General features: G+C 35.7%; 4 protein-coding genes and 1 non-coding gene across 6 annotated transcripts; 3 read left to right on the forward strand and 2 right to left on the reverse strand.

The window, feature by feature from the left end:
- Positions 1-4,020: 4,020 nt before the first annotated feature.
- Positions 4,021-6,702, forward strand: LOC141659476 (15-cis-zeta-carotene isomerase, chloroplastic). Its single transcript, XM_074466364.1, has 5 exons — positions 4,021-4,584; positions 5,318-5,464; positions 5,596-5,805; positions 5,990-6,404; positions 6,487-6,702. Exons 1-4 carry the CDS (start codon positions 4,180-4,182, stop codon positions 6,323-6,325), a joined length of 1,098 nt encoding a protein of 365 aa, XP_074322465.1. The 5' UTR covers positions 4,021-4,179; the 3' UTR covers positions 6,326-6,404; positions 6,487-6,702.
- A 397-nt stretch (positions 6,703-7,099) lies between these two features.
- On the reverse strand, positions 7,100-17,278 carry LOC141659475 (fanconi-associated nuclease 1 homolog). 2 transcript variants are annotated; one of them, XM_074466363.1, is made up of 15 exons: positions 17,094-17,278; positions 16,683-16,839; positions 15,503-15,978; positions 15,308-15,412; positions 14,721-14,982; positions 14,578-14,640; positions 13,860-13,934; positions 13,583-13,695; positions 11,630-11,703; positions 11,455-11,527; positions 11,207-11,347; positions 10,910-11,124; positions 9,386-9,659; positions 8,948-9,181; positions 7,100-8,064 (listed from the first exon to the last, which is right to left on the reverse strand). In XM_074466363.1, the coding sequence occupies exons 1-15, from the start codon at positions 17,187-17,189 to the stop codon at positions 7,627-7,629; spliced, it is 2,796 nt and encodes a 931-aa protein (XP_074322464.1). In that variant the 5' UTR covers positions 17,190-17,278; the 3' UTR covers positions 7,100-7,626. The 2 variants fall into 2 exon arrangements, with proteins under 2 accessions (XP_074322464.1, XP_074322463.1); XM_074466362.1 differs by having other exon boundaries at positions 13,583-13,701.
- Positions 17,279-18,879: 1,601 nt separating this feature from the next.
- Positions 18,880-25,727, reverse strand: LOC141659477 (MACPF domain-containing protein At1g14780-like). Its single transcript, XM_074466365.1, has 7 exons — positions 25,393-25,727; positions 22,912-23,150; positions 22,449-22,647; positions 22,299-22,376; positions 22,040-22,223; positions 21,471-21,637; positions 18,880-20,052 (listed from the first exon to the last, which is right to left on the reverse strand). The coding sequence occupies exons 1-7, from the start codon at positions 25,672-25,674 to the stop codon at positions 19,339-19,341; spliced, it is 1,863 nt and encodes a 620-aa protein (XP_074322466.1). The 5' UTR covers positions 25,675-25,727; the 3' UTR covers positions 18,880-19,338.
- Positions 25,728-34,459: 8,732 nt separating this feature from the next.
- Positions 34,460-36,400, forward strand: LOC141661303 (MADS-box protein SOC1-like). Its single transcript, XM_074468287.1, has 6 exons — positions 34,460-34,503; positions 35,324-35,401; positions 35,540-35,605; positions 35,703-35,802; positions 36,110-36,151; positions 36,329-36,400. The coding sequence occupies exons 1-6, from the start codon at positions 34,460-34,462 to the stop codon at positions 36,398-36,400; spliced, it is 402 nt and encodes a 133-aa protein (XP_074324388.1).
- An 11,267-nt stretch (positions 36,401-47,667) lies between these two features.
- LOC141662985 (small nucleolar RNA R71) lies at positions 47,668-47,774 on the forward strand. Its single transcript, XR_012551080.1, has one exon. It is a non-coding gene; the product is annotated as a small nucleolar RNA R71 (small nucleolar RNA).
- The last annotated feature ends 8,679 nt before the right edge of the window (positions 47,775-56,453 follow it).

Raw genomic sequence — 56,453 nt, forward strand, 5'->3', positions numbered from 1 at the left:
ATCAATTTTAACTATATAATTTGAGTAATTAAAGCATATAGGTTACAATATGGAAAAAGCCATTGATGAACAAACAATATGAACAAGCCAACGTAAAGAAGCAATGATAACTTAAGATTGATGAAAAAGTACAGCAGTAAAAGAACACTTAAAATGTTTTGACCATGAAATATATAAGCTCTGTAGATGATAAAGAAGTAAAGAACAATAACTTACCTGAAACTCTAAAAAATGATAATGGGATGGAAGGAGAACACAAAAGACTCTTGGGGTGCAGTGGTCTCTCTCTCTCTCTCTCTCTCTCTCTCTCTCCCTCTCTCCCTCCAATCTCTCTGTACTCTCTCTCTCTCTCCCTCTAATCTCTCTGTACTCTCTCTCTCCCTCCCTCCAATCTCTCTGTACTCTCTCTCCAGCTCTCTCTTTCTCTCTCTCACTCTCTCTCTCTGTTCTCTTTCTCTCCAGCTAGCTCTCTCTCTCTCTCTCTATTAAAAGAGGGGTGACACAAAAGCAAGAAATGAGACTTGTGATTCTTGAAAATGAGAAATCCGAAAATGAAGAAATGATTAACTGAAATTGATGGGGGAAAGTAGTACAAGTAGGAGTAAAAAAAGTAGAGATGAGGATATATATTTGCCGTTTTAAGGTGAAGGCGCGCAGAAAGCATGATCGTCCTCCTCATACCAAAATCAGCAAAAGTGTAATGGACAAGCAAGACCAAGTTGTTGTTGTTGTTTCAGTTCCACATGCTGCCAAAACTACACTGCTACACAGTTACATACTACATAACTCCCACACCCCCTGTTCTCGGAAACAAATTTCCAAACAGTCGGGGCTAAAATACATTATCTCCGATTTTTCGATGAAAACCCGAGTTTTAAATATATATTTTTTCCTCAATTTAACCTGTATTTTAAAATTCGATGAACTAGGACCGAGTTTTCGGAGGGTACTCGAAAATCCGGATTTAAGTTAGTAATAAACTAGTACTCGAAAAATTGATTGTCTCGGATACAAATTTCCAAACAATCGGGGCTAAAATACATTATCTCCGATCTTTTTGATGAAAATCCGAGTTTTAATTATATTTTTTCTCAATTTAACCTGGATTTTAAAAGTCGTTAAACTCGGACCGAGTATTCGGATAGTAGTCGACAATTTACTGACTCGAATTTAAGTTAGTACTAGACTAGTACTCGAAAAATTGATTAATTAGTCGGATTTAAATATGCAAGTCACAAAACCGATTAGAACCGGTTTCCAAATTTTACAACCTTAATTTTACTAAAAAATCAAGATTCGAAAGAAATTTCTTTATTCGATTTTGTAACTGATCGACACTTTAGTTAAGTTTAGATTAACCATTAACCGTCAATGTTTCACGACTCCCGCTACACGGCTTTTGTAATTAGCCGGGATTTCAGTTTAGGTTAGCCGTCGTGTTCCGCGGCCCCCACCTACTCCTTAACGTTGATATGATACGTTATAGGTATCTCAACAACTTTTGTTTTGTAACATGTACTACTTTTCATGTCCATCCCCTGATCCCCACACAGACATGAAATTGGGGTGAATTCATGTATCAGTTGTGTTGATTGTTCTAACAAAAAACAAATGATAATTTGTAAATGTAAAAGTTAATAAAGATGTCTTATGACTTGCTACAAGTTTCGAGTTAGGTTTCTTAAAACAAAATATCTCGTCCCCAACACGCATGAGCCCTTGTTTTGGGATTTAAAGCCTTTTTTATTTTAAATTAAAAAAATAATAATTTTTGCGTAAATAATTCAAAAATAGCACAATAACAGAATATACATTTAATGTAAATCCTTGTATTTGAGGTGAGATCCTGTACTACATTCATCGGTGCTCATATTTTACTTTTGTACGTTACATATCTCTCTTAATTATTGTTAAATATATGATCCTATTGGGACCTTCCTCTAACACTTAAGATTTTAAATAAGCTGGTTACTCAACATGGTATCAGAGTTTAGGCTGGCGGGAGAACTAAGGTTCGATTCCCAGTCACCCCCAATATTCTCACAATTTATTGTGGACACTAAAGACAATTAATACCCCAAAGATGGCTATTTTTCAAATTTCTTTTTGTGAGTAAAAATGTAAGGTTTAAATATTTATTCATAAAAAGATAATTAAAAATTATTAACTAAAATATATCCGTAAAAGTCAAACATGACCACAAATCTTGTAAGAGCAAATCCAATAATAATGCAAAAATTAATGTAATTATTAGCATCATGGGTACTTCAATTTTATATTAATTAAAGGATGTTTGAATATTTGGTTTATGATTAATTGTTCGGTTAATGGTCGGTATATTTTTTTTTTAAAATTAATAATTTGGTAATTAGAAAGGGAACTTAATCCCATTTTAATTGGATACATTATTTCTTACTTTAGAATATCGTATTTTTATTAATTCCATTCTAAAATTTCTGGTTTTCATTTATATGGAGTCTAATCTAACTAACAATTTAAACGCCCCTAAATTTCTCAAAATAGCTTAGTATTTTACATATATAAGCACATTGTTGGTGTAGAAAGAGACCTGCTTGTGTTTATAATCCTGATTAAAAAATGGTATGGTTTGTTATCCTGATTAAAAAATGGTACGGTTAATGTTAAGACTTCGTTCATAAGCAATCATTATAAGATATATAACCAAACAAATGAAAAATATAATCAATATGTAATTTTTTTTTATCCTTTTTTTTTTCTCTCGCCTCCACATTTTTGTATGTTTTTAATATTCTTACTCCACACAGAGCATTAGTTTATATTTTATTTTTGAATGTAATTTATCACGTAACTTAAATTTCAATTTATTAATATTCCGAATTTATTTTTTTATAAATTATTAATTATTTTAAAATAAGTGGTTGAACCGCAAACCGATCCGCAATAACCGCAAATTCGCAACCGTAAATGACGCGGTTAACCGCAACCGCAAATAATGACAATTTTTTAAAACCGCTCTTCGCAGTTTGGTTCAACTTTTACCCCAAAACCGATCCGATCCGAACCGCGTACACCCCTAGTTCCAGGTATGGATTATGCTATCTTCTCGTTAATTGTTAATATTCTTTTGGTAGTCACATTGTTATCGAATCATTTCTACAATCAAAATAAAATGCCATATTTTCTTGGTTTTTAGATTCTTTTCTTGAATTTGACCAATTATTGATCAAATAGGCTGATTATTGTGGATGAGATGGTATTTGACCGATTAAATAAAAATGATTTTTTTGTTAAAATTATAGAGTAATTATATCATACATATTTCACTTTCGAGACTAACAACTATCGGTACTAAATTAGTTTTCGAATTTTAGTCACCTTAAAGTATTGCTTACTGAAATTTTATTTTTTAACAATAATGTCAAACGAAACCATATTCATCGAATTTAGAAAATTATATAGAAATATGAAAATGTTGAAATGTGATTGACAAAATATTTATCGAATTTTAAAAAAATTCATGGATATATAGTTAAACTACGATTAAGTAATATTTGATAGAATTATAATTTTGATAAAAAATAATTTTTTTCGATATCAATAATAAATTTGATAAAGTAATTTTTTCGTAATTTGAAAACTAACTATTTAAAGAGGTTTAGTTGTAAATGTTAGAAATGTGAGTGGCGAATAATCCGACACGAACCCGACCTAGTACCCGAAATTGTCATCCTTCACAAATGCTAAATTATGGAAATGGTACCACTATATAACTAGCGAAATATCAAATTTACCACCAATAAATCTGGGATATTAAAATGGTCTTTTTTTACACGAAATGCTAATTTTATGTGATAAATATGAGATATCATTAATTTATGACCGACCTGAGAAATGACCGACTTGAGAGTGAACAAATTTAACATCCCAAATTTATCAATGATAAAGCAAAAAATTTACTAATTATACCATAGTCAACTTGATAATTAACCCATATGGAAATGGAACCTAAAATTAGTTGAACACCAAAAAAATCATTTGTCCTCACTAGGCAAAGTATCCAAAACTCCAACCCAAGAGCACAACTCTCCTTAAGATTCTTTTCTGTCCTTCTCCACCTTCCACTACACACACCTTCACTTCAACATTACTTTAAACTTACACACACTAAACACACACACTAAACAAGAAAATCAAGAAATGGCAAACTCACTCCTCCTCACAACTCCCTTCCCTCTCCCCTCAAAACCCAAATCTTTTCACTTCAAACTTACCTCATCTTTCACACACACCACCACTCACAACCCCTTTAAATTACCCACCTTAAAATCCCCTAAACCCCATCATTTTTCTTGCAAGAAAGTTCAAGCAATTGGCAAAACAAGTGAAAAAACCAGTCTTGGCAATGACCCAGATCAAGAAATCTTGGTTGGTGAAGATTCTGCAGTTTTTGAGCTGGCCCAACAGAAAGTTTCTTCTTGGGTTTATTTTAGTGGGATTTTAGGGGTGGTGTTGTTTGTTCTTCAAGTGGGCTGGATTGATAATTCTACTGGGCTTGGTCAAGATTTTATTCATGCTGTTTCTGCCATTTCAGATAGCCCTGAGGTATATTTTTTCACAACTTTTAATTAGGCCTGGAATTATATACTGAAAAAGTACATTAGAGTGGTTAATCTTGTTTAGTTGTGTTTGCACATCAGGAAAAGTTAATGATATTAAAGGTGAAAACTTTTTTTTTTGGTAATTTTTTTTTGGTTAAGTACTTGGTTTTGTAGCCTTTGTAGAGTGTATGAGCTTGAAATAATGCCAGCATCTGTGTAAAAAGATCTTTTTTTCCCTACTTTGCATTGAATTTGACTTTACTTGATCGTTTTTGGTTCGAGTTTTTTTGACATGTTTGATGTTAGCTAAATCTTTTAGGATCAAAGGATATGAACAAAGTCTGGACTTTTAAATGTAGGAGTCTTAAGTGCCTTTTTGTGTCGCTTAATATTGCAAAATGATTTTTTTTCGGTAATGGTCATTTACTATGTTATCTGAGGCTGAAACTTTGGCCTCTTTTTACCTTTGCTAAGTAGGATATATCATGTTCTTGATTAAATATGCGTGATTTAAGAGTAGCAGATGAAACATTCTGAAGTACCTTGAGTCTTAAGTACCTTGTTGTGTCACTTAATATTACAAAGAACTATTTTTTATTTTTTCCGTTGGTAATGGTTATTGACAATGTTCTTTGAGGTTAAAACTTTGACCTCTTTAACCTTGCTAACTAGGATATATCATTTTCTCGATTAAACATGCATGATTTGATCGTGACAGATGAAAATTTCTTATGCAGGTAGTAATGATCTTACTCATCCTCATTTTCGCTGGTGTCCATAGTGGCTTGGCTAGTTTCAGAGATGCTGGGGAGAAACTTATTGGAGAACGTGCATTCCGTGTCTTGTTTGCTGGCACGTCTCTTCCACTGGCTGTTAGTACTGTTGTAAGTTCACAGTCCTCTTCTTATGATTGTAATATAAATTATCGGAATTTTGGTTATTCAACATACTATTAAATGATTGATGCTTTAAAGGCTTGAGTTTAAGTTTATTAACAACGTATCTTATGTCTCAGGTGTATTTCATCAATCACAGATACGGTGGCGTTCAGTTATGGCAGCTGCAGGACGTTCCCTTGCTACATCATTTATTATGGCTCTCAAATTTTGTTTCCTTTTTTTTTCTTTATCCATCAACGTTTAATTTGTTAGAGGTAGCAGCAGTTGACAAGCCCAAAATGCATCTTTGGGAAAGTGGGATCATGAGAATTACTAGGCACCCGCAGGTGATAATATCTGCTGTTTACATTTGTAGTTATTTTCTTTCATTTTTTAAATACCAAGGACTCTTTTTTGTATCTTTTAACTGATAGAAATTGAGTTTATGCAGAGTACATTTCAGATATATAATGCTTCGGTATGTATGTAATAATGCAATGACATGCTTATATGGATTTTGTTCCTGTTCAGATGGTTGGGCAGGTGATGTGGTGTCTTGCTCACACAATCTGGATTGGGAACTCGGTAGCAGTGGCAGCTTCTGTTGGTCTAATAGGGCATCATCTGTTTGGTGTTTGGAATGGTGACAGAAGGCTGGCCATTCGATATGGTGAAGATTTCGAGCTTGTCAAAAGCCGAACAAGCGTAATACCGTTTGCAGCTATTCTCGAGGGTCGTCAGAAGTTACCCAAAGATTACTACAAGGAATTTATTAGGTTGCCCTATTTAGCAATCACATTTGTTACTTTAGGAGCCTACTTCGCGCACCCACTAATGCAAGCTGCCAGTTTTCGGCTGCATTGGTAGGTCGAAACACACTTTGGAAGTGCTAAAGAGACCAAGATGTTTAGAACTTTCCATTTCAGAGTCGAATGTTTATTATCGGGTACGTAAAGATGCATATACTTGGCTGTATTATTTCAATACCGAAGTTGCACTAATTCTTGTTCATTTGTTTCTGAAAACAGGATCACTTGTAATTGTGGTCAGATGCCAAAGAATTGCTGGTTTACCACAATTGTGCTTTTGTAAGAGATTAATATATAGGTATATAAGCACCCCTTCATTCTTATACTGTTACTGTCGATATGTACACATTAACTATACGGAATTCCCTCTGTATACTTGGCAAGCTTACGGTATCACTGTATTTACAGACTACTACTCATAAAGTACTATTTTTATACCAGTTTGTACCCCCTAACAAGGCAATGACCACCTATACAAATTTCAAAATTACTATTTTCTAAAGATTGATAGGTATAGGCCATGGAAAATCAATTCTCGCCACCTGATGGGAGGTTGAGGTGGTGTTGCCCGTGCCCTCTGCTCCCGTGGGAAGCAGAGTAGAAGGTTGAGGCAGTGTTGCCCGTGCCCTCAACTTGAGGGTTCGAACTTGTATGGTTGTGCGAGTTTGTTCATGCTAAAATCCAGCTTTAATACCATTCTTTAAAGATGATGAAATAGAGAAGCAACAATCAGGATACTTTGACAGCCTATGAAATTACCAAAACTTGAAAAACCTGTCTGTGATAGGATGTGTGTGCCTGGAATGCAACAGAACATTGGATAGTACTGTACTTGATCAACAATTGCTTTATTTTTGCTGAAGTTGAATCAACGAAAAATCAACAAAATCCGAAACAGTAAACAACAAATATGCAACTTTCTGTTGCGAGGATGCTTATAAAGAATTTTACATAAAAGTTACAGAAAGTAATTACAATACAAGGCTTATTCGAGCTTCCAGCATTATCAATGGCACCGACCGTACAATTTTGCGCATTCTGATTAGAACAATCTTTAATCTATTCTGTAGTTATAGTACCTGCTCCATTCTTGATGTTCATGGAGTTTCACCAGTCACCGGTGAATAAACTCCAAGCTGCTATAAGACCAAGAAAGGCCAGAAGTCTGAACAAACCCGAATCTTTAGACTTTTGTGAAACTCAACTTACTCGTATTACTAAATGGTATGAACTATGAACACACCTCTGAATGATTGGATCTCCATTTCTTTCAATGGTGCACAATGAAGTTATAGTCCCGGCTTGTTGTAAGAATTTGAAATTTAAGCATTGTTATTTTATATTGCTGTAACGTATGCATTAACGGAGTGGACTAACTTTGCAAATCTCAGCATTGAAACCAGCATCCATCAGAAACAGAAGCCATGCACGCTGCTGTTCAGAAAGCCGGTCCCTGGGCCCTTTAACTTCAACAAGCTTTGCCTCACCACTGGTATCTCCATTAAATCGCCATAACAATAAATCAGGCATTCCACTAGACCAGCTTCGGTAATCTTGAGCCAAATGTCTGCAAATAGAGGCCAAACAGGGACCTCCAATGCAAGTAACAATTGCACGAAGATCAGAAAGGGAATGGTTGTCCCACTTCACGCCTCGGCATGCTGTTCCAAAATGTAATTGCCATGAAGTGATGAGAATCTCCTCAGCCATACCATTCTTGACGTTTTGCAGCAGTGATTCTACAAGGCTCTTTCTTGCTTCATAGAAACTATCTGTATCCATATCCAGGGGTGCTGTCTGAAAAGAATAACAAAAGAAACTATTAATCATTTGACCACAGAAGTGAAAGACTGGACTGATGCACATGGAGTGGCAGTCAACAATTATGAAACGAAAACAAAGTTTAACAAATGAAATGTGTCAATGGATAGATAGCTTTCCATTTTTTTGTATATCTTTCAGTTAGAGCATCATTTACTTAATGGTGCAATAAGATGTCTAGTTTTACTGGGTTTAAGGCTTCAGCGCTGAATAAGAACTGATAGTTATATTGTTTAGTGCCGGAGTTAGCTTACCATACGATGTTCTACTAAATGATTAAATTATACCTCAACTGTTTTCATATATAATCAGTGATTGTTATTTTGCTTGCTGTAAGTAATTGAATATAAACATTGTTGCTTACATTTTAACGCCTATTGGTGCTGTGTCCAAAAGTGATTTCATATGCTCAACTAAATGATATTACACCACTCAATTTCACGGATATAATTCTTGGTCATCATCAGTATTAGTTTCATCAGAAGCTGTTACAAACTCAATTAAATTGAATTACTTGGACTAAGTGTCCGATCAGAATATTAGGAATCTAAAATCTAGCTCATTTGTTTTGTATTTGTTATGTATCAGTTGAGTTTTTTTCTGGGGGTTGAGGGGTGAAGGAGGGGGAATAAGAGCTCAGTCTCTATCTTCTGTATAGCTAACTAAATTACCAAACCAAGTGAAGGTCTCAGTACAATGATATAGCTTAGTTACACAAATTCATTGCAGAGATAGGATCATAGGGCTACAAGCAACTCAATTTTTTTTAAAGTTATAACTTCATGTGACTCGACAAAAAAAATGCATGTAAATTAGAAAGAAACTTATACGAAATACAGCACATGCAACTAGAGAGAACCTGATACAAGTTGCGGAAGACATTGGGCACATCAGTAAACATAACATCCCACATTAAGAGTCCAAATATAGTCAACCAAACGCCACTTTCTGCATGAATACCCTGCCAGCCACCACCTTCTCCAGCATAATATTGTAGAGCGAGCTGCTCTACTCCACATTGTTCCCCATCTTCACCATAAAACCTGCTCTTTGTCCCTGTCACACAGTTCAGTGGTCTCCCTTGCACATGAACCTAACATATCCATCAACAAGTGGATTGTTAATAAAGCCAGAAACAAGTCAATATACAACCCTGATCACATAATTCACCTTAATTTACTTGGCACAGAGATTTTTTTCTAGCACATTAACTTCCATTTCCATGGACATGATACATTACTAGAGCTGGAAAGGAATAACACCTAGTTAACTATACAACCCTACTCACGAATATTACCTCTGTTATCTTCCTCTGTACAGATTCTGAAAAGCTTGGAGTTTTCCAACGCCTTGGTGGTTTCCCTAAGCGTAAAACCCTTCTTTGCAGCGAGATTCTTGTACCAGCTCGAACCCAGGGGTCAAGTAGCCCATTTTCAGCAACAATAAGACTCTCATTATGACGCCCTAAATGTTCCAAGTCCATCGACAGTCTCAGAGTCCAGTATCCTCTTCTTTTATCAGAAGTAAAATTCAATAGCAAGCGCTTGAGCAATCTTATTGCATCAATGTACCTGTAAAAGACTGTTAATATCAATACGATGAAGATATAATTAAAAAGCATCCTTAAAGCAGAGATTCACGATAAATAACTGGAGCATCCCCATAGATCAACTAGGTTTGAGTGAAAAATACAACTGACTGATTATTACATGGATCATGCTAACTGATACAACTAAATGTTTAACATCATACATCATTCTGCAAGAGTTTCCACTTGCCACCAATAGATACAAGTAAAGAGCATTGTCTACTGGAAGTGTTTAGGGGATGGACTGAAACAGAGACAGATAGTATCACTACTAGACCTCAAGGTCTTATCAGGGTATGTTCCATGATGCATTATTTCCTTAAGGATTCAACTTTTATAGAACTTAAAATCATATCTTAAATCACAAATAAAGCAGCATCCTATCACCTTATAATCTTTATCTTGAAAGTAGGAGCATCAGAAACTCTTACTAAACAGTGACTTGATTGCCCACCTATAGAGATATCTAGTTATCACTATGACAGAACTGCTGCACAAAATCCTAGATTGTCTATCATAATGTCCATAGAAGATAAAACGTAAAAGGGTTTCTCCCCATCCAGAACAAAGCATCGGAGTAGTACAGGAGTCAGGTGTCAAAAGGATTCCTCGTTGTGACAATCCATGGATCATGACTTAATTTATCTCTGACAATATATTCCTTGCTTCATATTTTCCTAAAAACAGACTACAGAACTGAAAATACTTGAATATTCATAATCATCCGCCAACATTTATCCAATCCATCAAATAGACTTTCATGCTTCCAGTGTACAATCATAGTCCAACTCATGACTTAATTTTTGCACCTACGACAAATTGCTATCAATGGGTATAATTTGTCTACCTGTAAAATAACAAAATGCTGTGCTACTTTAATACTTAGGAATTTAATCATGTCATATTGACCACTACGGAACATTCTACAATAATATTTCATCAGCAAATATCTAACATCTGAAAAAGAAGAAAAATTGAGAAAAATAAGGTGGCCTTAACATATTTTTTTTTTATTTGTTACTCTATTTTCATCAAGTGTCATAATATCTACTTCTAGGACTCTAGCAGTAAGCATATAGGCCATCTTTATAGCAAAAATTTGAAGATAAACATAGAACAATGATGAATTATTTACATACATAATTTTAGAAATGGTTTATAAAAAACTAGCAACTGAATACGAGTTTTAGATTACAGTTTGAAGCAGAGGCACAACCAGAGCAGCTGACCTACCTATTCTCGTGCTCAAGAAAGGAGACCCCCAGAAAGAGCACCTTTGAGTAGACCCAAGAAGATGAAAAACGTGAAAAGAATGGCACCAATGATGATTCATATATTTTCACTGTAGAAGATAATATGCGCGAATCAGATAAATTAATGCACCTCATTACTAACTCACGATTGTTTTCCTCGAGAGCTTGATCCATAATTTGTGCCACTTCAATGGCCTGAGACAGTTAAGTTTTTGATTAATGACATCAGCAAAATCAGTATATAATCCAATAAAAATGTTTATGAAACAGCCAAAACCTCTTCATATGAAAGGAGATCATCTCGGCAAGAAAATATTTGGTCCGATATGATACAATTATAACTTGGATATTTGACAATCCCCATATCTACGAGTAAAAACGTTGACAGGTCCAGCTCCTCGTCTAGAAAGAAAAGCCTCTGCAAGTTGATAAACGTGAAATAGAGAATGTACATTTTATTAATTTATAAAATGTTAATTACAGTAGAATAGGATTTTAACTTGTACAAAAATATTAAGAATGTACCTCAACGCGCCAAATAAGGGACTCAGCTTTTGGAGATATTCGTATACAGACTCCAGTTTTCTCAAAAATCACACTAGATACGTATGGGTGGGAGAAAATCAGTTCAAAACTTTCAGTATAAAAAATGAAAATATTAGGTCGTAAACAATGAAATACCAAGACCACAGGGCAATACCATAATTTATCTTTATATGTCGAAGTGAGCAGAGCAATGAAATCTTGCTTTCTTGAGCCACCGCGTATGGAATTCTAAGACCTCAATGTAAAGTAAGAAAGTGTTAGGGGAAATGACAGAAGTTAACTACATAGCAATAAAACTGTATTTCTGACTCATCAGATGAACATCCAAAATAAACCAATAGAAGGATCCTTACAGCATGATGCCTTCAAGATGTGACACACTGTTACTACCAGAGGAAAAAGATAGATCATATAAAAGAAAAATGTAGGTAAATTAAGGAAGCTCATTCGTTGGTGCAGAAGATGTAGACAAAGAGCTTCATTTATACGTAAGACTATGCTGTCATGTCAAAAGAATTTTGATTTAAGATGGAGGCAGTGGTTGTGCTTATCTATGCAAATTTGCATGAAGATAAGTAGATAAGAACTATAAACCCATTAGAAGTACAAATTCACTTTCCCGAATCATACGTGTTGAAGTCAGAACATGGATTATGACAAATGTCTGGCTCGTATCTGTCCACACAGTATAACTCTTTATGTGTAGTCATCAGAAGCCATCACTCTAGGAGCAGATACTATGATATAAACCATATTTAGGAGGAACCATATGTAACACTCCATTAACGATTCAAATATATAATAATTCTTATAGGGAATTATTATATAAATAGTTAAGATGACACCTAACATTTCAACATATATCTCAGATTGATCCGACTAGTTTATAGGCATAATGATACAAAGTTTATTTAATTAGTAAGCTGTAAACAAACAATGTAGAAGTGCTCTGATTAACATGACTACAGAAAAAAAAACCCTGCTTTTATGGATCTCCCATCTGCACAATAATCCTTATAACCTTTGCAGAGTAATACATTATGTAGTTCAAGTAAAGCATTTATTTTGGAAAGTTGTCAATGGAATCTACTGTGATTAGCCATAAACCTAGTCCAAGGAGCCCTAAAACAATAAAAAATGGGACCATGGACATTTAATAGGTCCAGAAGCAAGAATGGGATGGACCCTAAAACCCTGAGCAGGTCAGTTTAGGTAAGAGGATCAAATAGAAGGCAGAGGCAGCCCATTCTGGATAGTAAGAATTCCATATTTTTCCAAGGAGGTTTCTACGGATATAGTCAACAAGTGTAATATAGGTTTTATCCTACCGGACTTGCTTTCTAATGAAGGATTCTTACTGATGCAATTCAACAATTTTTTAATTTGATTTGGGTATGCGGACCACATCTTTCATTACCTATACTATATCTACGATACAATTTACAACATATCGGAGCTTCTATAATTATAAAGATATATACATTTAGCATGGAATGTTTCTATGCAAATATTGTGCATCTTATATTAGTGAACAGTGTATCTAATTAGGTTATTTCTGCTTGGAGAGAATGGAAAGGGGAAGGAATGGGATTAAAAATTATAAACAAAATATAAGGAGAAAGAAATGAATGTAGAAGAGAATGGCGAACAAACGCGAGGGAGGTAGAAATTGTCTATGATGAAGTATGTAGGGAAAATGAGATAGGTAAATGGAGCATTCCTCCCAAAAATTGGTGGGTTAGAGTTGATTGTTTGAAAAGGAATGGGGAAGGAATACAAATTATAAATACCCCCCCCCCCAATAATAGAGTACAAATCACATACCATTCTCTCATACTTTCCCACCAACCAAGTCAACATAACCTTATTGGCTTTATTCGTGCTTTTATAGACATAGACTTGTATTTCCAGTATTCAAAATTCTCAAAAGCAAAAGCCTGTGCATTCAAAAAGAACATATGGTACACTAAAACAATCACATAGGTTACCGAAATTTCTTATCCAATATAGTTTTATTATATACTATTAGCAGTGCCAGTCAGTATACCAAAAATAAATGCAACATACATAATTACAACTATGCTTATTTTATGACACATTTTCTAACCTTATTCATAGTACTTCTAATTTCACGGAGCTCGCCAACAGCTAGCACATTCAAAAGCTCTTCTAGATCATCTTTCTGAATATCATTCTTCGATTTAATCAAACAAACATAACCTGCTTCTAATCATGAGAAAACATAATTGGTTACCCCAGTATGAACATACAGTAGAATAATACATTGCGGCTGGCTGATGCTTAAGTTGCAAGAATGTTCGTAAAATCCAACATGCAAAGACCTAAAGTTAAACATGATGATAGGACAAATGGCGGAAGATTACCAGAAAGTTCTGTTGCTGCTAATTGGCAATCTAATATTTCACTGTAGGAAATGTTGGCCAACCGAAACCATGGACCTGAATATTGAAATATAAAGTTTCATTAGCAGGTTTTAGGACAAATGTTCTCCATCAGGCAAGAAGCACTAGAATCTAAATACTATTAAAGTTCTAGTGGTAGCTCCCACCACCATATATCATCGCAAATAGGTAGTACCCATACACATGCCAGGCTGCTCCCTGAACCAAATTGGGCATCCGATCTTAAATTAAAGTTACAAAAGCGGACAAATGTTTTGGCAATTATATGTCTACTAAGACACTAAGGTTAGGCCGCCATTATATAACGTCCAATCTTGACATACTATGTTTAGATATACCTCATAATGTTTCAAATAGGTGTATTCAGTTAATAAGTTAACTTACACGTTATATCCTGTGCAAATGCACGAATTTGCTCATTGTAAAGTGTAAATTATAGAATACAGCTACACTAGTGCACAGAAAACACACAGACAAACACATCTTTAGTTTTAAAATTTATCAATTGCAATCTGTCCATATTTAAAACTGGTACATATAGAGAATAAGATCTAAGAAAAAGAAAGCTATTCACTTTGACGAGAAAAGTGAATGAATCTTTGGCATGATATTTGGTATGATCAAGGAGAGAAACTGGTCATCATCACACATGTAGATAGTAATGTATCATATTCTAAACCTTTTCGTGTATATAGCCGAACAAAAAGCCTCTGACCATCCTCCGAAAGTGAAAGAAATGATTCTGACATTAAGAAGCCATAAGGTTGTGAGTGTATATCAATAAGAATGGCTATTTAAATTTAGTAAGAATGTGTTAAATACCTAAAAACGTCTTTTCATCGGTTGTGAGTAGATGAGGATTAGTCTTTAAAACCTCTTGTAACATCAAGATAAAGTTATGCTGGTATTTTTTATTACCGGGAGAAGATTTTTCTAGTTTGACAACATTTAAAACATGCTTCCACAAGGAGTTGAAAATTTGGTTATCTTCGCATTCATTTTCACCAATATACGTCTTCTTGCAACAAACAATCTGAACTGGAATAGCCGCAAGGGCACGGTCAGGAACAGAAGTAATGGAGCCCTGTAACAAATTTCCTTATTAAAACATCAGGATAATGAATCTAGGTATCAGTCCAATGACCACTAACTTTGCAGAGCTAGAAGGAACTGTAATAAAAAACTACAAGATGTGCTATGTTATACTTCATACAACATACTTTAGATCAAAATTTTCATAATGTCTGAAGTAAATGTACAATTTGAAAAACATAACGATTAAAACAACTCTTTATGGGTAAATAAATGAATTTTATGGGTACAGATAATGAACCAAGGTTTATTCAAGCATAAATTGAACTTGTGTCAGTAAGTCTAAAGAACAGACAGAAAAGATGAAGTTCCCTTACCTCAAAGCACAAACCAAATTTATCCATTAAAGGTGATAGGTATTGGGCTAATTCTCGTGGGAGAAAACCAACTGTTTTAGTACTTTCAGAATCTGCAGTGAGAACCTGGCCCAAAGGCCCATGCAACACGTTTAATTCCTTATAACGGAGCAACAAACTCTAATCAATTGAATATGCCAGTTAAAAGTAAGGAACCTTGATGGCATTAGGATCTTTGGAGTTATTAGGATCTCTCATAAGAGATATGGTATCCCCAGGGTTTAGCTCCACCTTGTCACAAAATCTCCTGGCTACAATATTACTTAAAAGATTATATCCATATATGTCATCCACAGTTTCAGCAGTGTGAGGTATAGAAATCTGAGGGGATGCTGGAGGGCTATTCTCTATATGATTCAATTTTCCATTGAGAACTGGAGTTTCTACAGAAGCAAATGCAGGTGTGTGTAGAATATGATCTCTACTATCACTCGTTTCACATTTTAGGCTGTAATCATTTTCAGCAACAGGGTCACTAGACTTGTTGACAAAATCATGCACATAATTATCCAGACCAGTCTGCACCGCACCAAATTCAGTTTGTTTTGACTTGCTCGAATCCCGACTAAAGTTCCAATCAAGGAGCGTGCGCTGGCTCAACTTTCGTTTAGTGCCTCTAGCTAGACAATCATCTGCATTCAAAAGCACTAATAAGATCGCCTTAAAACCATTATTTTAATGAACTAAACAATCAAATATTACTTTACAATGTGCAATGAATTTTGGCATCTCAATTCCGACCATTAAATCAAAAAACAAGCACTGCTGGTCTTTAAAAACTTTGAAATTATTTTATAGAGTCCCTCAGAATCTTCGTTCCGCCACTATTTCTACTTAAACAACCTCAACAAAACAAAAAAAAACGATACAAAAAACACACTAAGTTAAAATATACAAATTCAAGTCAAATATCAAAGATGCAGTAGAACAATATCAATAAACATATACCGAGTTATCATACACGTTATTCTAAAATACAAAAATTCAATTCAAACATTTAAAATGCAGTTAAACAGTCTTAATAAACATATACCTAGACGAGACCTGACAATCCGATCATACACGCTAATCTAGAATACAATAATTCAAGTCAAACATCAAAAATGCAGTTAAACAATCTCGATAAACAAATCCCTAAATGAGAATTAATAATCCGCTCACACACTAATCTAAAATACAAAAATTCAATTCAATCGTCAAAAAAAGCAGTTCAACAATCTCGAAAAACAAATACCTAAATTAGAATTAATAATCCGATCACACACACTAATCTAAAATACAAAAATTCAATTCAATCATCAAAAGCGCAATTCAACAATCTCGAAAAAACAAATACCTAAATGAGAATTAATAATCCCATCATCGCCTCGAACATTACTCTGACAAACAGGACAGGTCACCCAATCCGAATCCGAATCCGAATCCATTTTCGTGTTCGAATAGCCTTCACCTCCACCTCCACCTTCACCTTCACCTCCATTTCTCTCATCACTCTAAAATCAAACAAATCAATCAAATCAACTATACATACACGAGAATCTCGATAAATGAATATTCGCTAAATAAATAATCTCGTCAACTGAATATTTTTTTCGGTCCAAACATAACAGAGCCTTGCTAAATTGAATAATCTCGATTAATGAATAAAATATTTCGATCTCACGAATATTCATTTATCGAGGTTCAATTGTACTACATAAACATATAAAAAGTGTAATAAATACGAAAAATTGTAGTTAAAAGTGACCAGTGAGATCGGAATGGAGAGAATGGAGTGGCGATTAGGGAGATAACGACGTCGTTTTCCGATTAATCTGATTAAGCTTTCTCTTCCTCTTAGCATAACTGTAGAGTTGTGTTTAGGGTTTGTTTGTTGTTTTTTTGCCCTAATTTTGATTTTTGTAGTAGCTTGTGTTGTACATTTCTGTACCTCTTGTTGTTCATTTATAGTCCACGAAATTTAACTGTGGAGCTCAAGTCTTGTTTTTCTCCCGCCCAAATTGACCGTTCCCGCCGATTTATGAGTTTTTGGGGTTTAATCACAAAATTTAATTGTGTTTTTAAAGGTTACTAATGAATATAAAGAAGTTAAATTAGTGCTGCAAACGAACATAATCGAGTCAAGTTCTGTCCGAAACGAATCGAGCTTAATTTTATTTTAAAATGAGGTGGGCCGAGTTTAATAATTAAGTCGAAAGTGATGTTCAAGGTCGGCTCGTTTATAACCGAGCCGAGCCCGAGCCGAACACGAGTTTGTTGACGAATACTCCCTCCGTCCCTAAAAACGTTTCCTCTTTGTGTTGGACACGTTTGCCAATGCACACTTTTGATCGTTAATATCTTTAAATTCGTATTAGTATTAAATATAAAAATTTCACTGTATTAAAGTGCTGATAAATACAAATTCAACGAGATCACTCGTGACTATGTTTGATATTATAGATTAGACGTAAATTAGTAGTCAATCGTTTACCGTGAACAGTCCCAAAAGTCAATATATGAACATCATTTTGGGACGGAGGGAGTAATTGAATTCGAGCCAAGTCGAGTTGTTCATCAATAATTCGCATATATTTTTTAATTGACCAATATTAAAGTATAATTTATAATTTTACAAGTTGTATCGAAGTCAAATACTTCTTTTATCTTTAAAGCGTTTAACGTGGGCATAGCATACTCTAATTTAAATAAACTGATTGAACTAAATAAATCATAATATTATAATTTGATCTTGTAACTTGAAGGGTGTTTACCTTGGTTCAATAAATTCAAAAGATATTAATTATTATTGGTGACCTTAAATACTCTTTTCCCTTTTAATTAATAGAGAAATTTGATGATAATAAAATTCCGGGATTTTATTGCTAAAATTGAGATATGGGTCGGTGATTTTATGATTTTATTGACAAGCACAAAACTTGCAAATATATAAAGACATATCCGCAAGATATAGGCTAAGTAGATCTTTCTTAGATAGATATTATTAGTATTTCGATTAATTCATTTCTATTATCCGATTAATCACTATAAGATAGTATTTGTTATAGGGATTTTCTATCGTGTGTTCAAGGGCACACATTAGTCACTAACGAAATGAGCTCTTCTTATTGGTGGTTAAATAATAAATGTTAATGATCCCCTGCATTCATATCAATTCCACCAATAAAAAGAGTTCATTTTTTATTAGAGTTAGTGACTAATGTATGTCCTTGGGCACACATTAGAAAGACCGTTTGTTATAAATTATTATTCCTATCTTCTACAGCGGTCCAGGACCATGATAAGGGACACCAAAATGCTTAACGAACATTTATCTCTATTAAATTTCTTGTTTGAAATTTTGATATGAAATTTGGATTTTAACATTTAGAGTTATCTATAAAATAATAGTACAACTTAGCTTCATTATAACTACGACATTTTTTTTTCGAAATACAAAATATAATATCCACCATGAAGATGATTCTTTGATTCGAGAAATTTTATTATCTAACCGAAGAGCATAATTACTTTTAAACATTTAAACACTAAAATGTATCGAATGTCTTAACTGAAATGTCGTAAATCATTTACTGCCTTAGCCTTGAACATATGCTAAAACTTGTTTTGAGAATGAAATAACTACAAATCTAGATGCTCACATCATTCTATAAAAGATACCTGTTAGGATAAACAAAAACTTCAAGAGATACAGGAAACATACAGGGGAGATCTTATCTTGCAATTCCCCAACACAATCATAGGACCTACTCAATATTTCCTCTAAAACTTATATACTTTCATACAGCATTGCAGAGACGTATATCATGATCATACGATATTCTTTAGAAGGTTTACACATCCCATATTCCCATGTTACCATTGCCGCTTCTCATTTCTGTACACGAAGAATATATCCCGTGATGCGCTGATCTCTCTTTAATATTGAAGAAAACGAAACAAATCAGTATGGTATACCAAGAAATCCTCTCCATATCCCGCGACAAAAAAACTTATGATTCCGGTGAATAATCTAACAATGCAAACTTTACATGCATGCCGATTTTACCATCATCGGTTACTAGCTTAGCAGCAGTAACTAACCAATGACCCGGGGTGTCATGTGGACCCCGAACAACCTCATTCACATCTACGTATCTAAGAAGTTTCTTTGAACGCAGCGGCACAGGTGGTCCTTCGGGGTATACCCCAGAGTTCAGGGCAGCCGGCAGCTGCTTTGGTACATCAGTAACAGTTCTCTGGGTGAATGAGAAGGTTGTACTTATATTTGTGAGGAAACCTGACTTTCGAGAAGCTTGTTGTGCAGCTGCCCACTCGGTCTTCCTAATAGTGCAGTTGGGTAGGTAGGTATATAGCAAACGAAGATGAAGTATTGTCTTTGGCCATTGCCCCTTGCTGACCAGCTGAGCACCTGTCACGACAAATGCACCACCCGACTCTCGACCTTGTATCCAATTGGGGTCATGCTTAACCACTGAGGAACACACATTTGAAAATTTCTTCCATCTCACTGGTTCCAAGAACTGCTCATTTGATTCGTAGTCATCTGACCCACGCCATTGACATGCTATAGAAGAGTTAACTGAAGCAAGCTCCATTATGTTTGGAAGGCTGGAAAGATGCTGCACATGTACTGCCAACTGGTTGCATTTCTTACCTTCTAGGAACAAACGAAGGCCGACAACTGGTTTTTTACAACTTGCAACCTGATTAATTTCAAATATGAGAAATTTGAAGTGTATAATACAACATACTACCAAAAAAAAATCCTCAAATTATAGGAAACATCCACATCACTCAATACTTGCGCTATTTCATCACCATAATGTTGGGATTAAACCCAATAGGTAGTATGGTCTTGGTAATAGAAAACATAATTGAATTGGGTAATAATTGTATGGGTAGACAATTATTATCATAATTGAGTTGGGTAATAATTGTATGTGTTGACAATTATTATTATAATGGGAATAGGTAATAATTGTATGGGTAAACAATTATTATTGTAATCAGATTAGGTATGTTTTGTTGGCTAAGTTTGTGATGGCTATATATACATAGTCATGTTATTGTTTTGATGTATGCTTGAGTATTGTTTGACTTAAGTATCGCTTGAGTGAATACCGTTTGGTGAGATTGATTGTATTATTGATAATTGTTTTGATTAATAATACAAGTTGAAACGTGGGTTTTTCCGCGTCATATATTGAGTGTGTGTTTTGCATTGTTTGTTTGGTTCTATACTTGTGTGTGTTCCCCCTAACACATAATTTATACACTTAACAGATACAATCAGCCTACTGTACTTTAAGACATCATCGGCCAAAAACTACAGCAGAATACCTAAATTCTTCTTTTCATTTTGATCTCTGTTGCAGATGCACAGAAAATTTGTAAAACAGAACAACAAATTAGATGTTTATAACTAATACAAACAAGTGTAAGGCTTTACAAGCGAGTATCTACAACATCGACCCAAGTAATTTAAGTCACTAGTAACACCTACATGTTTGTAAAATGTTTGTAAAATAATAAAGTCACAATTGTGTAACACATTTAATGCTAAGCAAATCATATTTAAAATGTTCCAACACTCCGAAAAAAACAAAAAAGTTCCTTCGGACTTCAGAGTTCACAAAATTTAAAATTGATTTTTAGCTATGTTACTCGGACTCTTCATTTTACCTTCGAGTACCCATGTCGGACACTTGACACTCGGACATGGACCCTCGGACTTCGGACTTGGACACTAATTTTAGGCCAAGAACATGTTTATTTTTCAAAATGTTACTAAGTCCGATACTTGGACATGTATCCATGTCAGGTTACTTTTAGCCGAGTCCGAGTAACATAGATTTTTAGGCCAATAGGAACAGCTAAACTTTGTAAAACAGCTTTGACAAGGTACAGGCTTACCAATACTATGCATAACTACTAAATATAACAGACAGACCATGTTGGTAAACTTGAAATCAAGTTCTAGACGATTACAGAATCTGAGTTCTTTAAAATGAAAACTAGAGATGTTGATATATAATAAATGCCCGAAATATATGGCTCCACTTTGAGACAGATTACCTTTAAAAAAGGAATGATTATGCTTGTGCATAGATTGACAAATTACCTGGGTGGAGCTCACATTAATCTTGGGGCCCAAGAAAGCAAATTGCAGCGAAGGACACGAAGTCTTTTTCCTTTGATGCCTAAGAGGCAGTTCACAAAACAATGGGGCCCATTGTCTGGGAACTTGGAATTCCAAGAAAAAATGTAAATCCTCCAGAGCAGGCTTATCTGAAGAATGAGTTTTAGTTACTAATGTATTATGAAGTTATACAATATCATACAGCGTAAATTAAACTGATAATTGTAGAAGGTGCTGAGGGCTTCCTCAACACATTCCTTCGAATTATCCAGATTTATGTTCCTCAACATCTACGCTAAGAAAAATATAGAACGACCCCAATTGCATATATTACGTAGCATGTGACTTCATCTACCATCACTCGCTCTCCCATGTAATACTAGACTTATCTTGACTTGTCTTATAAGTCTATGAGTTATTCTTTGCACCTTAAACACTATATACGTTGCTTGGTATCACAACAACTATGTTTTACAAAAGAATTATACTGCAGGGTTGGGTTAAGGAAATTACGAGAGCGGTTGCTGCTAGAAAAGAAAGAGCATACTCACAACGTAGATATAAGTTGATTGCATGACTAAGATAGCCACTTCCTGGAACCCCGGCGAGGAGAGAAGTGATAGGTACAAGTTTAAAAGAAATTGCTTCAGGGTGGGAAGCCACTGTCTGAAGCCAATTGGAATGGCTTTGTGAAAATACATCCCCTCCTCTTTTTGATGAAATAATGGTGAGGCCCTGTTCCAAATTAGTTCATATATTCACGGCCCACATTTTTGTTTATCAGAAGGCATAAGATGTTTAGAGCCTTACATCTTTGCTTGATGTTTCTGTGATGCTGGTGAATTGCATGGTATGCTGCTGCAACATACGATTAAAGACCTCGGGAACCTATACAATTTGATATACAATTAGAAACATCACATTAAAAATTCATTAAAAACAGCAGAACGTGCAATAAACCTTCTGTTTTCCATCTCTTGTCTTCCTCTCTAGTAGGGGACTCCTCCCATCCGAAAAGATATGATCTCCAAGATCCTCTAAATAAGCTCGCAGGTCAGCAGGAGAAATTCCTGAGGAAGGTCGCTGTTTGATACAAATTATATCTTGACCTCCAACAGCCAACCCCACAATTATGTGAGTTCCATAGGTTTGGATAAACCTGAAGCAAAAGAAAAAAAACATAATGTATCCAGATCACTTCTAGCACAGAGCGCCAAGGTATTGCAAGACTAAATTCTAGAAACAAAAGACTTTTTGTCAGGTGGAACCAAAGGATATCTTCATTATGATCCCTCGCTAAACCTAGTCTAGAACTTTTTTAACTACCCTCAAAGACACTCAAAAAAACAATGCATTACTAATATTGACTTCTTTAGCCCAAGTCCAATTATAATTGAGTTTATGCTGAGTGACCAAAAACTACCTTGATAAGGATGCAGGATTCCAGTGAGAAGGAACAGACTTCTTAACCTTGTCATGCAGTACTAGTGGAGATGCTACCAGGTGTAGATAATACAATGAGATAAAATACCCATCAAAAGCAAGATGATCCACTTCTGCAGTATCGTTTAACCATGAACCACTTAAATCAAACATGGCATTGAAGTATCCTGAAGGTACTTTTCCTTGTACGGAAGATTTTTGATTTAGTAACTCTGACATCTGCAGCAAAGGAACCAGCGAAAAGAAAACAAGATGGATTTAAACTATAGTTCGTAGATTTAAATGCAGATCCATCAGGAATAGCTATTCCCTTATTTATAGCAACGGAACTCCCGCGGTGTCACGGAAAGCTCTGGTTGTTAACTCTTCTATGGAACAATCAGTAGTGCAGTTCAGATGCAAAATAGAGGGATCAATGACCCCTCGGATTTTAAAAATGGTGAGGAAAGAGAGAAAGTATTGGTTATCGAGAGCGTGTTCACAGATCTTTAAAAAAGTAAAAAAACAAACTTGAGTTGATGAAACCTCAACTTTGTATAGTGAAAATAGTAATTATTTAAGTATAATTCGTAAAAGAATCAAGACAGGTGTAGTTTAGATGCGGAATAGGGAAATCCATTGCATGTACACCTGCTAAAATGCTAACAATATAAATATTTCGTTATTAACAGCGTACTCAAAAAAAATATCAAAAACCAAAGTCGATGAAACCTTAGTTTACTTCGAAAGCGTAAGAAAAATTAATCAGATATAACATACTAAAAGTTCATGACTACGGAAAATTTTTAAATAAGAAATTTCATAGATCCTCACTACTACATAAGATAAATAAATTATAACTGTTTCCTACTAATAAAAGTCCGTAATGAAAAGACTGCTACATGCTAGGACACCAATCAGGCATAAGACAAACTCAATGTGTGACCGCACAATCATGTCATTGGACGAAATTAATTAATATATACTGTCTATGGTCTATGGAGTGCGTAAACATATCTACGCACAATACACCCTAGCTCTTGAGGACCCAATAAGCTTCGACAAGTGATTCTCTCGACTCGCCAACAATAAAGTCAATAGTATAAGCAGATTCTCACTTTTGCGCCGCTAAACAAAAAGTGGACATCTTCTAACATTAGTATATAAAGGCAGAAAAAGATAAAGACATACTTCTCACAAAGTATATCTTCCTCAAACCAGGGGAACAAATATATTATCACCAAAGGGTACAGTAGGAGATCATATAAAACTTTTTGTCAATAGCATCCTCAATAAATTCTGGAAAGCGAAAAATTTAATAAATTCTTGTAAAGTTCCTTTCAAAAACTTCAACATCGTCTAAAGTATTACAATAATCTTCCTAAAGAAGCTTTATATACTCATTAAGCATTCTAGTTCCATAAGACATACGCCTATCACTGCAAATTGGTGAGCATCACCATCATTCATCACACTACCTCATTGTCTAGCTCAAATCAAATGCGCTTTATATTGTTTAAACGCAATAAAGCCCTACCGTCCTCTCTTCCTTTATCACTCCCGTAATTTAAAGCAAGCTTAAATTAGAACTTTCTCATATATCTAGATGAGAAAAATGCACCTATGTACGTACATTGGAAAATTACAAGAGTACATAGTATATTTTACCGATGAGAAGTCAAAGTTCAAAAACTACAAAAGTACCCTCCATGTATTAACATTAAAAATTCTCTATCACCTAAGTTAGGTGAGTCCGTACTAAGTACTTAATAGTATTTTACTCTACATAGATAATTACAAGTTAAAACTTTTATTCAAAACAAAATTAAAAAAAAAACATTATGAAACTATACTTTATAAAAGCCTCGAAATACGTGCAAATAGTAAACATATAGAACTCAACCGGACGGAGGGAGTACTTATTAGTATTTTACTCTACATAGATAATCACCTAAGTTAGGATGAGTCCGTACTAAGGGCTTGCTCCCGAGTTTTTTAACGGGAAGGAAGGAAGTGATTAGGAGGTAAAGTACTTTCATCCCATTTTTGGAGTGAAAGATTGTCAAATTTGCATTCATTACCACTTGTTTTCGCTCCTTTTAAAAACTCGGGAGCACGATTACGGAAGTAAGTGAAACTACTTTACTTATCCTTCACTTGCTTTCCTTCATTCTTAAAACTCGGGAGCCCTCACTTGCTTTCCTTTCAATTTTTAAACTCGCGAGCAAGGGGTAAGTACTTATTAGTATTTTACTCTACATAGATAATTACAAGTTAAATCGCGCTAAAATTGTTCAAAACTCCTTCAAACACAACTAATAAATTCCAATTTACATCAATCAAAGCATACCTCAAACACACAATCATTTCACATCAAAATCACACATAAAAAACCCGAACCTACATAAATTCCACTTAATTCCAATCACAAACACAAAAACACCAAAACCGAAACAAACACCAAAAAATAAGTCAAAATTACTTGATTAAAAGTGAGAACATCAGACTTGAACCGAGTACGATCGCCTTTATCGCAACGAATACACTCGGGAACACTCCGAATAACACCACCACTGCTGCTACCGCCACCAGGAAGCACCACATCTCGGTGATTACTCTGATCCAAAACAACTAATCTTCCATCGCTAGAATCAGGACATCGCTTAGCGAACTTTAATCGAAAATCGCTTGCTAAATCAAACCCTAACCCTAGTGATTCCATTGCTGCTACTCCTATTGCCCCTCTTTCACCTTCCATACTCATTTCTGTGTGTAATTTCAGTGGACTTACAATTGTGAAATTGTGTAATATTATGTGTTTTTGTTATACTGCCTGCCCTGCCATTTCGATTGTTTACATTTTTTTCAATTGTTTACATTTTTTAGAGAGGGTTCGACACGTATTTTTAAAAGGTACATATTATGTATAGTTCTGTAAATTTTTTTTACAATTTTGTTTTTCTGAATAAAAATAAAAATATTTAACTTTTATTCAGAAAAAGGAAATTATAAAAATAAGTTAGATAACTATACTTTTTATGTATCTTAAAATACGTATCGGAAACATCCTCAAAAATGTAAACAATTGGAAGGGAGGGGGAGTAATTATTAGTATAGGATATAGCTCACTTTTTTGGAAATTTTCGAAAATAGTACTGTAGAGGGTAGTGTGGTGAGTATTATTCCGTCAAAATGAATTAGCCACTTACGAAATTATTATTAGAGTAATTTGATTTAAATTTCAATTTTTTTAAAAATTAGGTATTTCGAGTTTGAAATCGGTCGAAATCTAATGGCGAATTCATCCAATTTTGTTGATTGTCGAGTACACCACATATATGAAAAACATCGTGATTTAATGTACAAACAAATCACGGGCTTATAAAATGATAAAACTCATTTTAAAAATTTACGAGAACAGATACTTGCTTATATACTCATTTATAAGATTATAAGACGCCCGCAATGATTGGCTCAGCTGGTTAAAGAGGAAATAACTATCTTCTTGGTCACAGGTTCGAATCTCACGGAGGAGAATTTATGATTATGTCTCCTAAGTCAGACCCGGTGCGCACCCGAAATGTAGCGGCTGCGGCTTACCTACGATAAAAAAAAGATTATAAGAAATATTTGTTTAAAATAATAATTTTTGATATATTATTTTATATTTGAAAATAAAATTTCTTTTCTTAAATAAAATAAAATTTTAAGAAAATGATATTAATAATTATTTATTATTTATTTTAAAAATAAATAAGTGGTTCGAATAAAATGAGACGAACGAATGAATAAATATTTTGGGATTTGATTTTATAAACGGATATATACAGGGGTGACGAGGACAGGTAAGCAGCTACAGGGTGGGTGTTGACTAGTTTTGATTTCTTCACCGCCTTTCCAGATGAGTGACCACATTTTTTAAACAAACAATGACAAATTTTCTCGTCTTTTTTTTTCTTTTAAGGAAATTAGTAGGGACATCTATTTTTTTAATTTAATTTTTATGGATAAAATACGTATTTCACATCATCTATCTATTATATATATAATAGAGCAAATAGGGGTCGGGGAGACAATTTATTCCAAATTACTAATTTACCCCTCAATAATAAATACAAATAATTGTCAAATTTAATACCATGTATTAATTACACTTAAGTCATTATTACTCCTTATTAATAAATATAAATAATTGTCATATTTAATAACATATATTAATTACACCTAACTCGTTAATATTAATAATTTTATATATGTTATCATTTATCATTGAATATTAACAACCTATAATTAGATATCTAAAATTTAATAATATTTGTCTGTATATATACTAAATTCTGTTCTTTTTTTGAAGGCTTTATATAAAATAAATTTATTTTCAGCAAATAAATTTAATATGTTAGCTAATCTGAAAATGACAATGTTAGTGTATCAGGTATTAAATTCAAGAAATATAATAGATATTCTTTTTGTATATGAATAAAATAATGGGTTATGAGGGGGTTTATAATAAAGTTGAGATTCTTATTACATGACCAAATCGAATATAAACTAAGACTGGTTTGAAAATTTTGAATATATATAATAAAATATTAAAATATCAAGTTCATTACAGTTAAATTAATAGTTTACAATAGTAAGGTGAATCATTTTTCTTACATTAACCAACTTAAAGTTTTTTCAGATGTATAAGTAAAAGAGTTATAAGATTACTGCAATGGTATGGAAATAAAAAAATTCGCCGATAAATTGCTACAAGACAACCAAACAATCTATTGAGCAAAATCGGAGCATACAATATTTTTGTCATTTTTAATCAAAATCGGCAATTTTCCGGTTAAAATTTGACAAATCAAACACATGATTTGAGGCTATGAAGAGAATAAAAGGAAGAAGAAATATACTCAGCATCGAGTTGGTGAAGAATGCCGATTTTAAATTAAGAAATCAGACGGCTGCCGAATAAAAACTGAAAAGATAAGGGAAGAAGAAGAGAGATGCATAAAGATTATTAAAACTCTTATTATTTTAATAAATAATGCACACAAAATAATGTTATAACTTAGTAGGGATGTACAAATGCAATTTTACACATCTAAAATATAATTATTTTACTTATAAATTTTAAAAAGAATATAAAAATATGTTCGATATTATTTCGATTTAGCATTTCGTTAAATTCTCGATTTTTTATAAACCGTAAATCAGTAGTTCAACCAATTTAGTCCATTTTTCAATTTTCATTACCATTGATTACTGACCTATTTATTAATATATTTATCATAAAAAAATGATGTATATTGAAAAATATATTTATATTGTCAATTGTACAATTTTATATTTAATGTGTCGTCTTTCATATCCAATCATTACATTTTCTAATATGGAAAGTAAGATTACCTCATATTCGTTATATTTTGTATCACCAATTTTACCACGTAAACAACTATAATAACTCTTTAATTAACTCCACAGTATTTCATTCTTATGAGTTTTAATTATTTTCATAAGATACGTGTGATTTCATTTGTATTATATTTTGATCGTATATTTCGATTTCATTTCTGCATATTCAATTCATTTTGAGAAAAAACACGTTAAGTAAGACATCGATCTCAATTTCATAAAAAGAGATATTTAGTTAATCGATCCATCCTGAAACAACATGAATATATCGTCGATAATTACAATCAAAATAATATCAATTCACTCCCTATAAAACATGCTCGTGCATTGCACGGCCTATAGAGCTAGTTACAGAGAATTACTTCCCTCCTTTTTTTTAGGAAAAGAATAGCTTCCCTACTTTTTATATATACTCCCATCATATAACCCAATTATTTATTATGAGACGGATATTCGACACGTATTTTAATATTTTTTTTTAAATATAGTTGTGTAATTTTTAATTTTTTTACTTCTAAAATAAAACTATAATATTCAATTTTTTATACAAAAAAAGAAAGATAATTTCCAAAGTAAATTACGGAACTATACTTTATAGTAGATTTAGAAGGGGTTAATAATCAAGTAGGTCATTTATCGCGTCCAAATGTATCAAGTGAGTCACTGATTACAAAATCGACTCAAATGAGTCACTCATTTAAAAATTTATATCAAAAATATCATTATATCGTTAGTTGAAATTTTTAAAATTACTATATATTGAGTTTCACATATTTTTTATGAATAATATTACATCCAAATTAAAGATTCTGAGTTCTAATATTTTAGATAATATTTTTAGGTTTTTAAAATTTATCTAATATTTTTTTTAAAAATCAAATAAAACAATCAAAAAATTAAAAATAAATAGTTGATAAAATTTTAAAAATCTAACAATATTATATAAAATAGTAAAACTTGAAACCTTTTATTTGAATGTAATATCATTCATAAAAAATGTGTGAAACTCAATATATAATACCTTTAAGAAATTTGACTAACGATAGCGTAATATTTTTTATTCAAATTTTTAAATGAGTGACTCATTTGAGTCGATGTTTTAATGAGTGACTCACTTGATACATTTAGATGCAATAAGTGACATATTTGATAATTAACCCGATTTAGAAGAAGGGTGAATAACAAGTTTAGCCTATTTTTTATAAAAAATAAAAAAAATGACCAATTTCCTTACAAGTCTACGAGTGTGTTCACAGATCTTGAAAAAAGTAAAAAACAAACTTGAGTTGATGAAACCTCAACTTTGTATAGTGAAAATAGTAATTATTTAAGTATAATTCGTAAAAGAATCAAGACAGGTGTAGTTTAGATGCGGAATCGGGAAATTCATTGCATGTACACCTACTAGAGAGGTCAACCTCCTTCCTAAGTTTTAATTGAATTTCTCTCATAGTGGATGCAGGAATTTGATCTTCCACAACCTTCCTGACATTGTCCTTAACTCCAACAATTTGTCCTTTAATATCATCCATATATTGAGTTTGCTTCAAATCCTGATTTTTGTAGAGTTGCAGTGACTCAAAATGTGACTGGAGTAAGGACTTCATTCCTGCATTTGTAGTTGTGTCAATGGATGATTTTGTCTGATTGATAAGCTTTATTAGAGTTGAAATGAGACGATGAATGTTGTTTTCCCTGTTGAACATCTATGCAGGTAGGTGTGAGCTTGAACTAGGGCCTTCACCTCCCCCTATGTTCCTTACCTCCTCATGAGAAGACTATTTATCATCACTAGTTGAACCTTTATCAAAATTCAAAATCATCCCCAGCTCCTCTCTAAATACACATGAATACCAATGTGGATCGATAGATGATTATTTCATGTCGAACCATATCCACACCAACAGTGATCTTTGTGACGCTGTTGAGGAAAGCACTCATGTAGCCATCATGATGTGAGTTTACTTGCTTCAGACCATGTAAGAATATCATGAAGGTTGCATCATTATTTGTGAGAGTCTGTTTGGAGTGGAAGAACTTATTGGTTGTGTCCCACTTCTCACCAGACTTCATCTGAACATATAGCTTCCTTTCCCGTGCCTTGATACTGTAGGCCTTATGTTTCTCTTCATTCTCCTTCTTTGACAGAATAGCATGTTACATTTGATGATATCAGAAACAATTTATAGATATATCCACAGAGGGAGTTCATCATAAATTCGTCAGAAGATGGTTTCAAGTCTCATCACAGTCTGATTATCAGAAGATGCTTCATCAGAGTTAGATGATCAGAATCAGAAGTTAGTTAATATGGATATGTTTGTAATTATAGTAGAATATATCTATCACTCATTACAGGGATGTAGCTATCAATTACAAGATATATTTCCATGTATTCAATTAGAGATTAATTCTTATGTATGTTTAATTGATAGGCAGCTGTGTAACAATATATAAACAGAACTTAGGTTTACTTTATAAGTTAACGAATTGTAATATTCATATTGTAACCTAGCAGCTCTCGAGTATATTGTTCATACTCTGAGAGATAAAGTTTAATCAAACATTTTTTGATTAATCAACTGTGTTCTTCTTATGTTGTTTATTAATTCCACAACAAATAAATCGTAACTTCTAACACATAATTTTTGTATGTCTTACTCATGCACATAAATTTTATTCATTTGAGATTTATTTATATTAACAAAAGTAGATTCAATTTATAATTATTGACTACAGCGCATATTTGTTTATAAAGAACTTTGACACAAATAGAATTAGAGCATGGAAGTGTCATCATTTTCTAAATATTAAGCAACTAACAGAAGGTGTTACTCTATCCCTCATTGTTGGTATTATTTAATAAGTGCTGGTGCCCGAGTTATTTCGCTAAACGGTGGCAAGTGAGTTGTTTTGCTAAACGATGGCAAGTTTATATATATATATGTTAGGTCACACAACACTATAGAAGGGGGTTGAATATAGTGTTTATACAATCAAATCGATTTAGAACACAAGTATGTAACACTAATCAAGTTTATTCAATATAACAAACTCTGTTACAAAGTAGGTTAAACTACTCTCTTAGTGATGAACAATATCACTAAGAGCTGCTAGGTTACTATGAATAATGTTCTCGTTAACTTAACACTTATAGTGTAAACCCTAAGCTGTGTTTATATAGTACACAGTTACAAGATATCTTCTAATTGATATGGAATATAATTATGTCTCCTAAAATATATCAATCAGATATTATCTTCTACAAGTCTTCTAGCTGTCCAACTCTTCATGCATATCTTCTATTGTTTTAGTCCAGATCATCTCCTGCAAATCAGCCGCATTCCTTATCTGAAGTCTTCCCGCACTTAAGTCCTGATATATCTTCTGACGACTTAAGTTCTGATATAAGTTCTGACTTCAGTAAGTTCTGACTTCCAGTAAGTCCTGATATTAAGTTTTGAAACTAAACACAACAGTTTAGACATGACATCACAAATATATCTAACAATATAAATATTTTTTTTTACCTTTTTGCATAATTTACTTCGTGTAGTTGGACTGTTTGCTGGCTCCATCATTTTCATGCAAAGTTTCGGTGAACTCATGGCCATTTGAGATCATGAAGGATTGAGACTTAAGACTATAAATTTCTGTATCCATGAACTTTTTGTAGTGATCTTTTTCTCTCATTGGTTGTATTCTATAAAATGAGTTTCTTGGACTTGCATAAAACTGGAGGTTATTTTAATGGCTGAGCTTTTATGTTTATATTTGATAGTTTGATTCTTGTGATTTTGTTTTGGAAAATTTTAGCTAAAAATAAGTATGGAGTGATAAACATTTAATTGTTTCCTACCTTCCCCTGATCATCTGATTTTATATTTCATTAGTTATCTATTCTGCTGATTTTATATGCCTATTTTATATTTAATTGTTTCTGGATCATTTTGGTATAACTTCACTTTTTGTTCTGTAAAAATGAATTCGATTTTTTTATCTAATCTTGAAATTCATTAATTAATCGGTACATGCATGCCTTTTTGTTGTTGTTGATGTTATAATAGGAAGAATAAAAGTTCGTAGTTACATTTCATTAGAATCATCGGATAGATGCGTTTATTTGAAAAGAAAGCAGTTATTTCTTTAGACAAGAGGAATGAAACATCAAAGTCTCGGACAAGTCATGACAAGACATAAAAACCCTGTAGCAATTAAGTAAACAAGGAATTCTAATCATCAAACAGGAAAACCTTGTTTACCTGCTTTCTAATGTGCTTAACAGACATCTTTTCAACTTTCTAGCTGGAGAAGGCATATATCAGTCTTGTTACCAACTTCCCTGAAGTTGGCCTATTTTTTGTTCAAAGCTGTAACTGTAGGTAATGAGTCGCCTTAGAAAACGACATTTAGAATATTCATGAAACATAACCATGAAGGATCTTCTTTGATGCCCATAACTTCGCTTCAAAATTCAAACACAGGTAAATGTTCAGCTTAATCTAGTGCTCTTTCTGATACTTGTATGATTCCGTAGGATTATTCCAAATAGAGGAAGCTCCATTGCCAATTGATGCATCAACATGTTAAGCTTAAAGCTTCAGTTGGGACACTCCATTTGTAGTTCTGCTACGGTTAGAAGCATAATTTGTGTTTGAGGCTGCAATATTATTCCGGCATTTCACCATTCTGCCAACACCTTTGCCATTCCCATTCCATAGTAACCAAAACGCATTCTTTATCTGAGTTTCATAACCATAAATTCTTGTAAACAAACTCTAAATTCTAAACCCCCAACTCAGTTGAGAAATCTATAGATGGATTTGTTGCAATAACAGGTATTATCAACAAATAAGCTTTATATGGATGACGAGGTCAAAGAATTTATATTACAAGATAGCTACTATCTCTCTTTATCTGCCAATTTTCCAGTTTCCAACAGTGAATGCAACAACAGAGATAAGATCAAAAGAATTTTTTGTTTTGTAACATGCAAGCTGGTTCCTTGGCCTGAAGCCGCTGAATATCAAGATATAATTCTCTTGCAAGCTTTTGCACGTCGAGGTTGTTGGGCCTAAGCCCCCTTAGTAGTTTGTATTAGGTCCATTATATACTTTATAACCGACTTAGTAACTGGCACTTGTATTAAAACCATTTACTTGTAATTATAGTTAGGCCCAATTAACTTAGACCCATGAGGGTTACTCATAATTGGTGCTTATATCTATCTATATTATAGTTCCTGATCCCTGTTCTGAATAGTGTTTACTGTTGATGAATATTAACTGCAAAATTTTCAGCTTCAGCCCTGTTTTTGCCATGTATTACGAATGTTGCCACTGCCCTCTAGATAAGCTGATCTTGGTTTTTGTGCAGATGCTCTTTGCTTGCTTAACCACCACATATTAATTTTAGACACCTACACACACATATCTAGGGTATGTTCAATTCACTGTAATCATATCATAATTCACGCCTAATTTCAATTCGTCTGCTTCGCGGCGAATTCCCCATCAGCTTCTCGAATACAGTTCACTCTGATGTGGCTCCGAGTTTGCCGTTGCCGTCGTTGCCGGTGTTTTGTGGCGCGGAGGATGCGGAGATTCGACTTTCGAATGAGTCGAGTGGTTTGAGATTGGTGAAGCGGAGCGTTGTGGTTCCGAGATCAGCTTAGCAAACTTTTGTTTGTTTTTTCTTTTAGCAGAATTTTGTTTGTTTTTTCTTTTGCTTCTTCAGTTCTTTGTATACCATCAAGTAGTGAAAGATCTTCTAGCTCTGCTCTTCATCTTGAACTTAAAGGAGGTACCTTTTTTAAAAAAATTTATTTTCAAGATTTTTTTTTATTTTGTTGGGCTAATTTATGTTATATATTGGTACTTTTGTTGTTAGTATTTTTAGTTTTGAGTGATGTTAGAATTTAGATTATAAATAAAGATTGGATTTTTAATGAAAATTTGAGTTGGGTATTTTGAAATCTTGAAAATTTGAGGTTTTTGGTTATGGGTATTGTAGAAAATGGATTTTCTTGATTTGGGTGTGTGGATTTTTCTTGGGAGTGATGATTTGGTAGGAATATGTGATGATTGATGGATGTTATGTATGTATATATGTGTTTTGTGATGGAATAATAAGGTGGTGCCAAAATGGGACTATTTGTAGCGTTTGTTAAGTTTGGATTTGATGTTATGTATGTATATATGGGTATTTGAACACTAATTAATATTTAATTATTTGATATTTAGAGTAAATTAACACCATAATTTTTAAATTTCAATATGTTATTTGAGTATGCAGCTTGAATTTTGATTTCTTGGTTCTCATTTGAAGTACTATTTTATGATTATAAATGATACCTGCAGTTAGGTTCTAATAATGAAACAGAGGTTTGGTAGGAATATGTGATGATTGATGGATGTTATGTATGTATATATGTGTGGACTTTTCTTGGGAGTGATGATTTGGTAGGAATATGTGATGATTGATGGATATTATGTATGTATATATGTGTTTTGTGATGGAACAATAAGGTGGTGCCAAAATGGGACTATTTTGTAGCGTTTGTTAAGTTTGGATTTGATGTTATGTATGTATATATGGGTATTTGAACACTAATTAATCTTTAATTGTTTGATATTTAGAGCAAATTAACACCATATTTTTAAATTTCAATATGTTATTTGAGTATGCAGCTTGAATTTCGATTTCTTGGTTCTCATTTGGAGTACTATTTTGTGATTATAAATGATACCTACAGTTAGGTTCTAATAATGAAACATAGGTTTTTTTTAATTCATTTAGCTAATAGTATTCTTTGTATCAAAGAAAATACTACTATATATGATGTTTATTAGGTGCAAATTTTAAAGAGGGATCAGTATTTTGTAAGTGGCCGGTTGTAAAACATTGGAGTTACATGTTGTCTAAAGGTATTCAGAATATTTGTGTGTAAAAGAATTAGTTGTGATAAGTATTTGACGAATGTGCAAATATGTTCTTAATTATTTCAGCATGCATGACATGATAGAGTGCTATAGGAAGTGCACAAAAGATGTTCACGCTAACAAGACGCCCGACGTGCAGGACATTCAGGTCAACATCCTTTTATGATTGCATACGAGGGGCTAACTAACGTTTGTTGTGAACATCACTGAACAAGATCCTATTGTTTGGTCTTTGAAAGTTGTTAGAGATTTTTATTTGAAATATTGTTTTATTATATATTGACAACATTTGAAGCTTGAAACAACATGTTTGGCAAAGAAGATAGAGCTTCTTGAGGTTGATAAGTGGTTCATAATTTATCTATCCCCCCTATAATGATTTTAGCACTTCTTTTTTTATCAAATATACTTCCCCCGAAGCTTTCTTGGATTTTCAATATTACAGTAAGCTATTGGGAGAAGGTCTGGGCTCATGCACCCTAGAAGAACTGCAGCAAGTTGAACAGCACTTAGAGAAGAGTGTATGCACCATAAGAGATAGAAAGGTTATTAATCCATATGGTGACACAACTTTATTCATTATAAATATGTTCGACTTAAAATAAGAACTTTCGATTCAAACCCCTAAATATGTTATTTTGTACAATTTTGTCAGTGAGCATTTCGAGAAGACTTAAACCATTTAACTCCGTGAAGGGAGTGCAGGCAACACAAATAGAACAAAAAATCTTTTAGGGTTTTAAGTTTAAAAAAACACATATTTCAGGGCTTATTTACATGAACAATAATTTTGATCATTTCATATAATATGGAAACTAAATGTCTTTATCTTTTCCGGTCTTTGTGTTCCAGATGCAGGTCTACAATGAAAAAATTGAGCAACTTAAAGAAAAGGTAAAAACTTAGTGAAGGCAAAAACTGATATTTAGATTGGTACCTTCATTTCTTCAAAGTTTTTGAACTCCACAGACATCTCTTAATTTACTAACATTAAATATAATATAAGGCAGTCAGCTTGATTAGCTAATTATGGTTTTAAAATTATGGGTTTTTGTCTTTATAAATTTGCAGGAAAAGATCCTGGCAACAGATAATGACATCTTATATGCAAAGGTAAATCTACTTCCCTTTTATCCAGATTAGGCATGAAGTTTGAGTTGTTTGACATGTACATGTTTTTCTTTGGATTGCTTACTACACGAAATATATACATATATGTAGGACTACTTTCTTTTCATAATAATATGAAATAAACAACAAATGTAGTATACTGTCAGGTTTTCCATGACAATATATGTGTTTGGCTGTGTACTAAACAAGGGTCAAGCCCAGTAGAGGATTTAGTAATGAACAAAGGTTCTGAATAAATACAGGGTCTATTATCTTTATATCACAATAAAGAGAACTTCACTATAGGGTCAAGTAGTATTAATATCATAGCTAAGAAAATTGATTGCTGGTCTCTATTCTCATGAAAAATAATATGTAGCAAGGAATCCAGTTAAAGCTTTCAGAAACAACATCTACTTATCAGTTATCACTTGCGGAAGAAAAAATATAGGAAAAAGTTCTGGACTTAAAACTTGCCAAAGTACAAGAAAACATTGTAAACAACAGCCAATAAATATATATTTTTGTTATTTTCAAACAATCCAACAAGAATTACAGAAGGCGGGTTGAATGTAATTCTGGCTACTTTTTCTTGATTTACAGTTCTACACAAAATATCTCTAAGTGATAGAAGAATGCGGAATCAAATACAAGATATAATCTAAAAGAAAGTAATCAAACTAAGAAGTTTAAAAACTTTCTGGTGGATTAAACTTGATCCACCAGAGATATATTATAGATGGAGAACTCTGTGTTTCTAAAATGAACACAGCTGCTTATAAAGTTGAATACAAACTGTAGAGAAATTACTCTGAATATTGCCTGAACTATTTCTCTATCTAGAATGCATACATTTAACAATATTTCTCTTGGTTTATATACTACCAAGTTACAAGTGAATAAAACAAACTAATAAGACAAAATCCTATAATGTCTAATCACTTGTCTTCTTCATTTCTCTATTCTTGAGCTTGATTAAACCTTCGAGTAAGCATATAAATGGAAATGTTACTTTGTTCTCCAAAACCTGATTACAGGCTGCCATTTTCCATTTGTATCTAATCAACCCATGTGAATGTCAAGTCATTGTCAACGTCTCATTTTTAAAACTCCATTAGATGATCTGTTGAAATACTCTAAGGTTCATCCGTTGAAATGTTCCATACTTCATTCGTTGAAAAGTAACTTTGCAATTAACAGATAAATGATTAACACTACCACATTTGACACAAAATTTTCTAGGAGCATATTTGTCAGGTGTGTAGTTGTTATATTTGTTAATTCCCATTTTACCATTTCTATCACTCTTCCTCTTTGTCTCTGCATTTAAACCCATCATCTCCATCTTCTCTTTCAATTTCTTCACTGGCAGGTGCCCTACATTCATCACTTTCTTTTCCTTCACTTGACTTAATTCTCCTGGAACAAAGTTCTTGGATACTGATCCATATTTCTCATTAAGCTTAGTCAACTTAGCTTTACTGATGGGCTTTTTACAACTCAACGAATCTTGCTCCTTTTTGACTTTCAACGGATGAACCTCATCATCCGTTGATTCAATGTTTGTAAAATTACCATCAGTACAGCTTTGATCCAATTTCCCTTTTTCTTTCTTCCAGGCTTCTTCACAGAATGATTCAATTCCTTGAACTTTAGCAATTTGAGAGTGAACATCTCTGGAAGTCTTCCAGGCCTTGATCACGTCTTGCTCACGCTCAAGCTGCTTTCTCAAAATCTCTTCTTTGTTCAAGGATTCAGTTAGCTCTTCCTTGGCAATCTTACACTTAATTTTCATTTTCTCAAACTCAATGAATTGAGCGAGCCTCTAACACATTATTTCTTTCACTGAAAAACACATTATTTTCCTTTAGCATATTTTTTTCTTTAGTGAGAGATTTAAGGGTTACTCGCAAATGATATAATTCAGTAGACATATCATTAATAGCATCATTGCATTCAGCCTTAGATAAATGTGCTAGGTTAGTGGTGATTATCTGATTGCTAGCTGAACTTGCCTCGGTTTCATCTGAAGTGGCCATCAATGCTAGATTCACATAGCTTGTGTGTGCGTCTTCTTCAATCCCATCTGCAGCCCAGTCATTTTCCTGAGTAATGAAAGCCCTTTCTTTCTGTTTGAGCAACTCAAAATATTTTTGTTTGTAATCAACAGGCTCAAATCTCTTCTTTCCAAAGTCAGACTTTCTGTACTGACTTGCAAAATGACCAGCCAAGCCACATTTGAAACACTTGAATTTTGACTTGTCAACCATGTTTCTTCTTGGCTTGGATGCTCCGAAATTCTTATTGAATTTGAGATTTTGCGAATCATCTTGATGGGAAAGCCAGATGTTCATTGTTAGGGCAAAATCACGCACTAATATTCACGCAAGTATACGCGTTCGCAAGTAATATAGAATACTTTCTAGTTCGTTCCCTCAGAGACTCAGACTAAGTTATTGTCTAATTAAACTCACTCACCAATGTATGATTACTTCTCAATATTAAGATAATAACACTTAAAATTGTTGATTAAATATTAACTATAATTAACTACTTAATTAACCACTTAACTAACACTTCAATTTATCAATAATAAAACACTCATGAGATCACAACTTCATTATTACTTCCTTCTATAGCCATTGTTATTACCTTTAGCATGTGACAGTGATGACATTAATCGAATAACACGAAACTGATAAAAGCCAACTTTCATTGTACTAATACCATTCTATCAAACATCCACAATTAAGATAGAAGTTGAATAGTCATCAATTATGTTGAGTTCCTATATGTCTACAGAAATTGACAACACAACGATTTAAGCACAAGTTATTCCTTTTGATTACATAGGGCAAATAAAACTGTTAGAATTACCCACTAATCATGCACAACGTACATGAACCTATGCTAGCATGGCAAGTTCTAAATCTCAAGATCCACCGTCGCTTCACAAGAGATTAACACCCTATCTTATATGTTCGCGACGCACATAAAACGAATACGCACAACCAATACTAGATATCATGCAATCATCACACACTAAAGTATTAAACAATTAACTAAAGAATTCCATAATAAATCCGTTGCAACCCCATGATCACGATTAGCCCATAATAGAACTTATCGCCATCATGGGTTCATATGAAATCATGATAAACAACACAAGAAAATAATAACTAAACTAAATATATTAAAACAGAGTACGTCACAAGAGTAAATAAGTCAAAGCAAGAAAACTAGCATCCAACGTTACAACGAAACAAGAATCACAAAAATATGCTTCCTCTTTGCTGCAGTGTGCTAAATCGGTCTTCTTCCTTATCTCCTTCGCTTCTCGCGCAAAACACAATCTAAAACATAATCTCCTTAATACTCTCTGTGAAAACGTCTCAAATCTACTTATATAATAGTCCCATAAAACTCAGATTACATAGAAGTTGGAAGCCAAACAGAAGTAGAAGTCTAAAATAATTCAGCTTTTTCCCCGACCCTGCGCGGCCGCTCAGCATTTCTGCGCGGGCGCGCAAGGCTGCTGCGCGGCCGCTCAGCATTGCTGCGCGGGCGCGCAGGACCCTACTGGAAAAATTCCAGGTTTGCTCCGTTTCTTCACCGTAATCTGCCCGTTCTTTTCCTCTCTCAATGGTGAACACATGCCAAGGCTTATTCTTGATGATTCCTCCTCCGAAATGCAACTAATACCCTGAAATGCATAAACACTAGAAAAACGCATCAAATACACAAAATACTTGATTTCAAGACACCAATTTAAGCCATTTTAAGACGTTCTAAGTGGTATAAAATGCCACTTATCACACCCCCAAACTTAAATCGATGCTTGTCCTCAAGCGTCACAGACTCAAAACAAAAAAAAATATGCATGAATGCAATCTATATGAAAATGCAACGATCCCCCTTACTACAATTAACCAACCAAATTGTCACGTCTCAACGAATATAGTTAGACACTAAAGATCAATTAACTCATGCAAACGGACATACAGCCAGAAACGTGGTGCGTGCAAATGCTTAACAGATATGCTTCAGAACTAGACCAATTACTGTGACTAGACTATCCTCAAGGCAATCCTACGATTATACAAAGAATAAAAATTCTAGGCACAAAGTGATATACAACACTACAAGAACTCTGGAGCTTACTACGGAATCGTGCTTCTTATTTACAACTCAAATGCTTATTTGACCGTGCAATGCGTGAGGTCTACAAAAGACTTATACAATGGTATCCATGTAACGAGCGTTAGGTTAGCGGATCCCAGACTCTAAAAGCCTTAGGTCACTAGGCACAAAGTCCCCTAAGAACTTAATAACTCGAATACCAAAGAGCCCACTCTTGATCAATTATGCACAATTTTTTTTTTCTCTGAGCAAGTGCGTTTCGCTCCATCTTGCTCAACCCTAGACTACTCGCATAACATGCGAGCCGGCTACTAGCCATTTGACGCCTAGCCATAACTAGCAACAAATTCCATTTTTACTCCATTTTTTTCTTTTTCATGCCTTTACCACTAAGAACCTATTATCAAATTCTAAGCATAATAAATAGATTATCCTCGAAAATAATCAGATCATAACAACAATCTAGCCCTTAAGCATTCTCTAAGACTTAGTGAAAATACAAGTGCTTCTAGCATGCATATCAACCTACACAACTTAATAACACTTTAATGCTATCACTTCACTCGCATCAATATCACAATTCAGTCGATAAATCATTGCAAAAGGGATCATGGTATATGCATGAGCTATATGATATGACAAACAACTAAAGCTATATAAAAAAAACTATATGGCAAAAATTATGCAACTATATGAACTAACTATCATGAATATGCAGCTATATGACACACACAAAATATTCCTTAACTACCACCCCCAAACTTAAAATCTTCACTGTCCCCAGTGAATGTAGTAGAAAGGAACACAGGGTATACCTACTCGGAGTCATCATCATCATCACCCTCAGTGGGTGGAGTATCAGGCGGCGGGTATGCAGAGTCCTCACCAAAAACTGGCCACTGGATATCAGCTCCAAGGCCTCGAAAAGCAGTCCCTAACGCAAGGGTGAGCTCCTGAGCAAACCTGCTCTGCGTCTCATACATGGCATCCATCCGCCGTGAAAGCCTCCTATACTGGGCATCACCCATCCCAGCTCCCTCCTGAGCTCTCGAAGAACTAGCCTCACCACGCCCTGGCCTAGCCATAGTAGCACCTCGTGCTGGACGCCCTCCTGGAAGATGATAACCCAGCCCATGCTCCTCAGGCTCACCACCGGTCCACTCCTGCATCCCATTTAGAGTGCCAGAATCTATCAGAGCTGCTGGCAACTGCAACTGCTCATGAGCCGGCCAGTTCACTCCTACTGCTCGGCATAGCTTCGTAACCGTGGATGCATAAGGGATGTTCATATGCTTTGCTCCCCTCAAAAACTTCAGAATTCCTTGGTAGATAAACTCACCAAGGTCCACATAGTATTCCTCATTCAGAATTCCCCACAACAACTGTGCTCTCTCAACTGTGACCTCGTGTGCATGTGAAGAAGGCAAAATATTAGCACATATAAATGCATTCCATGCACGGGCATACCTGTTCATGGCGATCGCCGGAAAGTGACGATACTCATTATTGGCTGGACTGCGGTTCCAAACTGTGCCCGGTCGACAGAGAGTCGCACAAATCAAATCCAAGTCAAAATCCTCAGCAGTCTTTTCATTCCAATTCTCCTCCTCGGGCTTCCTCTCTCGCTGTCCAATCACACGGCGAATCGCCGCAGGATGATAATCAACCGTCAGCCCACGAACTACAGAAAACCCATTCTTTTCAGCCTTCGCGTTCGCGTAGAACTCACGAACAACACTCATCGGTACTGCTTCGGGTGACTCACAAAAAGCTATCCACCCCTTCTCTGCAATCACGGGTAACAACTCACCATCCCTCCCTGATGGTAAAAACCCCCTCTCCTTCAGAATCGGCTTCCCCAACAGCCTAGTGTACTCCTCCTCCGCAGCTCTGTCAGTTAACCGAGGCCTTGCAGCAGTACCCCTTGATGAATCAGCAGTAGGAACTGTGCTGCTGCTGTCAATAGTGCGTGCTCTCTTGGGTGCCATTGATTTGTGAATAAAAGTGTGTAAGAACTGATTTTTGATGTTTATGAGAGGGTTTAAGTGTAGGAAGTTTGTGGGAGATATGTGGGATAGGTGTATGTATATATAGGGTGTGGAGTAGGTTAAATTAGATTAGGAGTGGGGTTGAGGGATAAAATCATGGGGTAATGGGAAAAGAATTCGTGGGTTTATGGGCTGTGATGGGTTTTTGTGTTTTTTTTTTCTGAACTGTAAAAAAAAAAATTTCTGGAACTCGACCCCTGCGCGGCCGCTCAGCATTTCTGCGCGGGCGCGCAGCAAGCTGCGCGGCCGCTCAGCATAGCTGCGCGGGCGCGCAGAGGGTCTCTGGAAAAATATTTTTTCAGCCCTTTTTTTCTGATTTTTTTGTGTTTTTGGATAGGTTATTAACTTCTAAGGATTCCTGTAACAACAATTCATGGGTTGCCTCCCACGCAGCGCTTCTTTTTCGTCATTAGCTTGACGTTCCGTACCTTTCTCAAGTAGTCAACAAAATGGCATTAACCACCTCTCGGTTTGCCATGTCCCCATAGTAGTGCTTCAACCGCTGACCGTTAACCTTGAATGCTTGGTCCGAATCATTCTAAAAAATTTCCACCGCTCCATGTGGAAACACAGTTTTGACAATAAAAGGTCCAGACCACCTTGATTTCAACTTTCCAGGAAAAAGTCGGAGCCGAGAGTTGAATAACAGAACTTGCTGCCCTGGCACAAATAACTTAGGATGTAGCTTCCTATCGTGCCACCTCTTCACCTTTTCCTTATACATTTTGTTATTCTCGTACGCTTGAAGTCGAAATTCATCAAGTTCATTAAGCTGAAGCATTCTTTTCTTACCAGCTGCATCTAAATCCAGGTTCAATTTCTTCAATGCCCAGTAGGCCTTATGCTCAAGCTCCGCTGGTAGATCCCTTACCGTACACCAACTGAAACGGTGACATCCCAAGTGGAGTTTTGTATGTTGATCTGTAAGCCCAAACAGCTTCATCGAGCTTTAAAGACCAATCCTTCCTTGACGGACAAACAACCTTCTCTAGAATGCGCTTTATCTCTCTGTTAGACACTTCCGCTTGACCATTTGTTTGCGGATGATAGGCAGTAGCTACTCGATGATTCACATTATAACGCTGCATTATAGAAGTGAACTTACGGTTGCAAAAATGCGATTCTTCATCACTTATGATTACCCGAGGCGTTCCAAACCTTGTGAAAATTTGCTTATGAAGAAAATTTAGCACTGCCTTTGCATCATTTGTCGGTAAAGCTTTAACTTTGACCCATTTTGAGACATAATCGACTGCCAGCAAGATGTACTGATTATTGCAAGACGAGATAAAAGGCCCCATGAAATCGATTCCCCACACATCAAAGACCTCGACTTCAAGCATCACATTTAATGGCATCTCATCCTTCCTTGACAAATTTCCCACTCTTTGGCAACGATCACACCTTAAAACAAACTGATGAGCATCCTTGAACAAAGTAGGCCAGAAAAAACCTGCTTGCAGAATACGAGCTGCCGTCTTCTCACCTCCATAGTGTCCACCATAAACCGTGGAATGGCAGTCTCGTAATATCCCCTCCGTCTCACAGAACGGGATACATCTCCTGATGATCTGGTCAGCTCCCTGTCTAAACAAATATGGTTCATCCCACATATATCACTTCACCTCATGCAGAAACTTCTTCTTTTGAGCGGATGTCAAATTAAGCGGCATTATATTGTTGACAAGATAGTTTACAATATCTGCAAACCATGGTTCTTCCTCCTGAATTGCAAACAACTGCTCATCCGGAAAAGATTCATTGATTAACGTCCTATCTTGTGAAGTAGAATCGGGATTCTCCAACCTAGAGAGATGGTCAGCTACTTGATTCTCAGTACCTTTTCTATCTTTGATCTCTAACTCAAATTCTTGAAGTAAAAGCACCCAACGAATGAGTCTCGGCTTCGAATCCTTCTTAGAAACCAGATAGCGAATAGCTGCATGATCAGTGAATACTGTTACTTTCGTACCAAGCAGATAAGATCGAAATTTCTCAAAGCCAAAGACTATAGCCAAAAGCTCCTTCTCAGTAGTGGTGTAGTTCAATTGGGCCCCATTTAAAGTCTTACTCGCATAGTAGACCACATGGAAGAGATTTTTCTTGCGCTGTCCAGAACTGCACCTACCGTATAGTCACTCGCATCACACATCATCTCAAACGGTTCTGTCCAATCTGGTGCTGTAATAACTGGTGCCGTGATCAAACTCTCCTTGAGAGTCTCGAATGCTGCCAAACATTCATCATCAAATTTAAAAGGCACATCTTTCTCAAGTAAATTGCACAACGGCTTAGATATCTTTGAAAAGTCCTTGATGAATCGCCGATAAAAACCCGCATGACCGAGAAAACTACGGATTCCTTTCACCGAATTAGGTGGGGGAAGATTTTCAATGACTCCCACCTTGGCCTTGTCCACCTCCAGACCTTTGCTAGAGACCTTATGCCCAAGGATAATGCCTTCACGCACCATAAAATGACATTTCTCCCAATTAAGCACCAAATTAGTTTCCACGCATCTTTTGAGTACGGCGCGCAGATTATTCAAACATTCATCATATGAGTGTCCAAAGACGGAGAAGTCATCCATGAACACTTCGACGTTATTTCCAATCATGTCAGAGAATATAGCCATCATACATCTCTGAAAGGTGGCCGGGGCGCCACATAACCCAAACGAAACTCTTCGAAAAGCAAATGTGCCAAATGGACAAGTGAAGGTAGTCTTTTCCTGATCCTCTGGTGCAATACAAACCTGATTATACCCGGAATAACCATCCAGAAGACAAAAATACTCATGTCCCACCAATCTGTCAAGCATTTAATCAATGAATGGGAGAGGGAAGTGATCCTTCCTTGTGGCTTTGTTCAATTTTCTATAATCCATGCATACTCTCCATCCTGTAACTGTTCGAGTAGGGATGAGCTCATTCTTTTCATTTGCGACCACAGTGATACCTCCTTTCTTAGGTACACATTGCACGGGGCTCACCCACGAGCTGTCAGAAATAGGATAAATGATGCCTGCATCTAGCCATTTCAGAATTTCTTTCTTCACCACCTCCTTCATGATCGGGTTCAGTCTTCGCTGTTGTTCCACAGTTGGCTTACTACCTTCCTCTAACAGAATTTTATGCATATAATATGAAGGACTTATCCCCTTGATGTCTGCTATGGTCCATCCTATAGCCGATTTGAATTCTCTCAAAATCCTTAAGAGCTTGTCTTCCTCACTACCTGAAAGGTCAGCAGAAATAATAACAGGTAATGTAGATGAATCACCTAAAAAAGCATACCTCAAGTGTTCAGGTAATGGTTTGAGCTCCAAGATAGGTGCTTCCTCTATTGATGGTTTGAGTTTCCCTTCAGCATTCTTAAGGTCAGAAGTACCAAGAGATTCAAATGGTATGTCGAGCTTTCGCTTCCATGGAGAAGCATTCAGATATTGTAATTGCTCGTTGCTATCTTCATCATCACTATCAAATTCCCCCACTAAGGCCTTTTTCAATGCATCAGACATTAGCATGTGATCGAGTTCCGAAGTAACCGCAGAATCAATCACATCCACTTTTAAGCACTCCTCATCTTCTGTAGGGAATTGCATTGCCTTGAATACGTTGAAGGTCACATCCTGATCTTGAACCCGCATAGTAAGTTCCCCTTTTTGCACATCTATCAAGGTACGGCCAGTAGCCAAGAAAGGCCTCCCCAAGATTATGGGAATCTTCTTATCTTCCTCAAAATCCAGAATAACAAAATCAGCAGGAAAGAAGAGCTTATCCACCTTGACGAGCACATCCTCAACTATGCCCCTTGGGTAAGTAATGGAACGGTCAGCCAATTGTAGCGACATGTATGTGGGTTTTGGATCAGGCAGATCCAGCTTTTTAAAGATCGACAATGGCATCAGATTAATGCTTGCTCCCAAATCACAAAGGCACTTGTCAAAAGTTAGATTGCCAATGGTGCAAGGAATGGTGAAGCTTCCTGGATCTTTCAGTTTTGGTGGTAACTTTTGCTGCAGAACAGCGTTGCATTCTTCCGTGAGAGCAACGGTTTCAAGGTCATCCAGTTTCACCTTCCTTGAAAGAATAGTCTTCATAAACTTCGCATAACTAGGCATTTGTTCCAGAGCCTCAGCGAAAGGTATATTGATGTGAAGTTTCTTGAACACATCCAGAAACTTCCCGAACTGTCTATCCAGCTTTTGTTGCTGCAATCCCTTAGGAAAAGGTGGTGGAGGATAGAGCTGTTTCTCCCCTGTATTAGCCTCAGGAAGAGTGTGTTCAACAGTAGTCTTCTTTGGTTCCGCCACTTTCTCCTTTTGCTTAGATTCTTCATCTCTAACTTCAGCTTCGACTTCATTTGCCTTTTCAGCATCAGCTACTTTTCCAGACCTTAAGGTAATAGCCTTGACTTGCTCTTTAGCTTCCTTCCTGCCTGGTACTTCCGTGTCACTGGGAAGAGTGCCAGGTCTTGATAGAAACCGCCTGACTCTTGCACAACAGCTTAAGTTCCTCAAAATCAGCACTAGTAGGTGCAGCTGCACTTCCCTGTTGAGGATATGATTGTCTTGTAGCATACTGCTGTGGTTGCTGAAATCCAGGTGGGTTAAACTGTTTACTCACTCCTTGCTGATATGGTGGCTGAATAGCATTCTGATTATTCCCCCAGCTGAAATTTGGATGATTTCTGTTGTTAGGATGATAGGTCGCTGGCACAGGCTGCTGTTGTCGCTGATAATTATTCACATACTGAACAGATTCATTGACAAGAGAACATTGATCCGTAGCATGAGAACCTGCACAAAGCTCACAAACCATAGCTATTTAATTAACTCCATACGTAGCCAAAGAATCAACCTTTATTGATAGCGCTTGGAGCTGGGCTGCAATAGCGGTGGCTGCATCAACTTCCAGAATACCTGCTACCTTACCTGCCGTCATCCTCTGAGTTGGGTTTTGATGCTCATTTGCAGCCATCGTCTCGATAAGATTGTACGCCTCAGTATAGCTTTTATCCCATAAGGCGCCTCCAGCTGCTGCATCGAGCATGGGCCGAGATTGGGCCCCCAGACCATTATAAAAACCAGTGATTACCATCCAATCCGGCATTCCATGATGTGGACATTTTCTCAACATTTCCTTGTAGCGTTCCCAAGCCTCGCACATAGATTCTGTAGGTTGCTGCGCAAACTGATTAAGAGCACTCCTCATAGCAGCAGTCTTTGCCATTGGATAAAACTTCACCATAAACCTTTGCACAAGATCTTGCCACATAGTGATGGACCCGGCTGGTTCAGAATGTAACCAGTCTTTAGCCTTATCCCTCAGTGAGAATGGGAAAAGCCTCAACTTAATAGCCTCATCAGTCACACCATTATACTTAAAAGTGCTGCAGATCTCGATAAAATTCCTTATGTGCATGTTGGGGTCTTCAGTTGCCGCTCCTCCAAAAGAAACAGAATTCTGCACCATCTGAATAGTGCCCGGCTTGATCTCAAAGGTGTTAGCTTGAATAGCCGGATGAAGGATGCTTGACTGAATGTCATCAATTTTAGGCCGAGAAAAATCCATAAGAGCTGGATCAGCTTGAACAATACGATCTCCCATGTTTACTGGTTCTTTCTTCTCAGTTCCTGAATCCGAATCCTCAAAATCTAACTTCTCCGGAGTATCAAGAACTTCGTCTTTCTCTTCAGCTGTATCTAAGGTCCTCTTGCGAGCACGAGAACGAGTTTGCATAAACGCTTGCTAAAGTACCTGAAACACAACCGAAAAGAGTAAGTAACTACTATGTCCTAATCACTGTGTCCTAATGACCAATGATGGTAAGTACATAAACTAAACAAATACGCCGAGTCCCCGGCAGCGGCGCCAAAAACTTGTTAGGGCGAAATCACGCACTAATATTCACGCAAGTATACGCGTTCGCAAGTAATATAGAATACTTTCTAGTTTGTTCCCTCAGAGACTCAGACTAAGTTATTGTCTAATTAAACTCACTCACCAATGTATGATTACTTCTCAATGTTAAGATAATAACACTTAAAATTGTTGATTAAATATTAACTATAATTAACTACTTAATTAACCACTTAACTAACACTTCAATTTATCAATAATAAAACACTCATGAGATCACAACTTCATTATTACTTCCTTCTATAGCCATTGTTATTACCTTTAGCATGTGACAGTGATGACATTAATCGAATAACACGAAACTGATAAAAGCCAACTTTCATTGTACTAATACCATTCTATCAAACATCCACAATTAAGATAGAAGTTGAATAGTCATCAATTATGTTGAGTTCCTATATGTCTACAGAAATTGACAACACAACGATTTAAGCACAAGTTATTCCTTTTGATTACATAGGGCAAATAAAATTGTTAGAATTACCCACTAATCATGCACAACGTACATGAACCTATGCTAGCATGGCAAGTTCTAAATCTCAAGATCCACCGTCGCTTCACAAGAGATTAACACCCTATCTTATATGTTCGCAACGCACATAAAACGAATACGCACAACCAATACTAGATATCATGCAATCATCACACACTAAAGTATTAAACAATTAACTAAAGAATTCCATAATAAATCCGTTGCAACCCCATGATCACGATTAGCCCATAATAGAACTTATCGCCATCATGGGTTCATATAAAATCATGATAAACAACACAAGAAAATAATAACTAAACTAATTATATTAAAACAGAGTACGTCACAAGAGTAAATAAGTCAAAGCAAGAAAACTAGCATCCAACGTTACAACGAAACAAGAATCACAAAAATATGCTTCCTCTTTGCTGCAGTGTGCTAAATCGGTCTTCTTCCTTATCTCCTTCGCTTCTCGCGCAAAACACAATCTAAAACATAATCTCCTTAATACTCTTTGTGAAAACGTCTCAAATCTACTTATATAATAGTCCCATAAAACTCAGATTACATAGAAGTTGGAAGCCAAACAGAAGTAGAAGTCTAAAATAATTCAGCTTTTTCCCCGACACTGCGCGGCCGCTCAGCATTTCTGCGCGGGCGCGCAAGGCTGCTGCGCGGCCGCTCAGCATTGCTGTGCGGGCGCGCAGGACCCTACTAGAAAAATTCCAGGTTTGCTCCGTTTCTTCGCCGTAATCTGCCCGTTCTTTTCCTCTCTCAATGGTGAACACATGCCAAGGCTTATTCTTGATGATTCCTCCTCCGAAATGCAACTAATACCCTGAAATGCATAAACACTAGAAAAACGCATCAAATACACAAAATACTTGATTTCAAGACACCAATTTAAGCCATTTTAAGACGTATGAAGTGGTATAAAATGCCACTTATCATTCATCTATCTCATCCATATCATCTTGACACACCTGATCCTCTATCTCAGCTACTAGTCCCTTTCCCTTGCCTTCACAAACTCTAGGGTTTGGTGCAGATTCAACAGCTTCATCATTTATCTCCTTCTCTTTCTCTTGACTTGCTACCAACGAAAATGCTCCTCCCTTTTTCTTTCTTTTTCCATCTGTTCATCTTGCTCTATTTTAAGCTCATGGGTTTTCAGAATCCCATACAGTCTATCAAGAGTGTAATCCTTGTATCTTGGGAATTTCTTATAGAAACTGTCATAGGTTTCCAATCCTTTGGAAGAGATCTCAGAAATTTAAGGTTGGAATCTTTAGTTTGGTAGACTCTTCCATGCAACTTGAGAGCATTCAACAGTTTTTGAAATCTGCTAAAAATGTCCGTGAGAGACTCACTTTCTTCACTGTGGAAATGCTCATTTTGCTGGATCAAGAGTTGCATCTTGTTCTCCCTCACTTGTTCTGTACCATCACAGATAACCTGGATGGTCTCCCAAACATATTTTGCTTTCTTGCAGTTAATGATGTTATCAAACATGTCAGCATTAACACCATTGAACAGGAAGTTCATGGCTTTCTTGTCCTTGTGGACTTGCTCAACATCAGGCTCAGACCATACATTTCTTAGTTTGGGAACTGAGGGTTCATTTCCAGTAGCAACCCTCATTGGTACATGAGGACCTCTCTCTATGCAATCAACATAGGCTTCATCCTGAGATAGGAGATGCAGGTGCATCTTCACCTTCCAGTGGTGATAGTTGTCTTTGTCCAGAAATGGAATCTTCACACCAACATCTTTTCTGCTCATCTTGTTGGGCTGTTGTGATCTTTAAACTCTTTGTGCTTCAAGAGCTTGCTCTGATACCAATTGTTATTCCCAAACAATCCAACAAGAATTACAAAAGGGGGGTTGGATGTAATTCTGGCTATTTTTTCTTGATTTACAATTTTACACAAAATATCTCTAAGTGATAGAAGAATGCGGAATCGAATACAAGATATAATCTAAAAGAAAGTAATCAAACTAAGAAGTTTAAAAACTTTCTGGTGGATTAAACTTGATCCACCAGAGATATATTATAGATGGAGAACTCTGTGTTTCCAAAATGAACACAGCTGCTTACAAAGTTGAATACAAACTGTAGAGAAATTACTCTGAATATTTCCTGGACTATTTCTCTATCTAGAATGCATACATTTAACAATGTTTCTCTTGGTTTATATACTACCAAGTTACAAGTGAATAAAACAAACTAATAAAACAAAATCCTATAATGCCTAATCACTTATCTTCTTCATTTCTCTATTCTTGAGCTTGATTAAACCTTCGAGTAAGCATATAAATGGAAATGTTACTTTGTTCTCCAAAACCTGATTACAGGCTGCCATTTTCCATTTGCATCTAATCAACCCATGTGAATGTCAAGTCACTGTCAACATCTCCTTTTTAAAACTCCATAGATGATCTGTTGAAATACTCCAAGGTTCATCCGTTGAAATGTTCCAGACTTCATTCGTAGAAAAGTAACTTTGCAATTAACAGATAAATGATTAGCACTACCACATTTGACACAAAATTTTCTAGGAGCATATTTGTCAGGTGTGTAGTTGTTATATTTGTTAATTCCCACTTTACCATTCCTATTACTCTTTCTCTTTATCTTTGTAATTAAACCCATCATCTCCATCTTCTCTTTCAACTTCACTGGCAGGTGCCCTACATTCATCACTTTCTTTTCCTTCACTTGACTTGATTCTCCTGGAACAAAGTTCTTGGATACTGATCCATATTTCTCATTAAGCTTAGTCAACTTAGCTTTACTGATGGGCTTTTTACAAGTGCTACCGATTTATTCAAATAAACAAAGAGTCTTTGAGATGAGTCTTACAATCAGATTTTCAAGGTGCTCCTCTAGCCTGAGCAAGTGTGTTCATTTCCTTGAGTGTCTTGATCTTCTTCCAGACTTAGCATTATTTTCCTCAATCTGATGTTGAAGTTGCCTGTGGAATTCTGCCTCATCCTCGTTAGATGTATCAAGGGGTCCTTGCATTTCAAGAAGAGTCTCATTATTAGCAATCTTTAGTTGATCCTCTAGTCTGAAAAATCTTCTGCAGTTAGTTGCATCCTTGAATTCCATCATCCAATAAGGTCTGAGATGCACTTTGGCTCCTGTCCAAGGGATATTCATGATTCTTAGAAGTGCATTTGGTTCCCTCCAGCTCTTCATTATCTTCTCAATTTGGTTGAGGATCTCCTTTTTGGCAACACTGTTGAAGCCTTCCTTTTTTGTGAAAGAGGAGTAGATCTTCACCAATGTTGAGTAGCCTTCAATAGTATCCTGTGCAGATGCCGGGTGTGCTCCTTTTAGGGATGACCATCGGGTCACTTCGGGGTCGGGGAGTGCTATCCCCGCCCCCGATCCCCGAACCTAAAACTGATCCCCGAACCCACCCCGGGGAACGGGGATCCCCGCGGGGATTCGGGGAATTTCTTTATTTTTTTTGTTTAATAAAATATAAATTTTAAATAATATTTTTTTAATAAAAAGTCACATAATAAATCATAATATATAGATTTTCTTTAAAATTTAATATTAATATTTAACTTTAATTTGAATTAATATTTATTTTTAGGATAATAATCAACAAAAATAATATTATTATAATAAAATAATATCATGATAAGTAAAATTAAATCATTTAGGAGATAAGAAATTGAAAATAATAATATATATTATATATATATATATTTCAATATTTATTTGAGATATTTATATTTATACAATATTATTTTTATTTAAAATACGATTCGGGGTCGGGGATCGGGGCGGGGAGATACTAAACCCCGTCCCCGCCCCGATCCCCGATTTTTTTATACCTATCTCCCCGATCCCCGCCCCGTACCCGAAAAAATCCCCGATTTCCCGCCCCGTTCGGGGCGGGGATCGGATCGGGGTCTGGCGGGGCGGGGGAAATGCCCATCCCTAGCTCCTTTCCTCCCTTGTATCTGAACACTAATCTCTCTGGTAGATTTTTGAAGGATTCTATTGCTCTCACTTCGTCTAGATCATCCAGATAGAGAGTAATGTCTGAAATCTCCTTGATGTCACAGATGTGCAGCAAGTATGCTTTGTTGACTGGAGGTGTAGGCTTTGCTAGAGTCTTGGTCTTGAGCTTGATTGGCTTGACTGTCTTATTTGCTCTTTGTTTAGTTTTCCTGGGCTTCTTGAAGAGAGGAATGTTGAGATTTGGTAATGGCAAGTTATCCCAGTCAATAGGCTCATCCTTTGGCACTATTGGCTCACCATGTATGTTCACATCTGGATAGACTACAAACTCAGCTTGCACTGGAGTAGGAAAAGCGGGTTGACTTGAGGTTGCAGCTCCTTTAGGAATGTAGTCATCCTCAACATTCCAATTTATCTTTCTCTTTGGCCTACTCTTCACCCTTAGTGTCTTCTTCTGCTCTGGTTCTATTGCTTTTTCATCTATCACAGGTGTAGACTCTAGTGCATGAATTTCAGTAGATTTGATTTCAGATGCCTTAGCAAGTTTCTTGGCTTCTAGAGTAGCTTTTCTTTTCTCTTTCTTAAGACACACCTTCTCTTCTCTTTTGGCACCTGCAAACTGTGGGTGTCCAGCTTCCACATAAATCTCTTTCCCATTCCTATAAATCTTAGCAATTCTCTTCTTCATAACAGAGCCTGTTGGATCCTTGTGATAAGCAATGGACCTTCCTAACAGCTTCTTCTCATCAGGTTTGGGGGTTTTATAAATTTGATCAATAGGGTTCTTGGTTGACTTCTTTGGATAGTTCACCTTTGGTTTCAATATAAAGTCAGCCAAATTTACCCTTGAAGATTGGCCCTTCTTAAGACTCCCCAAACTCATCTCATTAACATATATGGACCTCACTTTTGAAGTGAGACTGAACACTTCATTTGGCTTCTTTATTTATCCATAATTCTTCTCAATGTTGGCATCCACCTGCTTCCATTTTTCTTTCATTGCTAGCTCTGTGGCTGCAATTCTGATCAGATCTATGTCATCTAGTGGCTTGGATGGAAAAGTGATCTCTGGAACTATCACTTTTATGACTTGAATGTGCACAGACTCCCCCTTACTTCTAGGCCCCCCCTCAATGAGTTGAGTGTTTGCCCCTTGCATTTTCTCCCCCTTTTTGTTAGCCTCAATTTGATTAGGGTTGGAGAGTTGTGCAGTCACTAGACTTTGCAGCAAGGCTGTTTGCTTTTCCTGATTTTCTAGGATTTGAACCACTGATTTCTCCACTTTTCCAAGTCTTGAATCCAATGACTCAAATTTCCTTGAGTCAGCAACATCTTTTTTGAGTCTAGCTGCTATGTTGGTCATTGTAGTTTCAGGAAGCTTTGAATCCAGCCTTGCATACACATCCCTCTTCACATCAGATATTTCTTGTCTTAGGATTTGCAGATCTTGATCTTGCTTTGCTCCTTGAATTTTGTGCAATTGGAGAGAGTTGAGATAAAATTTTAGCAACTTCTTTGTACTGGCATTATTAGATTCTTGAATAGCCTCCTATATATCTGTCACTAAGTCCATGAGAGTCTTCTGAAGATGATCAGTGCTACAGTATTTCTTGAACATCCAACTGGGCCATCCAGGGATAACATCCTCTTCACTGTCTTCAGAATCCTCATCTTGATCAGCATATTCAAAGTCATCACCAGCCCCTTCAGGAAGAGCTGTGATGGCATCCTTAGCCCTTTGCATGGATTGGGTTGTATGCACCAAATGTATCATTTGTTCTGCTGTCACATTTCCTTGTCCAGCCAAAACTTGAATGGCTGGATTAGGGTGAGTAAACGTCTCAGCCTCTAGGGAGATAGAATCAATAACAGCTTGATATTCTTGCTAAAATTGTATACTCCTTTCATCCTCATTGACACTCATTGACTAACTTGCAATGGACACTTCCTGCGTACCCGCTTTTCTCTCTTGATCTCTCTTTTCTTGCATCAAGGGCTCCCCTTGGCTTCCCACCCTCACACCCTCACCTTCACCATCTAAGATGGGACTCCTCTCACTCACTTTTGCCAGACCTGAAGAAATGGTCTGCAATTGTTCACTCAATTCCTCTCCTTTTTCCAGAGTGCAACTCTGACCCTCACCCATTTCACACCCTGCCCTCAGTCCTAAAAGTGACTCAACAACCAGTGATTCATCTACACTTGTAGTAATAATTTGATTTTCAAGTGGTGCAGATGATTTCAACGGATGAGGAAGATCCGTTGAAATACTAATTGTTGATATCAACGGATGACTGCTGTGAAGCACATCCGTTGAAAGAGAGTTACTACTCAACGGATGAACAATATCCATAGAGGAAACATAAGTGAAAATGGTGGAAGATGATACAATTGTGGAATCTGTAGTGATTGATTTGAGAGATTCTACAGAAGTCACAATTGCACTTGAAAGAATAGGCAAGTTAGCCAATAAATCCTCTAGAAGAGGATGCTCACTTGCAGTAGATTTTGGCTTCTCCTTGAGGGTTAAAGAAGGAGAATCAGGAATTGATGTGTTGATCATGTCCACATCCAGAGATATAGTGGGAGAGTTTGGTGTTTGTTCTGTATCAATTTGAAGATTAATTGGTTGTGCCTCCCGAAAAGTTGAAGGCACATCAAACTGACTTTGAAAATTAGTGTTAACTGAGTCTGAGACTGCAGTTTGCACAATGTGTGTGCCCTATGCACCCCCAATTGTTTTTGATTTCTTCTTTCTGGTATAAGTGTTTGGTGAAGTGATTGTGTCCCTATCCCTCTTGTACTGTGCTCTTGGAGGAAAGCTCTTTTCAATAGTTACATCCTTTTGGGAGGATGCAACTAGGGATGTGTTTAGTTCCTTATTAATCACCACAGTTTGTTGAGAAACTGTGGTGTGGCTTAGCTGGACAGCACTAACCTCACCTTCCTTATTCTTGGGGTTTCTCTGATGTTCACCCCTTCCCTCACCAGCCTCACTACCCTGTTCACTCCCCAAAGTTGTAGTAGTAGTAGTTATTAAAACTAGCCTCTTTTGAGAGAGCCTGGAGTGTGGTTTCTTAGCCTTGGACTTAGAGACTTTGGGTTTTGCAGCTTGGGTAGGCATCTGTTGTGTCATTTCCACAGATGCCATAGCTACAGAAGGCAAAGAAGATGGAGGTTGGATAGAGGTTGAAAGGGAAGTGGTTACATGGCTTACTTGAGCCTGTTCAATAACTGGAAAATAAACCAGAGGTGTATTTGGGAAGTAATTGACCCTGTTAAGATCATCAATAATTCTTTTATCTTGTACCCAACATTTCATTTGATTTGTTGGGGTCAAGATACTTAACTTCTCATGCACATGGTTAGCGATCATCATTAAAAATCTAACATAGTAAACTTTCTTCTTTCTCTTAACAATATCTCCTAACTTATACCCTATTTCCCACAAAACATACTTACTAAAATTATGAATTTATCGTTCATGTTAGACAAATTATAAGTGATGGCATCAAAATTG

The sequence above is a fragment of the Apium graveolens genome, chromosome 5, assembly GCF_009905375.1.
Source record: "Apium graveolens cultivar Ventura chromosome 5, ASM990537v1, whole genome shotgun sequence".
NCBI lineage: Eukaryota > Viridiplantae > Streptophyta > Magnoliopsida > Apiales > Apiaceae > Apium > Apium graveolens.

Excerpts from the sequence above, each read along its gene's own strand:
- LOC141659477 (XM_074466365.1), bottom strand. The coding sequence starts at position 25,674 with ATGAGTATGGAAGGTGAAAGAGGGGCAATAGGAGTAGCAGCAATGGAA. Across the intron at positions 23,151-25,392 it reads ATGTTCTCACTTTTAATCAA|ATGTCAGAGTTACTAAATCA; the intron begins GTAATTTTGACT and ends CCTTTGCTGCAG. Across the intron at positions 22,648-22,911 it reads AATCCTGCATCCTTATCAAG|GTTTATCCAAACCTATGGAA; the intron begins GTAGTTTTTGGT and ends CTTTTGCTTCAG.
- LOC141659475 (XM_074466362.1), bottom strand. The coding sequence starts at position 17,189 with ATGCTAAGAGGAAGAGAAAGCTTAATCAGATTAATCGGAAAACGACGT. Across the intron at positions 14,983-15,307 it reads AATTTGGTTTGTGCTTTGAG|GGCTCCATTACTTCTGTTCC; the intron begins GTAAGGGAACTT and ends AATTTGTTACAG. Across the intron at positions 11,528-11,629 it reads ACATATAAAGATAAATTATG|TGTGATTTTTGAGAAAACTG; the intron begins GTATTGCCCTGT and ends ATACGTATCTAG.
- LOC141661303 (XM_074468287.1), top strand. The coding sequence starts at position 34,460 with ATGGGACTATTTGTAGCGTTTGTTAAGTTTGGATTTGATGTTAT. Across the intron at positions 34,504-35,323 it reads AAGTTTGGATTTGATGTTAT|CATGCATGACATGATAGAGT; the intron begins GTATGTATATAT and ends TAATTATTTCAG. Across the intron at positions 35,606-35,702 it reads CTTCTTGAGGTTGATAAGTG|TAAGCTATTGGGAGAAGGTC; the intron begins GTTCATAATTTA and ends TCAATATTACAG.
- LOC141659476 (XM_074466364.1), top strand. The coding sequence starts at position 4,180 with ATGGCAAACTCACTCCTCCTCACAACTCCCTTCCCTCTCCCCTCAAAA. Across the intron at positions 5,465-5,595 it reads CACTGGCTGTTAGTACTGTT|GTGTATTTCATCAATCACAG; the intron begins GTAAGTTCACAG and ends CTTATGTCTCAG. Across the intron at positions 5,806-5,989 it reads GAATTACTAGGCACCCGCAG|ATGGTTGGGCAGGTGATGTG; the intron begins GTGATAATATCT and ends GTTCCTGTTCAG.